Raw genomic sequence first — 72,089 nt, 5'->3', positions numbered from 1 at the left:
CCAAACACTTAGCAGGTGTGGAGAGCGGAGCAACAGGACCCCCAGCATCAACCCCAGCCCCCACATTAACATTAGAACCGACTGAATTTGCTCAACAAGTAAAACATCGACAACAGGGTCTCCAGAAGGATCAGAAGAGCAACAATTATTAGAATTAACATTAACCTTATCAATGCGCTTAGGAAATAGGACACTACAATACGAATTGGCATGACCAATAGACTTGCAATTACCACAATAATTTGGGAAAACCTCCATTTCAACTAACTGAACATAACCAAACTTATCCAAGCCAAACCAGATGCGGTCAGGAAACGTTTGGTAATGTCAAGCTCCACAAACACACACACCACAGTCGGACAAGAGCCAACATTAAGATTGTAAAGCATTTTTAAATTCGTGGCTTAGAAAGTGCTTTTAAACTCATAATAAAGTATAAATTAAAAAAAAAAATCTATAAAAATTTTATTTATTTTGAAAATATGTATTCGCCTATCACAAAAATTAATTTGATTTAGATCCAAAAAAAGCATGCCCCCAAAAGATTTTAAAATTATAGTGATGGTGAATGAAAGATCACTAACTAAAATTTTATTTGAGATAACTTTCCTACTCCTTTTTAAAATAAATCTTTAATATAAAAATTCCTTGAGCTAATAAATTTCACATTAAAAAATTATTTTAGAAAGCAATAAAAAAGTCATCTCAAACTAAACTTAAAACTTCATTTAGAACAACTTTTTTCCTGTTTTATAAGAAAGTAATCTCTCTCACTTTTGTTATGTGTAAGAAGGATAGAGTCAAACAGGAAGAATTACACCACCCTTCTCATTCCATTACACCATTAGAAAACCAGCAAAGAAGCCACACATAGCAAAAGCTAATCAACTAAAAAGAAACATTCCTTCATTCTCCTCCATCAAACTTGCTCAAAACATCACTTGCTATCATGCATTAAATCTTCAAAACAAAGCTTACATTGTCTTCTACATTAATCCCTCATCATGTGGAAGTCATTGAAACAAGTTCAAATGCATTCTTTCTTCACAACTTGAGCTCGCATTTTCTTCTACATTGACCCCTTGCTATGTGGAAGTCCTCGAGCAAAGCTCGAAAAGATCACCTTGCTATCATGCATTGAATCTTCAAAGAAAAACTTACATTGTCTTCTACATCAACCCCTTATCATGTGGAAGTCCATTGAGCCAAGCTCGAGTGCATTCTATCTTCATCTTCACAAGTTGAGCTTGCATTGTCTTCTAAATTAAGCCCTTGCTATGTGCAAGTCCTCGAGCAAAGTTCAAAAAGACCACTTCCCAACTATCTTGCATTGTCTTCTTCATTAACCCCTTGACTTGTGGAAATCAAGGCAAGCACGAAAACAAAACTTACCTGCTATGGTGCATTCCATCTTCGCGAAATAAACTTGCATTATCTTCTACTTTCAACCCTTGCAATGTTGAAGTCCTCAAACCAAGCTCAAAAACAATATTTCCTTGCCATGTTGCCATTGAGCTTTATATCTTCACAAGCTAAAATTGCATTGTCTTCTCCAATGTTGTTGTCCCCTACTCCACACTATGGGGTTGTTTGGTATCAGGATTTAGGCCAGATTTAAGGTGGATTTGAGTGGAATCCAATCAAATGGCCTAAAATGCAAAACCAAATCTCACGGCCAATGAAAGCTGAAGTAGAGAGAAAATTCTGCCTTTTCTTGCTAAATCTCGAATTTTTTAAATCTTGTTTTTTTGTTGGATTTACGAAATCCATTAGCTCGAGAGGAAGAGTTTGCTCGTTAAATCCGCTCTATAACCAAACAGTCACAAGAGATCTCTTAGAATTTATCATGAATGTTACCAAACATTTTTCAAGATTTATACTCCTGAAAATTTCAGGAATCTTGATTTAGAGGATTTAGAAAATCCTACTTGAATCAAATCCTGTGTGTTGCCAAACAACCCCTATGCATTCTACCAAATTCATTACAAAACTCAAACTAAGGAACCACCAATCATTAAGCTCATTTAGACTTCATATGGGAGAACTTTCTTAATGCTTTCTATATGAGCTTTTTAGTACAGCAGCAATTTCTAATTCAAGAACCTTATTTACTAAAAAAAGCAATAAAAAATCAGTTCCAACCGAAACCTTAATGAGTGAAAAACAGATTATTGAGTAATCCATCAACCTCCAATAAATATCAATTATTCACAAGAGTTTTATGAATAAGCGTTGCAGCTAACAGTTCTAATTCATAGCCAAGACTCATTTTCTTCTTCGTGCATGGCTTTTCATATAAAAACTTGTTAACTTGCTATCAATCTTACCATCTACATCTGAAATTTCAAAGGGATAAAAAACATAACTTTCTTATAATTTGCAAGAACTCTTCCTCAAAGAAAAAAATTTTAAGAGATTGAGAAGAAAAACGTGAGAGACACAGAGAGAGGTTGCTGTTGGAATCTCTAACCAGCTGAAGAAATCTTAAATGAAAACAGGAAAAGCTAAAACCGATCAACAAAATTTCAATAAATCAAATTAAAAAGCAAAAAATGGCATAAATCAGAACGATACAAAAAGAAAAAGAAAATTGTTCGACCATTAAAAAAATAACAGAGCTTCATATGTTAATCTGAACTCTGAAGAAGTATCACTGGCGACTGTAAATGAAGAATAGCAATACCAACGATAATACAATAACAATAAATTAAAAAAAAAAGATTTGTAGAAGTAGAGAAAGAGCTCAGAAAGAACGCAGCGAATATGTTGAACTAATCATTGTTTGATTGGCTCATGAAAAATCGTCTTCTTTCATCATCGTTTCCCTCCAAATACAATGATTTCTCCAAAATATGAGAGAGAGAGAGAGAGAGAGAGAGAGAGAGAGAGAGAGAGGAGCTGGAGATGAGAGAGAGACAGAAAGAGGGAAAGAGAGAGGGAGGGTGGAAGGAGGAGAAGGCGGAGATGATGAGCCAAGAGTTATATAATGAGATCAAATAAACCCTAAAAAGGATCAAAGAATCCTAACCGTCCGATTAATAATCCAGCGGCTACGGACAGTCATATTTATAATGCTTAAAAGTTTTTTTTTTGTTATATTAATTGCCATTATATTTAATTAATTAATATTAATATTATATTTATCTCAAAAATAATTCAATATTATTATATCTATTTAATAAATTTTAAGTCAAAATTTCTCTTATTATCTCTCCTCGTTTAAAGATAATACATTTTTTATATTTATTAATTTTAATGCAAAGTTTTTTTTTCTCTTAATATTTATTTTTTCTAATTTATAAAAATATCATAAAATTTAAGTAAATAAAAAACTAATTTTTTATTGTTTTCATGTGCGCAAATAAAGGTTTTTTGTTTTCATTTCATGAGAAAAAAATTAACTTCTTAGAGATTAAAAAAAATAGTGAAAAAATAGTTAAATTTCTCCTTAGCTCAATCACATAAATTAGTCACAATAAGTTTTAGTTCAATTCCTTAATTAATTTCATTATCATCCTTTGCATAAAAAAGAGAATGCTCATAGAATTATATATTTTTTAGTATCTTAAAGTCGTAAGTAATACCGCAAGAATTGTGGACAAGTTGGTAGAGAGTTTTCTCTCCAACTCAGAGCCCATGAACCAAAAACATGGTTCGAAAATTTCAGGTTCGAGTCAACTTGAACCTGAATCAGGTCATATTCAGGTTTGAGATTTCTAAAATTACGAGATGTGCCATGAGGGGGGTGAATTGGAAAATTGTTGCAATAAAAAATCCTAAACATGAGTTCTAATATTTTTTGTGTTTTTTAAATTTAAACAAGAAAATTAAATAATACGGAAGCGAATGCTTCAAACACAATTTGCAACAACGAATTTTACAATGATTTTCATCAAGCAATTTTAATGAAAATAAAATGCAAGCGTAAATAAAAAGCAGTAAAGGAAAAATCACATAAGAAATTTTATAGTGGTTTGGTCACTTGGCCTACGTCCACTCCATAGAGTCCTCCGCTTCGGGAATTTCACTACTAAATAATAGTTCTCCTTTTCCCCCCTCGGCAAGGCGAAGAAGCCCTTACAATCCTCACTTTCACTAACCCAGCGTGGCGGAGTGTCAAGCGCTTTGTCACCCTCCTGGCGACGACAACGTACATTCTCATTTTTCTCTCTCCTAGAGAAGGCAAAATACCTTAGAGGACACGGATGTAGAAGAATCTCCCCCTCAGAGAGCCTCCCACAAGATCTTCTCGGGCCACAAGAGGAGCAAAGTACAGCAAGCTTGGAGCAACCATGTGATCTCCCTCACACTCCTCCCTCACAAAGCTCACCTTCTCCTTCCCCTCACAAACTCTAAAATCTTCTCAAGAGCTCTCTCCCATGGAAACCCTCTCTAATCACGTTCCTCTCTCTCAGTCACACTTCAAAAAATAGAAGTTTTTATACTTAAAACATGCTCCAAGAAACCCCAAAAATTTCAAATTAGCCTTTGTTATCGTATAGTACGATTCAATATCGTACAGTACGATTAGTACAAAACAGCCTTCGTCCTGATACGAAGGTTTACGAACATGCAAAAAGTTCTGAATAATATCGTACAATACGATTAAACTCGTACAGTACGATATGTAAAATTCTTCTGTTCGTACAGGACGATTGCTGAGACGAAGAAACTCGTCTCAGTACGATTAGTCAAAATCATGGGATCGTCCAGTACGAAGTCCGGGACAATCGAAAGTAGCCTCGGTTGATCGTACAGTATGAACCATCTCGTACAGTATGATAACAAATCAAAAATTAATCCTTGATTTACGCACTAATCGTGGGGTTAATTTAAATAAATATTCAAAAAATTATCGTACAGTACGATAAATATTGTAAAGTGCGATTAGTCAAAGTTTTTGTATTAAACTTACTTAAATTAATCTGACGTCTAGGATTTTTAAATTAGAAACACTTCGTGCAGTGTGAGATACATCGTACAGTACGACTTATTTACATAGCCATTTCAGCAAGATCAGATCGTACAGTACGAACTAAACTCGTACTGCAAGATTAACATAGGAAAATTTTCTTCATTTTTAAAATCCTCTCCCCATATGTGTGTGCATGGTTGCTCAGTCTTACACGCAATTTGTGGCCAGACTCAAGAAAATAAAAAAATAATAATAACTGACAAATTACAAAGTTATAGACTCACACTTCTATTCTACCCAATCTTGAGTCTTCTTGTTATCCTGAGTAACTTGCGATCTCCCTGAAATATTAATACTCATAAACAAGAGCAAAAATTAAAGTATTCAATGAATAGTAGTTTAAACGACATTATTTGTCATCATCAAAATCTCAGATTAGGGGTCATGGATTGCAATTATTTAGACCTGTTAGTAAAATCGGGTCAGATTTGGGTTGATCCTGAAACCCGAAATCAAACCGATTTGATCCTTTTTTAATTTATTTAGGAGGATTTTTTAAGATTGTTATGAAATAAATAAATTATATTTCCAAAAAAAATAAAAAATCATGTTGCCGAAACTAAATTAAGCTTGGTTTATTTTAAATTCATTGAAGTAAATCTTAACTTAATTTGATTTAGGTTTAAATAAATCGAATAAAATAAAAAAAAAATTAATTAAACTAAAAGAAGCGGATCAAGTTCAGGTCCGAAAACTGACACGTTTACAAAAATGGGTCAGATCTGAGTTTGATCCGAATCCCAATTTTGACAGCCCTATACTATACAAACAACGACGATTAAATCTCTTAGCAGCTATAAAAAAAGTTGTAAATAAGCTATTGATTATGGCCTACAGTGAAAAGGTAAAACTTGCACGTGAGATTAACACAAAATTTATTACTATGATTGTAGTAACAATTTGTAGGCCTGACTAGATTTTTATATGGTTTAGAAACTAACTTATCATATAAATAGAAGGAAAATATCGATTATGATTAGGTATTTACTTTTGTTACCCATATGAAAACTATTTATTCAATAATTTCCAATGTTTTGAAAATCAGATCGGACCAACCTATTCAACGGTGAACCAGTCAGATGGCCGATCCAATCCAGCTTAAATATCGGCATCACATCGAACCGAATAGAACCGGCAAAAACCGTCGGTTCAACCATGAACCTTTGAACCAATCCAGGTTGGAAAGAACCGACCGATTCTATAAAAAAATAATATTGTATATTTTAATTAAATTTAAAATAATATATTTTATTTTATTAGATTTTTTTAGCTTTGATATATCATCAAAAAATTATCTTGGTCGGGCACGAATCTCGAGGCAAAAATGAAGCCATAAATTTAAAAAATCAAATCCGGGATCACCTGAACTCTACTATAAGCAAACTTATAGTCAAACTGAGCGTCTCGAAACTACAAACCCAACAAAACCAAATTAAATTCAATCCGGGCCCAAATGAGTCCGAATCATGAACCTGAAGCATTATTGGAAGGTTCGAACCACAATTTGGATTACCAAATGGTTTCCAAACATGACATGCTTATAGTTAAATCGAGCGGCTCGACGAGAAAAATCCAACGAGCCCAAGTGTTTGAATTCCAATATCATTAAGACCTTCAAATGTCTGACAAATGAAAAAGACCTTCAAATGTCTGACAAACGGTCCACGATCAAAGGATTCAATATCGGTCGTCCATCCAAACCACTCTACATTTACCCTAGATCCTCCTCCTATTTACGGGTCATGCCATCCTAAAAAACTATAAATAGCCCCTCATTTCTATTGAGAGGGGACGGAAGCAAGAAGAATAAGAAGAGAAGAGAAAAAGGATATGAGGGAAGAAACTCCTCGACCACCGCCAGATTCTGCTCGACTTCCATGGGACGCTGGAATTCTACCCGACTTCCACTAGACGCCAGAATTCTACCTGACTTCCACGAGACTCCGGAATTCCGCCCAACCTCTAAGTGACGCCAGAATTCTGCCCGACCTTCAAGTGACCCTAGAATTCCACCCAAACTCTAAATGACGCTGGAATTTCGCCCGACCTCCAAGTGACGTCGGAGTTTCACCCAAATTCCAAGTAACGCCGGAGTTCTGCCCGAATACCATCTAATGTTAGAGTTCTCCTCAGCCACCAATTGACATCGGACTTGTACCTGACGCCAGACCTTTGCTCGTCATCAGATTTATACTCGACGCCGAAGTTCTGCATGTTGTCGGGTTTTCACTAGACATCTATCTAATGTTGGATTTTTGTTCATTGCTGGACTTCTACCTGACACAGTCCTTCCGACCTCCGTCACCAGATAATGGTCTTAATGACCTCCATCGCCCACCGACTATGTCCTTCTGACTTACGTTGCCCACCGATTACAATCCTTCGGACCTCTATCACCTGCTGACTACAGTCCTTCTGACTTATATCGCCCACTGACTACAGTCCATCCGACCTCTGTCACCTACCGACTACGATCCTTCTGACCTACGTCGCCCACGTACTACAGTTCTTTCGACCTCTATCGCTCGCCGACTACGATCCTTCTAGCTTACGTCGCCCACCGACTACAGTCCTTCCGACCAAACAAACACATCAACATAGATGCTTTATATTCACATTATTTAATGTACTCCATAAGATATACATTAAGCTAAGGCCTTCCCCCAAGGAATGGCCTCATTTGTAATCAACTGAAATAATAGTAGATTCATTCAAACTGGGCTAGGCCTTATAGTTTTTTCCCCTTTTCAGAAGTTTTCTATGTGAAAATCTTGGTGTCCCTATAATTGAAGCACCATCTCTCTTTATCTTTGTGCTTGCTGGATCTTGTACAAAACTAAGACGTTAAGCTTTATATTTCTCTACCGCCACGAATACTCCAGGACGCAACAAGCTTTATTAACTATGAAGATTAATTATATCATAATATATGCATGTTATCTCACATATCTCACCTAATGCGTTTAATAAAAAGTATAAACTTCACACTATATAAAAAAATAAAGACAATTATCTCAAATTGTTCCTATGATGTAAGACTAAAAAAAGTTGCATGAATACTACATGAATTTTAATGTGAATTTGGGCTTAGTCGGACTGTAAATTTGAGCTTATTGGGCTATGAATTTAGGCTGGTTGGGCTACAAAATTTTTTTAAATGTGTATTATGAATTTGTTATAATGTATATTATAAGAATTAATAATATAAAATTATAATATTATAAATTTATCTATTATATTAAATTTTATTATTACAAATAAATTATTCTTAAATGATATTTATATTTATAAATGTTTATTATATTTTAAAAAAATATATAAATATTATTAAATGCTTATATACTGATATTTTATTAATGATTTATATCATATGTATAAGTCATGTCTAAATATATAATGCAAAATGTGATTTTAAATTTCAAACTCATTCTTAGTTTGAATACATTTTTTTAAAACTAAAAAAGAACATTCATTGATAATAAATAGAGAGGTACAACAGCGAAGGACCAACAGTCCAAAATACAAAACAATAAAAGCCCAAAAAATTCAAACAGATAGGGAAAAGCAATGGTAGGGGACTCAGGAACGGAGGCCCCCAGCACCATCCCCGCAGTCAAACACGGACCATCCATAGGTGACAGAGCAATTGCAAACCAAATCCAAACACCCAGGTTGCAACCCAGCTCAGCCAACAAGGGGCAACAGGGGCCTCCACATTATCGTCTAATAAACCAACAAATAGCACCAACTAAATCGCAGGGCCAGAGAAGAACACCTATTTCTTCTTGCCATTTCTATTGTGCTTATTGTCATTCACATTAAGAGCACCTCGCTTAATAATAGAACGGTCCTCCTCAAATTCTTGATACTCAGATTCATCTCCACTAGAAGGAGATGAATCATCCTCTAAAATCAACCAGTCATTCTAAATCAAAATAGAGTTTTTAGCAGACTTAGACACCTGATCTTTCATTTCTAGATTAGGCATTACCGCAATATGGATGTTAACTAAATTGATATTGCCCTACAAGCCTACAGAGGATGAAATGGCAACAGGATTCGCAGAACACCCACCAACTGATAAAACTTGAATTGGGGAGACGAAAGAAGTATATTGCTCAGCGATCACACCAAGAAGATCAGCCGAGGCTAAACCGCACGGGACAGACACCACACAAGACAACACAGGAGACAAATTCAAACAATAATTTGTAACACCAGCATCACTAAGACATAAACGTGGGATATGAGATACATGAACATCCCCAAGCACGACAGAGTCAACCTAGGCAAAAGCGACAGGTGAACCCAAATTGTCCGAAGGATGAAAATTAACTCCCTCAGACACATTCGAAGCATTATCCACAGCACGAGATAGCTCAACATTAGCGAGGGCGGCAGGAGGAAAAACATGAATAAAAACCACATTAGGATCGGCCTCCACCAAAACCCAAAACATTACCCTCAGCAAGTTCAACAACAATATGATCCATAAAGACAGGCAATACAATGGTTAAACCAAAAATATCATTAATATCTACATAGACAAATAAAGCCTTGACATTGGCAATAACAGGCGCAGGACTGTCAATACAACCCACCCCCAGGGAGACAAGAGACACAATAGGATTAATAGTCGATTAAACTAAACCCCTACCCGAATCCATGTTTAAATCTAGCTCAGGCACACAACGCTCCCTAGCTAAATACGGATGCAAAAACAAGCACCCCGCATTGGAATGACCCAATGCTTTGCAATGCAAGTAGTAAGATGGCACATCTTCCATAACAACAGATTGAACATACCCCAGATTTTTCGAACCAATACAAACATTCTCTAGAAATTATTTTGACACATCCAATTCAATCAAAACACGAGCAACAAAGGGCCTAGAACGGGGGGGGGGGAATTCGAACTTGAATCTGAAAATGAATCTAGAGATAAAATCAAGTAGGAAACTTCAAAAATTAAATCTGAGATCATATGAACTTCGATTTCAGCAAACTTTTAATCGAACTGAACGTCTCGAAAATGCGAACCCAATGGCGCCAAATTCGACTCAATCCGAACCCAAATGACTCCAAATCAAAGACTCAAAGCATACTTGAAAGGTCTAAACCATAATTTGGATTACCAAATGATTTCCAAACATGACATGCTTATAGTCGAATTGAGCGGCTAGACAAGACGAATCCAATGAGCCCAAGATTGCCAAATTTTGATATCACTAAGACATTTAAATGCCAAATAAATAATCCATGATCAAAAGATTTAAGATCGATCATGCATTCAAATCACTCCCAATTTAATTTCCTATTCATTTAAATTTTTTTTCTTGGTTTATATTAGCTTAATCATGTATTGATTCGATCTTAAAGATTTTTTATGATTTGTTTTTGTGCAATGAGATTTTTGATATCACGTATTTAATTAATATATTGAACTTGTTCTAACAGTAATCAAGTGATTTGATGATTGAAAGTCATTTTGTGAAGAAAAAAAATAAACTAATTCATTATCAAAGTTTTATCTTTTTTAAAACTAACTATTCTGATCCCAAGCTCGGATGTAAAAAGTTGAAGAAAAAAAAAAGGCCCCCCTAAATACATTTTCTTGCTCTGCCATTAGGGGTCGGCCAAAAATCGAATCGAGACCCTGAAGGATCCTAGGAGAAAATATATGGGGATGCAAATTCGGGAAAGACACCCAAACAGGGACATTAGGGGATTCAACATCCACATCAAACGAAGGCAACCGCTTGATCAATCACATATATCAATTGTTAAGAAAATAGGAATGATGCACAAAAACACGACAGTAATCCAAATCGTTCGATAACTTAATCAAAACATTCTACTCATTGAGCATAGTAGCAGAAAAATCGCCATTAAGTTTAAGATTGACAAAAAATCTCCTAATGGCATCAAGGGATGGCCTGTTGGTCGGAAACTTCACCACCAATGCAAACTCAGACGGAGCAGCTAGAGAAAGCACCTCAGCCTCAGAAATCCACAATAAAGGCATCCCACGATGAGAAGAAATCTTCAAATCAGGGAAGAAAAAAAATGTTACCCGAGAGAGCATCTCTAAAAGACTTAGAAGAAGAATTACCCGCAAGAAAACCAGTATCGAGCAACTTCGAACCAGCCATCGGAAGCAATAAACGAAAAAAACACATAAAAGGCAAAAGGAAAGCACAAGATCACTTCCCTGACCGAAGAGAGGCGGCAGAAGGTGCGACCACAAGCAGAAAACCTAAATCACCATAGAGGAAAAAATCCTAGCAGAGCATACATTTCTCTAGCATAGCTGACCACAAGCGGACATATATTCTTAGTTTGAATACTTATTATGTATGATAAGATGGATTTGTGTTTAAGGTTAGATTGTCATATTATTTTTTAAAATTTTATTAATTTTTAATAATATTATTATTTATTACGACATCTGGTTCAATCCCGATTCGACCGGTCAAACCAGTGGAACCATAAACATCTCCTTCTTCTGGTTCGTTGTCCGCTCCGATTTTCACAACCTTGATAATTTCTCAAAGTACACAAAATGTTTATTATATCTATCAAATTGATGTGAAATATGATTTTTGAATGGATGTTGAAGATGAATTATATATCAAGCAACTCTTTTGACTAAATTAATCAGTCTATAGTATTTATTGAAGAAAATTAATTCATATAATGGACCTCACATACTTAGATAAAGGTTCGATCTTATCGTTAACCTATGAGCAACATGAATTTTGTGTATCTTTCTATAAAGGCTCTAGGTAAGTACATATAAGACAACACAAGACAAGGTACCACAACCACATATATTTTTCATTAACTTGAAATTAACTATGGTTGTTGAAGTTCTTTTAATACAATAAATAACATTGGATTCCTTTATATTCCTATGTCATATCATATTGGTCTACAAAATTAAGGGTGAAGAGATAGATCTATCAAAAGATTTCTTTATTTTTATATCAATAAGATAATAAAAATATGAATATAGCACGAACAAAATTAGCCTCTCTTTTGAGAGTGGATAAAATAGAATTGTGAAATGCATAATTTTATATTTGAAATATAAAATAAATTTTTTTCTTATAATTGGTGCAACTGCATTTATTGAAGATGGTTAAAATAGGTAAAATATTTATTTTCTACGAAACAAAAAAGATTTCAGAGTGAGCAATTGCCCGCCCTAAGCTTTTCCTGGCTCCACCAACCCTGTGAATAAAAACACTCGCCCGTCAAACTTCATTTACATAAACATAAAAAACAAAGGAACAATAGATCAATAATTCTATATCTTTTTAAATATAGAACATATAAAAATATTCATTATTGTGCCAGTGTGATCCTCTCATCAAAATAACTTGCATAAGCTCAATCACATTAAAAAAAATATTGCAATTTTTACATTAAAAATATTAAAATAATTTTATGCAAAAAGGAAAGATAATTCAGCCTTAAAACCTAATGATAATACCAAAACACACACAAAAAATATTAATAAACAAAAAATTAAAAAGAGGAGAGATAGAGGGGAGGGCCACCTAATCACCCAAGTAATTTAAATTAAATTTCAATTAGATATTTTGATCAAATTTAATGATAATTAAGTTTGAAATTATTAAAATTTTTGTAAAAAAAAATGATATGAGAGAAAATATTTAAATTTTATATTATACTTATCTCAAAATAAATTCAATAATTTTAAGCATCATCTAAATAAAAAATTTAGCTAGAAAGTCTTGGGACAAAAACTTTCCTTACCTTTAGTTAATATGCACCCCCTACTTATCAATTTTTTCTTAATCTTTTTTCCATATTAACTATTTGTGCTTACCTATCTCTTGCTTTCCACAACAAGTTTTTATTGCACTAAATGAGATGGCAACATAAATCTTTTTTCTCTATCGTGTCATAAAAAAGTCAAATTCTCATTTAAATATAATTAAAAAAGAAGATCATTTTGAATGTTTTCTAATCAAATCATTTTAGATCTGTTTCTATCTTTCTTAACATAAGCTAAATATGACACATCTACTCTCCTAATAAGCTCATCAGAAAGCCAACATTATACAACCAAACTATTTAAGACGACTCTTTCTGATCTTATTGCCACTGGAGCTACTCCAACCTTTTTACATATATACTCATTTCACATTTTATCTCTAACTGTAAAGCCACTCATCCACCTGAGCATTTACATCCATGTAACACTTAACTTAATTTTATGCTTCTATTTTAAAGTCCAATATTTTACGCCATAAAACATTGTAGACCTTACCGCCTTATAAAAGTTTCCCTAATCTCTTGCTTTCCATGAAAAAAAAATTACATCAATATTCAGATATAAAATTTTATGATCAAATAAATCAGAAAATTTCTAAATTTATTTTTTTAATATTATAATATAAATTATCTTTATATTACACTCATCTCAATAAAAAATCCAAAAAGTTTAGATTGATAAATTTTAATTAAAATATTCTCATAAAATTTTTTAACAATTTCCCACTTGAAAGTTAAATAGTTTAAAAGTTAAAATTTATTTATTTATTTATTTTAAATACATATAAAATATATATACTAATTAAAACTTCATTTGATGCGACTTTCTTACTGCTTCTTAAAACAACTTTTTAATAAGCAACAAAAAAATCATCTCAAATGAAGCCTAAATCTTCTAACTACGGCTTCGTTTGGGATGACTTTCCTACTGCTTTTTAAACCAGCTTTCCAATTTTTGTACTAGAAAGCTATTTTAAGAAGCACTAAGAGAGTCGTCCCAAACCAAGCCTAATTCAATACTAGTTATAACAAGGAAACAAAAATAAGCTTCATTTGTGACAACTTAATTATTGATTTTTAAAACAACTTTTTAGTACAAACATTTTTTAAACTTCATTTATTACAACTTTTGACCACACCATTAATTTTACTGATTTCAAAAAACTTTATACTAAAAAATAATTCGAAAGCTAACCCATAATAATAATAATAATAATAATAATAATAATAATAATAATAATAAACTATCACAAACAAAGCCATTATAATAAAAACATGCAAAGTCAACTGCCAACAAGAACTAATTCGAATACCTCTTAAAGAAGAAACTTTCCATTCTGTAACTGTCAACAGAGCTCTTCCAAGAGGCAAATTATTGCATCCGGTCACCGAACGCAGAAAATAGGTTCAAACATCCAATAAAAATTTGCCACATCACCTGCGCTTTTAACTTGCGCTTTGACTGTACTTTACATGCGCTTTTGACTGTGCTTTACCTGCGCTTTTGATGCGCTTAATTTAAAATAATATTTTATTAATATTCGGACCTATCTCCGCATCTGGTGATCGGATGCAATAATTTGCCCTTCCAAGAAAATCTAAAAACTTGAAAAACGATTCATCAATTCAAAGTTCACAAACAGTACCCACAAAATTAAGAACAGATGTCAAATAAATATAAAATATACCAATCATTTTGGTATCCTTAACTCTTTATTAACAATCAAAATAACCTCCAACTATATTAAAATACCAACCTAATCCCTTAACTTCTTAAATAACGATCAAATTAATCATTCTCTAGAATCATTCAAGTCCCTACAACAACAACAACAAGCTTTTATTTCACTATGTGGGATCGGCTACATGAATCCTTTTTCTACTGTCTACGATTAAGAGTCAAATTCTCATGTAAATCTAAAAAAGAAAGATCATTTCTAATATTTTCTAACCAAGTCTTTTTAAATCTACCTCTATCTTTCTTAACATTACTCAAATCTGATACATCTACTTTCCTAACCGTGTCATCGAAAGGCGTTTTATATGACCAAACCATCTAAGACGACACTCTAATATTAACTTCCACTGGAGCTATACTCCAACCTTTTCCACCGGAGAATCATTCAAATCCCTACTTAAAAATAAAATCAATAAACTAAAATGAGATTTCTTCTAAATAATTGAAGATCATTTTGAACATTCATAAAAAATCAGGAGACCATTCGGACTGTATGTCTAAATATAATCAAACAAACTCAAAGCATCGTCGGACAGTAAAAATCAAGTAAATCAATCATAAAATTCAACAATAATTAAAAAAAAAAGAAGATAAATTTGATCTAACATACAATTCTAACTAAAAAAACCTGATCAATCCAGAATTAAATCAAAGACTAACACAAAGGTTCAGCTTTAGCACTGCAGAGACCAATAATCATTAACATGCCCAAACACAGTAATAATCAGAAGTCTAGACTGCAATTGCAAAAGGTTCAGACATCAGAGAACTAAAACAACAAAACTAAACTAAACATAATAAAATTACTAATCTTTCATGCCCTGGCCCTCTTGTTGCTACAAGCAGGGCACTTGTATTGCTTGATGTGCTCGGCCCTGGCTGGAGTGATCCTAACACATTTGCCATGGAACCATTTTTCGCAAATGTCGCAGCATATCCAGAACTCATCATTTGCGTAGTTGTCGCCGCAAGCGCCGCATAAGGTATTCCCATGCTCGTCCTCCTCGTCTTCTTCTTCTTCGCTCTCATCGTCGTCGTCGTCTTTTGGAAGAGCCAACTTCGACGTCTTAGTCTGGGAGGGTTGGGAGGGCTGTGAGGGCTGTGCTCAGAAGATTTTTAAATAAATTAAAAAAAAATAGATCAGTAGTATTCTAGATTTGATGAGTGTGTAAATTACCTTTGAGTTTGGTTTGCTGCTCTTGTTGTTGCCATTGGGAGTTTTTTCTTTTGATTGTTTCTTGACGGATCCTGTGACAACTTCAAATATGGTGGGCAGGTTGTTAATCATGTTGAACAACCGCTTCCTGTGAATAAAGAGCATAAGGTATATCAAGCTTTGTCTTATTTCTTATTTAAACTCGAGCCGTTTTAATGTTCTGAAGCAACTAGAAGATATCCATTTAGATAACCATGATGAAAGATCTAATTTAAAAGAAACCAATTCTTCGATATGATTGATCAGACTTTGAGGTTTTTAACAGCAATTCCATATCAGATATGAAACTGATGTGTTTTGGAAGCAAAAACAGTAAAATAGAGAAGAAGAAATGCAGGAACACAAATTTAGGGGCTGGTATTTTAATATTGTTTCAACTAATAATGAAAGATACAATTGATCTACTATTCGAGAGGTAGATCAGCTCTCCCACAATTATAATCTTTCTAAACAACTCCCCTTGATTCCTTACATAATGAATAATAGCTCCTCGGGCTTGGCTGTGTGTCCCCGTCGTGTATTATATACCATCTTGCAATAGTTTAACACCTTTGCTAAAGCCTTCACTTTTTATCAGATCCAATCTTGTGCTTCTATTTGACTTCCATGCTTTGATTTTTCTTGCTTCATCATCCACATTGATACCAGAAACAACTCCTTGTTCTAGCAGTCCATTATCGCCTACTGCTTGCTAAAGCACCTTAACCTTTGCACACAACTTTTTTAGCTCCAAGATTAGGGCGAATGCTCTTAGACTTCTTGGGTTGTGATGCTTGCCTCATAAAAGTCTGAAATTTTTAGGTTTTTTTCTGTTACTGTTCAGAATGTGAAGATTTATCTATGAAATGATGTGTTCTTCCAGAGACGCAATCACATTTTCCAAAGAAGCAAAAAGGGTAGCATAGGCATTTAATTCTGCCTTCAGCCCCTTATTTTATTTTCCAAGTGCTTCAACTTTTTCTTTTACATCTTCTTGAACATTTCCGCAAGAATTTCTTCAACTGGAAACTTCATTTACACAATATCAGTTGTCCCAATTGATACTTGGATATTTGTGAACCTATAAAGATAGTTCACATCACTAAGTAACCATTACATATCAAAAAAAATTTCAATAATGCAACTCTTGGAAATTAATGAGAGGAGCTCCTCAGCAATAGTTTCTTCAAGAATATCATCATTTTCTTCTTCTCATGCTTCATTTTGCTCACTTGAATCATAAAATTTCTTTGACAACAATTCATTTTCCTTGAGCAACTACGAGATTTCATTCTGAGACATAAGACAAGCTTCCTGTAAATCCGATAATCTTCCGCACATTCTCTCCAATCCTACATTTAGCATTTCCTCCCGCTGTTTGCTTGCATTAATCCTTCTACAAATGCTTACTTACCTCCATTACACCATGATTTTTTTTCTTTTGAAGGTTAAAATTTTCTTGATTCTTCAAATAGATTCTTGCTCAAGCACTTTATTTTTGAGCTCTAAGCTCAACTAATAAAATGCAAGCTGCTCTAAAAGTGTGAAAAAAGATGGTTTCTCAAGTTGAAAATGATGGATGCCACCATTGGTAACTAGATCAATAGCCTGCAGCATTGCAATTTTATATGAAATAATCTGCAAAATATTATCATAACAATCATTTGAAAATGACTCACAAACCTTCTTAGGCTTCATTTGGGGCGGCTTTTTTTATTGCTTCTTAAAGCATCTTTTTAGTTAACAAATTTTAATTTTTGTACTTGAAAGATGCTTTAAGCAGTAAAAAAGTCATCCCAAACGAAGCCTGAATGTCATATGTTATCATCATCACATGAATTCCTTCCAAAAGTTTCACATTATAATCCGACGGTGTAATTAACTTCCTCTCTTGAGTCACAAACCTTCTTAGGCTTCATTTGGGGCGGCTTTTTTTATTGCTTCTTAAAGCATCTTTTTAGTTAACAAATTTTAATGTCATATGTTTTCATCATCACATGAATTCCTTCCAAAAGTTTCACATTATAATCCGACGGTGTAATTAACTTCCTCTCTTGAGTGGCCCATTCCTGTTTAAGTTCAAAAAAGAAATTTTATGCATGCTTCAATTTCTCTATGTACTTTCCGCAATCTTTGGAGAGAAATAGATTGTTTTCAATCAATTCAACCAACAATTGAATCAGGATGAAACTAACAATCCCAATATTTACTACTTTATAAGCTCCTCCTCAAGCTCCTGTTTTGTAACTTGGATTTGTTTTTCAATATTTTGATTTGATTACTCAAAATAATCAATTGACTACTAAAGAAACTGATATTATGTTCATCCTCTAGTTTTCCTTGTTGAAATGGACAATGCAATTCTTCCATATCATGATCTGCTAGATCCTTCTCGTCTATAATCTCTTCGTTGCCTTCTAATGCCACAAATCGATTCTCTAGGCTTGGAAGATGCAATTCCACCTGAATTTCAACCTTTGAATTTTCCGGCTTAAACAATTCGATGTCAACTTTGTCCTTTGAGAACTATGTATTAGCTGCATCCTGTGATTCAGCCTCAACATTCCCGTCTTCAGAAATACCCATACCAATAGAAACCAAAGGTGCTTCCACTACTTTTCTTTCATTCTCAAACATTGACTTGGTTTTAATGTCTTTCCATCTTCGTTTTTGGATTTTGAAAACACAGGTTCTCGGCATATGGAGGTCTCAGTAGAATCACTTTGCACAAGACTAAGGATTCGATAAACACTATCAGCTTGGCTTTGCAAGTTTATGTATTTTCCCTCCTCATTCACATCTTTCTCATTGTCGATCAGTTTATCCTCGAAAGGTGCTTGTGCATCACTGATTGAACTCTCACTCTTCTTCTTCTCAATCATTAGCATCTTCAACTTTCTAACCCTAGGATCGTCACCGCCCCAATAACTTCTTCCTTCTACAATGTAGCGATTGTCGTAATCCCTCCATGTTTTCCTTGTGTATCAAGGGTGTGTATCCCACCTTTCTTCCACACTCCTTGTATGATCCGATCCCATGGCTCAGCTTGACCCCCTCCATCTCTGGTCACCCCCTCCCCTTGCCAGAAATGCCTCCCATAGTGGTCGGCCATGTCACGCCCCAAGATCTAACTTGGAAGAATTATTCAGTCAATCCTTTAAACCATCAACTACCAGAGTTATCTATAGTCATCAATCACTGATAAACAGTTTAACAAAATCTATAATTTAAAACATCATGTAAACATTTCTATTCATTCCCAAAAGTTCATTTACAATACTCAAGATTTACACATTAATCACATATATCCAGTCTTGAGTAAAAAAGAATAACTATAACAAAAAGAAACAAAAACCTGAACATTCCTTATCAACCTCACACTCCTGCTCCCTTGCCCTGATCTGAAATTATTAACCACATATAATGAGCTTAAAAAGCCCAGCAGGTCACCAAATACCTACAACTAAAATCAAAGCACGGTACGGAATCAATATGCATGTCAATCAATTAAATCATGGCAGTCACTTACACATGATCATTGAGTCGATGAAGAAACAGAAATCAATGCATAAACAGTAATCAGTACAGTAACAGTGGTCAATACATAAACAGTTGAATGTACAATCATTGGTGATAGAATCAGTGAACAGTAGAAAAATCCATAAAGCTCAATGAACCAGTACGTGCATCAAATCTCTACAGTAGTCGTCGTATCTATAACATCAGTCAAATCATTAAATAAATTCTCGTATCAGTAATATCAATCAAATCAGTCAACAAATCATCGTGTCAATAATACTAGTCGTATAAAGAGAGACCATCAATTCAATAATATCAGTCGACATAAAACATCAAATCAATACTATCGTTTGTGACTGTTGAAATCAAACCAATGCAGTAAAATCGTATCAAAACGTACACTTACAATTCCAGTTATTCAATATCACGTGCTCAGCGAATCACATGCAATCCAGTAATCTATATCATGTGTTCAATGAATCACATGTCACTTGCTCAGTATATCACATGCATAATGTCAGTACAGTGAATCAGTAGTATCAGTATCTATATCAGTATCAATATCAATATCCATAATAATTCAGTGACATGAACGATAATGTTATAATAGTGAAATCGTGTAGTAACAGTAAATCTGTACAGTAACGATAAATCCGTACAATAAATCTGTTCAATATCAATAAATTTGTATAGTAGCAGTAACAATACTGGTAAACATGTAATTCAGTACAGTAGTCATATTCAACAAGTACAAGCGCTGGCTATTAAGGTGTTTTTCAGTCTTGTATCAGTGTCAGTATCAGTATCCGTTGGCTCAGTAAAAAGAGTCGTCACTCTTTGCCCGTCGGCACAGTAATCATCTCCTTATAACTCCTATCAGTAATCATGTGATTAGTAGAGGATAACACAAAATCATGTACAGGTCGATCAGTCTCTAACCAATGGTTCAACCAGTCTTTACTTGTCTTTACACATACAACCATATTATAGTAATATAAAAGTAATTTCATTCATATAGTCATATTCATCATCAACTCATCAATGCATTGCAACCGTAAAACATGATTTAGCTCAATTTAGAAAACCCTTAAAATATCGTATAGTAGACAGAAGTCGTTGTAAAATGCACAGTTTCAGAAAATTACCAAATTATCAGTGATCATGTAAAACAACATTTTAAGGCTTTTATTGTACTGAAACACTATTTTTCAACATCTAGATAATTTTCTATTCGATAAAAAACCCACAAAATTCGGAATACCCAGTGAAAAATTACAAATGAATATTCAAAATACCTGTAATCACATTCTCTATAACATACAGAAAGTTACGCGGTAAAAGTTTCGTCAATACAAAGATATGCACGTTTTTCGATAACGGAAATGCAAAACTGAGCAAAAAAATATCAAAACACAAAATCTTCGAAACTAGAAATAGGATTCGGATTCCTTACTGCGAGAAAAATTATTCTTCCAACTGCGTCGACGGACGAAAATCGCTCCGCGGCCTCTGAAATCAAGCTTTTCCCTCCTTCCTTCTCTTTCTCTCTCCATCTTTTCTCTCTCCTCAAAACATGTTAAACGGTCCATATATAGAGAAAAAGATATTTTGGTTTGCACATACGATATTTACGTTTGTCCCGGGACGATCTCCTCTATACACAGACTGTACGTATGATAATTAATTTCATCCCTGGACGATAGGCTCTGTCAAAAATTTTTGTTCAGTTCGTATAGACGAACCTTAAATTTTTTCAGTTCGTACTGACGGTTCGTACAGACTAAATGAAGAAATTTTCAACAGTTCATCTGTACTAAGGTCAGTTCGTACAGACGAACCTGCACCCAAAAAATGAAATCTATAGGGGTTTTACAGGCCACCCCACCCTCTCCACCACAAAATTCCCTCCTTGTTTTCTCCCCATCCAGAAACCCTGATCCGCCCCTTATCGAAGCCTTAGGAGTTGGCTCTATATGATAGAAAACCTCTGATATGAACATCCAATCTTGAAGATTTTCAAAGGAGGAGACGACGATCGACGGCCGAGATCATTCTACCTTAATATTAATTTGTTACTTGTAATTTTTATTTTTATTATGAATTTTCCATTTTTACCCTTACTTAAGAGGGTCGTCCTATGTAAGCCCTAGGAGCATGTGTCTTGTTTTAGTTTCTTAGGCCTATATATAGAGGCCCTTACTTGTGTAATATAATGTTGGATGATTAATAAAATTTTGTGTTTGCACTTGTGTTCTTTGGAAAGAACCTGGGGTGAGATTCCTATGGGAGGAATTCATAGCTACCACCAGCCGCAGGACGTATCCGGGCTCGTGGCCTGAAGTCCCTTGGTGAAGGACAACGCAGTACACGTCAGCTGCAGGATGTGTCCGGGCTCGTTGATATATCTTTCTTTCCCTAAATCCTCTTCTTCTCCTCCCTTGACCGCCGGCCAAAATCCCCCACTTTCCACCGGTCGATTCTCCCATAAACCCTTCCACTTCCACAAAACCTACCTCCCCTTCTCCCTCCCCACAGCCTTAGCTCCACCTCCAACACCCCCCGCCAACCTCCCTAGCCGTCAGTCTCTCCAATCCGTCGGCTTCATCCCCACCATCACCCAAATCCACCCGCCAGCAATCTCTTTGCCTAATATCACTTCCTTTTAAAACTCCTCTTTCCTTATTTAGGATGTCATTAATTCAGAAAGATTTCAAATTCGAATTAATATAATTTGAATTTCAAATCCACCCTCATTAATTACATTAATTTTTAAAAGTTTCTTTATTTAGTTAATTAATCAATTTTGAAATTGATTGATTATTTAATCTCATATCCAAATTTCAAATGCTTTCTTAATTAGTACATCTATTTTAGGAAGCATCCTTCAATCATATTAAATTTGAAATTATTTCAAATTTAACTCCCAAATCTCCCATTAATGCATGGGTCTACATCTATTTTAGGAAGCATCCTTCAATCATATTAAATCTGAAATTATTTCAAATTTAACTCCCAAATCTCCCATTAATGCATGGGTCCACATACATTGTATGTGGACACATTTTCTCTTCCCTCCATTGGCCGGCCCACCTTCTCTCCCCTCTCTAATTATTTATTCCCTGATTTATGGCCTAAGATTAGGGAATATTAATTACCTCTTCCCTCCTTTATTCTTCTTGTTTGAAATTCGAATTTTTTTAAATCTCTCCCACCTCCTCCCGTTCTACATCATTCTCTTTGTCGAACTCCACCCGCACAATCTCATTTCCCTTCGATTCGATCAAGGGAATCCCGATCAAATCTGGTTATGGTTAACAATCGGAACTACCGGTGGAGTTTTAAATTGCAACTGCGTGAGCTTCCTCATCATGTCCTCTAAGCCTCCAATTGGCTCTCCATCCAATTCTCCACAGCTAAAAATATTCCTTTTATGGTTTAGAACTTCTCCTCCATTAGGTATTTGATTTGTTCCACTTTGCCTTTCAACAGATATACCTTCTTAGTTGTCATCTCACCAAAACCTCGCTCTAATACCAATTTGATGCATCTTGGAAGCAAAAGCAACAAAATAATAAAAAAGAAATGCACAAACACAAATATAGGGGCTGGTTTTTTATTACTCCAACTAATAACAAAAAATACAATTAAGCTACTATTCAAGAGGTAGATCGGCTCTCCCACAAATCCTAACAACCGCTAGGAAACTCACGCCAACAAGAGGAAAATAAACTAAGCATACACAACATGAAAACCCAAGACAAAACTCCTTAAATAACCCTAACACACAATTAAACCCTTCCTAAAGTATTAAAACCCTCCACAATTAAAACCTTCTTAAAATATAAAATCTTCCACAATAAAAATCTTTCTAAACAGCCCCCTTGATTCTTTATATAATGAATAATAGCTCCTTATAAAGATGAATAATAGCTCCTCCTGCCTGGCTGTGAACCCCCCGGCGTATCAGAAACATTAATAAAATGTTTATAACATTGAAATACAAAAATATCCTTTTATGGACACTAAATTGAATATAATAAGTTTATGAGACAAAAAGAAGGATATACCCAACAAAAACCAAGGCAATCATAAAACAGTTTGTGAAATAAAAAGGGCTCCAGAATTAAGTTCCAGACTGAAAGGACTTTGTACTGAAGGGAAGAGGCATAAACAAATACAGTTAGCCTAGATCTGTTCATGCGGGCTGCAAGAGCGAACACAACATACAAGCAGTAAGAAATCAAAAGAATAGATGCATTTAAGAGATCTCCTTCTCTCATCAAGGAAATATGCTTGGTAGTTCATCTTCAGCTGGCAGTCCAATAAATGATCACTTGGGGTTTTATAGCAAATTCAAGACAATAATCACAAACACGATTAGATTCAAGTGTATCCACTTTAAAACCAATGCCCACATTGCGAGAGGATAAAAAAATTTATTATTCATGTATAAAGAAAATACATGAGTAAGAATATAAGTTTTTCTACGAAGCAAGAGAAGCCCAGAAATTCCAGTGATTCTACTTTCTATAGTTCCAGCCAAGAAACGTGCAACTGAGAGTACAAACTAATTTGGTCATAATGTGACAAAGGTAAAGTAACCAAGCCAAGAAGAATCGATTGAGCAGTTCAAATTCAATAAGTATTGGTATAAAAATAGTATTTGGTAGCATCAAAACAACGAGGGCAATTAATATGAAATCCAATTCAAATTCAATAAGGCACCTACTCGTATTAAAGAACTGCATCAAATTGATTATTTTCACTGAATAGATCTGATCAGCACTACTAATACGGAATTCAAAGGGATCAAATAGAAAAGTTTACCATAAAATATATCTATATATCCATACTGCCATTTAAAAGACGCTTGCAATTTCATTCAATCAAAATTCTGATACTTTATTTCATGTAGGGAATCTTAGCCTGTCTCAATTTCAACAACAACATCAAACCTTTATCCCACTACGTAGGGTTGGCTACATGAATCTTTTTTCTCTATTGTGTCATATTAAGAGCCAAATTCCCGTTTAAATCTAATAAATAAGGTCATTTCTAATATTTTCTAACTAAGTCTTTTTAGCTCTACCTCTACCTTTCTTAACACAAGTTAAATATAATACATCTACTCTCCTAAACAGGTCATCGAAAGGCCGTCGTTTTAAGTGACCAAACCATCTAAGGCGACTCTCTCTAATCTTATCTTCCACTGGAGCTACTACAACCTTTTCACGTATATGCTCATTTTGTATCCTGACACTAAGAGTAAAGCCACTCATCCACCCGAGCATCCTCATCTCTGCAACACTTAGCTTAATATTATGCTTCTCTTTTAATGGCCAACATTCTGCACCATAAAGCATTTCAAAGTCCCACCACGATCTTACAGAATTTTTCCTTAAGTTTTATGGGGACTTTTCTATCACAACAAGCCCAATGCAATCCTCCGCTTCAACCATCTAACTTGAATTCTACTAATAATATATCCATCTATTTCACCATCACACTGAACAATAGACCAAGATATCTAAAACGTGTATTATTATTAATGACTTAATTGCCAAAAGTCAAAATCCCCCCACAAAATCTATTACTACTAAAACTAAACTACATATATTTGATTTTAAATATACTCAAATTAAAATCTTTAGACTCTAAGATTGTCCTCAATAATTCAAGTTTAATTTCAACTCCCTCTCTAGTCTTATCAATAAATATCATTAGCAAAAAGTGTACCAAGGTAAAACCTCTTGCAAATGTATAGTGAGAACATCCATTACTACAGCAAAAAGATATGGGCTGCAGGCTGATCTTTTGATTTAATCCAACTGAAATAGAAAAATACTTGATCAAACCACCTTGTGTTCGAACACAAGTAACAGCTCCTGCATACATATCCTTAATGACTTGAATATAAACATTATTAACCCCTTTCTTATGTAGAACTCTCCATAGCACTTCCTTTGGAACTTTATCATATGCTTTCTCTAAATCAATAAATATCATATGTAGATCCTCCTTATTCTCTCTATACTTCTCAATCAAACCTTTCAATAAATGTATAGCTCCATAGTAGACGTACCCGGCATGAATGCAAATTGATTTTGAGAAACATTAGTACAACGTTGTAACCTATGCTCCATAACTCTCTTCCACAGTTTTAAAGTATGACACATTGACTTAATTCCTCTACAATTCGCACTATTTTATGCATCAATTTTATTCTTAAAAATATGAATCAAACTCTCAATTTCAAAATAGAAATTTAATATATCATTTAATTTCTTAGTTAATTTACTTATTCAAAGCAAAACCATATTAATCCAAATCCTAACTACTACAAAATATCCTTCAAAATTATTCTCCACAATATCCCTAGCGCCTTCCTCTCGACTTTTTAAGATGGAGTGGAGTAGACTGAAGTGGTTAGAAGAGGAAAAGATGATGAATGAGGAAGATAATGTGGGTCTAAAGGACGATTTGGAGTAAAAAATAAAGGATGAGGATAGCAATTGTGGATAGGGCATTGGAGGGTGAAGATGAAGAATAAATGGAAGATGTTGATGACGTGTTAGTGCAACTAAGGATCAATAGTGCACAAGTGTACTCAGCGGATGATGAGGAAGAAAATGAAGAGAGGGGGAAGGAGGTAAAGTACTTTAATGCCATAATGATAACAAAGACGATGATAGTGGTAATAATAACCATGATGGCAGCAATGAGAATCATTATGGTGAGGAGGAAATGCAAATAGAATACCTTGTTTGGCTTATGGCCTATGCTAAAGATTAAGAGGATGCAATTGGCTTTGACCCTAGAAAAGAGAAGCTAATGATGAAATCACTGATAAGGAAAATGATTATGGTGACACTAGGAACTACCATCAAAAAAGGTAGATGATTTGATGATGATTCTTACTATGACTCTAACTAATAATGATGATGACTACAACGATGAGAACATATTTTGCAAAATAGTGAACTTATTAATTTTCATGTTATTGAATGGAACTAATATTAATATTAATTTTATAGAATGCAAAGGCTTTCAAAACCTATAAAAGATGTGATGATATTACTTTCAAGCTTGTATATATGTGCAAGTAACCAAATGAGCCTTAAGCAATATCTTAAAAAGCTGATTGAAGAGGATTCTCTTGCCTATCATAAATAAATCAATTTTGATATTATTATCAAAATCATCTTTTTTAAGGAATTAGAATTTTATTTCAAATTTTTATTTATTATAATGTATATAATTTAATAAGTAAAAAAGAAAATCCTATAATCAGCTAATCTTAGCCTTACAAACTACATATTAAAAAGTAGCTTAATAACTTGACTAAATCATGAATGCCTAGGAAATAGAAGTAGCAAAAATGCTTATTGCTTTGCTCATTATATGGCTCTCAACTTAGATATAGATGAGTAGATTTTGCAGTAAAAATAATCTAATGTAAACTTTATATTGAAAACTAGTTATAATTATATCAAATAAGCAATTTTAATATTATCTGAATAATTCTTTAAAATAATAAGCCAAATGCACTTAGTGCATGTATATATTTACCAAGCAACCACAAAGCTCATTGGATCACTTATAATCAAAATATAATATAAAGTTCATCAAGGTAACCCTAATCCATCTCACAAAACTCCAGCAAACGAGGTCCACATCCAACGCAACATTATAGCATTAAGCGGAGTTTTGCCTTTTCAAAAGGATTGAAAAGGATACAAATATGGCACAGTAATTATTAAGTCCACAATAAATGTTGAATACCCAAGTGTAGAGCAACTAAATGCTGAAATCATCCGGATCCACTAAGGTTGGTATCCAAAACCTTTCAGATGAATGGCGCCAAATAAGAGATGACCTTGGGTTATTGTGTAAGGTCAAGTTAACGTAAAACGTTAAGATGGCTTGAGACAAGGGCATACACAAACCTATCTACCTAAGGCAATATGGTTAGACAATTGAATTACTCAAATGCAACTCACTTGAAGGTAAGATGAAGGTCTCAAAAGCTTTCCAAGCAATTAGGGTTTTGGCCAAGGTGGGTTTGATAGTGCGTGATACATGGCCAAGTGAGATAATTGAGAGTATGAGTGCTTAAGAACCAAGCAAACACTAAAGAATGAAACTTCACTAAATACATTGGAAAATGATACCAAACCTCCTTCATGGTGATGACTTTTCCTGGTCTTAACACTTCCCTTTTCTCCAAGCTTGGCTGAAATAGTCCTTCTCCTTAGCTTCCAAATCCTCAACTCCTTTGGGCTCTCAATTTGGTAGGGAAGATAAGTAGGGTGAGTGTTGTTCAGATGAAAAATAGAAAGGGGGACCGGGGGAGAGGACCCAATTTAAGAATGTGCTCTTAGTTTGTATTGGCTTCACGCTCCTTGGACTCAATTTATTCAAAGAAATCATAACCCTCAATTTTTAGGTATTAAGTTAGCTTATCACTCCACAAATTATTTTAATCACTTATTTCTTTGTGACCAAATAACAAATTCCTTGAACAATTAGACCATTTTGTTGAAGTTGTCATAGGTGCATTTATTATTTTTCAATCCTTTTTTCATGAATCATTATCTTTTATGAAATATACTTAAATGATTCTTACTTCAAAACTATCAAACTATTGAAAAACATTTAAAATCAAAGCCAACTAAACCAATTATTACCAAAAAAAAAATCTTAGCATGTAACCTTTTAACCCTGAATTACTTATGCAATCCTTGATTCATTTATTATACTTCTTATATGATTCTCCATTCATTGGATATATCATATTCATCTAAACTTGCCTATATATCGTTTTTACATCTCTCATCACTTTCCCAGCTTCGTAGAGACACCATTTTTTGTAGATGAGAAAGTTACGACCTTTGGAGAAGCCATTAAATCAAGTAATGCTGATGGACTTAGTGAAAAATATAATCAACAATGCTGCTAAAGAAAAAGGCATTCTATTGCAGAAGTTCTTAGAGAAATCAAGAATTGTCACTCAAGCCGCCAGAGAAGCTGGGCAAGTTCATCATAGAAGATAAGACTGAAAAAGCATATGGAAAGCCACCGACATAGTTATAAGAAAGGTCAATCATCTTTGATGTTGACCAAAGAAGCCAAGAATGTCGAAGTAAAGGGATAATTAAAAGTATTTGTAATTTATAGATTTTTAAGGCCACTAAATGTGTTATCAAATCCTCTGGTTTAGCCATTTTAATTATGTTCTATTATTGATGGCCATAATTAAGACTTTTTGTTGATAAAACATCAGTATTTTTTCCCCAGAAATTCTAGAGTATTTTTGTGAGATTTTTTTTTTTTGGCACGTGAAATAATTTATTCAGATATTGGCTCAAATTCAGCATAAGAGTTGTCAATTTTGTAACTTAAATATTATGCAAAGAGCACACCAAAAAATGGGGGTAACCTTAACATGTCATTTTAAGGAGCATTAGAGTTTGAACTTTACTTCCAACTTCAAAAATAAAAGTGTTTGGTACTTCACATCCTACCAAATAGCTTCAAGTAAATAGAATCACTTTGTTATTTTCTACATATGTCATCTTCCTCACTTATTCTTACAGGAAACAATGCTTTGCTTGATAAAAGGATTTATTTACACACATAAATAACAATAATTTAAGAGATTTTTTTTTCCTTTTTTTTCTCTCCTTATTATATTTCAAGCTAAAATAATGAACTTATACAATGGACAATAAATACCAGTTTTATAAATGCTTGAGATACCTTCGCATTACTTTCTTTCCAATTTTTTCTAAAAGAAGCATGCTAAATTTAGCAAATTTTAGCTCTACAGCAATCAAATTCAACACTAGAAAAAGATGTCAAGGATGTTAAGTTAATAGGTCAGGCTAGTTAAACTGTATTTTGGCAGCATCATAAAATTTTATAGGGTTTTTATACAGGCAAATGTTTTAAGAATAACAACAATAAAATGGTATTTAATTTCTTTCTGCGTGTGCAATTAATTAATTATACTTCTTAAATGACAGAAGTTTTTAATCCCAAAAGAATATGGTTTCAAACAAGTAATTAATTAATCCTAGGTTTAAAATTATAATTAATATCATTCAATAGATTTAGCCAACCTTGTAAGTGCTCGATTATATTATTAACACTTTTAAATGATAATGAAAAAAATTGTGTCCATAACATAATTTTAGACGACTTAGTAAATAAATTAGTTGAATGTTATTACTGGAGTGCATTTTTATTCTATTAATTTGGCTATAATAAGATGGTTAGGGCCTAAAATTTTAAATTTGAATTAGTATTCTCACTTTTACTATTTTTTATGCTAACTATTTTGGAATAATAAAAATCCAAACAAAAACAAAAATTCAGAAACATTAAATTCATTAGGAAATTTAAGATGAGCTTAGACTACAGGCACTAATTTCACATATTTTTAATATTTACAATACTAATTTAAAAAAAAATTAATAGAAACTATTATGTCACATGAATTGCAATTTATCACACATAGCTTAATAATTATAATAAATAAACAATGGTTTGAAACATTATGAGAGAATTATTTATTTATTAATTCAGAAAATATTTACTTCGTTAACTATTGCAACTTTTTTTTAATTTAATCACTCATAAGTATGCATGTGTATGTGCGCATATATATATATATATATATATATATTCAAAATATCATTCTCTTTCCATCAAAATATATTTCTAGTCCCGAGAGGCTAACCAAGGGAGGGGGGATAAATTTGTTATTTGAAACTTCTTTAACAAAAAAAAAATCTTTTTATAACTTGATGCGGAAGCAACTTATATTCACAACAAAAAGATAAATCATATATTTCACCCACGTAGTTATCACAAAAAAAATGCGGAAAATAAAGTACGGAAATAAAAAAAGAAATGACACACCAAATTTATAGTGGTTCGCTCTAACCTGACCCATGTCTACTCCCCAGAACCTCCTGTTCCAAGTATTGTACTAAACTTTTAGTGACTCACTTTTAACCCACACAGCTAGGCAGAAAAGCCCTTATAGAATCACTTCCACCTTCCCTGGTGCGGCGGAGTAGTCGGGTCCTTTGACACCAAAGAGATATTCTTCTTCCCAAAACTTCCCTCAAGAAAAACCTGGAATTTGATAGTACTAAGATGCAAGCTTGTCGGAGCAACCGTGTGAAATCTCCTCCACACTCCCTTGAAACACACAATGATCTTCTCCCTCTCAAACTCCACCCTTTCCTCTCTCTCTTTCAAGGCTCTTTATTCAAGTTTCTCCAAAAGAACTAATACTCAATGCATGCCAAAGACACTTACAATGTCTTTGGAGAAAGCTTAAATAGAGGACTTCAAAAACCCTAAAAATTTAATTTTGTCGTCAAAAGATCGTACAGTATAATCTTGAGATCGTCCTGTACAATTAGTTCAAAATAGCTCTTTCAGCCAGTATGATCAGCATTGCCCTGTTTGATCAGTTCAAGTATTTGAATAGATCGTCCAGTACGATCAGAATATAAAAATTAGGCAAAATTTTAAATTTCATATTTTGTTGTAATCGTTCAGTACAATGTACTGACAATGTACATCGTACTGGACGATTACAATAAAATATAAAATACATAATCTTGCCTAAATTATGAATGACGACTATTTTTCATGTCATAAATGATCATTCTGGACAATTTAAATCGTCCAATACGATTAGTTAGATGAGCTGATCGTACAGTACGATATAAATAGTACAATACGATTAGTTCAAAAATTGAACTTCCAGTTTTAACTCAATCTCACTGCCCATGAGTGTGTGTGTGCATTGTCACCAAACTAGCATACACCCTTAAAGGACTTAACTCAAGAAATCAAAAATATATCAGTGAATATTACAAAAAAAATTACAATATAACCTATTTTACCCAATCTTGAGCTTTGAATCTTCGTTAAATGGTGCATGATATTTCTGAAATGTTAGTACACACACAAACAAAAATACATTACAAATAAAAGTTGAGAATAGGATATGAGCCATAATATTTGTTATCATCAAAAATATAAACTCGTGAGCTCGAGTTCCAACACTCTTATCATTTTTTATAAAAGACATTATTGGTTTAATTTACAAAATTATAAATATTTTATCCCAATCTCTCCCTCACTAAGATAATTATTTTAAAAAAAACAAGGGAAAACAAAAAGGTTTTTTTTACATTAAAAAAAAATTAGAACCTAAACAATAAATAAACTAGTACAAATACAAGATGAATATATATAATTTAAACACAAATACAACCAGTCAAACACATTCTTCCCCTTTGACATTATAAAAAAGAACGGAAACACACAAAAAATTAAATTAAACACACATAAGAAACTAAAGATCATATAGACTCTGATCAGGTGGAGATGGTGGTGATGTTTAAGAAGAATCAATTAATTTTAGTAATTTTTTTTTAAAATGAGAAAATTACATCTTAATTTTATTCAAAACTTAGTAAGAAATGGATTGATCACACTAAGTTCTAGAAAGGTTGAAAATTTGAATTTTTTTCAACCCTAGCTTAGGCTCCTTACAGGTTAAAATCCCTTTTCAACAAAAATCTAATTCAAAAAAAGAATTAGAAAAGAAAAATTGTCTTTTTCAATCTTCTTACATGAAATATATCTAATAAAATATCAATGCAAAAATGGTGAGTCATGAATCATGATTTTCAAACCCAAGTATCGAAAATATCATTTAAACACATGAGTTTTCTAAGATTTAAAAATACAAGAAAGATAATTTAACTTATTGTGGGCTCATTTTGTGCATCTTTATCAAATTTTAACGCATTTTACACATCTTTTAATTTTTGATACACTTTTATGCATCTTTCAATTTTGGCGTACATTGCGCATCTTTTCATGTTTGAACTAATTTTGTGTCTCTTTTCATTTTTTTAATTTTACTTCTGATATGCCCTAGGGTTTCTCAATTTCGGTTTTGCTCTAATTCCCCTCAAATGAAGAGAATTTATCACCAAATCCAAAGAAAAGCAATCACAAGAGAAATGGGATGAAGAACAGAAAAACAATTGTATTAAAATTCAAGAGAAAATAAGATACGTTTGTCCAATTCGAGAAGGACAATGTCTCCCAATACAAACTCTAAAAAAAGCAAAAAGAAAACAATAGAAAAGTTTCAATCAGCATGAAGAAAAAACTGAACCCTAATTGCCCCCTTAATACCATCTCAAATTCATCACAACTCCATAAATTACCCCTCCAAAACAACCATATAACCTCCTCAACAACCATGTAAACTCCTCAACAATCATGTAACCTCCTCAACAACCATGTAACATCCTTAACAACCATGTAACCTCCTCCAAAACAACCATGTACCTCCCCCCCCCCATGATGCCCATGATCACATAGGTGGGCCTATGGGGCACACCGTGGCTTCTCCTTGCTCCCAACGGGTTCGCCCGTCTCCCCTTCTCCTTCTGTAGACCCGCACAGGTTCAAAGGGATGGACCGGTTCATCAATACCACCCTCTATAAGATCAACCTTGTCCTCAAGGTTAAAGTCTAGGAATTGATCTCGCATGGCTTCGTATATCTCCCAAGTAGCCTCATGTGTCGGTAAGTCCTTCCACTCGATGAGCACCTCCCTCTTGCCTTGATCATTCTTCCTCACTTCCTTCACTTGTAGTGGCTCTAGTAAGAATTGCATATCTTCTGTGAGTCCCTGGGGTATAGTAGGATTGGCCACAGTAGGATCTCCTATGCTCTTCTTCAATAGTGATGCATGAAATACAAGGTGGATGGAGGAATTAGGAGGTAACTTGAGACGGTAGGCCACCATCCCAACCTTCCCTTCGATCTCGAAAGGCCCATAGTATCGTGGAGATAGCTTCTCACTCCTTCTGCTAGCTAAAGTCTTCTGTCGGTAAGGCCGTAGCTTCAAGTATACCATCTCTCCCACCTCAAATGTCACATCCTTACGATGAGCATCCGCCTTGGTCTTCATGATCTGCTGGGCTCTCAATAGGTGTTGTCTCAACTCTCCTAACATCTTATCCCTCTCCTCCAAGTATTGATCCACTAGATATACAGGGGTCGTTCCCTTCTGATAATTCACCGATGGTGGTGGATCCCTCCCATAAAGAATCCTGAAAGGTGTGAATTGAGATGCAGTATGATAGCAAGTGTTGTACCAATATTCTGCCCATAGTAGCCATTTGACCCACTGCTTAGGCCTCTCCCCAACAAAGAATCTCAAGTAAGTCTCCACACTCCGGTTCACCACTTCGGATTGTCCGTCTGTCTGTGGGTGGTATGCTGTACTGCGCTTCAAGAATGTACCCTGCATCTTGAAGATCTCATTCCAAAAAGAGCTCAAGAATACTTTGTCCCGATCTGAGACAATAGAAGTGCGGACCCCATGCAATCGAACCACCTCTCTGATGAAAGTAGAGGCTACAGTAGGAGCTGAGAACGGGTGTCGTAGTGGAATGAAATGGCTATACTTGCTCAACCGGTCAACTACCACTATGATGACCGTATACCCATCAGACTTGGGTAATCCTTCAATGAAATCCATGGTGACTTCCTCCCAAATCTTATTTGGCAGCACCAAGGGTTGTAGCAAACCACTAGGGGCACAAGCTTGATACTTGTTCCGCTGACAAATATCACATTTGCTCACCATGTCTTCGACGTGACCTCTTAAGCCATTTCCAAAAAAAATTGGCTTTCACCCGCCGATAGGTCTTCTCCACTCCTGAATGTCCATCAATACTGCTATTGTGGTACTCCCGTAGAAGAATGGGGATGAATGCTGAGTCACGGTGTAGTACCAACCTCCCTTTGTATAACAAAAGAGAGTTCTCCTGTCTTCTGAATGTCTTCAGTCCTCATCCTAATCTGGTGATAACCAGATTTCAAGTCCACCTTGGAGAAGATGGTGGCTCCCCCAAGTTCATCCAAAAGCTCATCTACCACAGGAATAGGAAACTTGTCCAACACAGTCTCCTTGTTGAGGGCCCGGTAGTCTACACAGAATCGCCAACTACCGTCTTTCTTCTTCACTAAGAGTACAGGGCTGGAAAATGGGCTCACACTGGGCTGGATCACCTGAGCCTCCAACATCTCTGATACTAGTCTCTCAATCTCCTCCTTCTGAGCATGAGTATATCTGTAGGGTCGCACGCAGATGGGTGCTACCCCTGTCTTCAACACAATAGCATGTTCCTTGGATCTGATAGGTGGTAATCCCTTGGGCATCTGAAACACGGTGGAGTGATGCTGTAGAAGGTCCTGGATCACCTCAGGTATGACTTCTGGCTCTCTTTCTGCTTCCATGACCACTTGTTGTAGCTCTATCAAATAGCCCTCTCCCTCATCTCTCAAAGTCTTGAAGATGGACTTCAAGGCCACTCTGGCTCTGCATAAGCTGGGGTCTCCCTGTAGTGTCACTTTCCTGCTCCCCTTCCTATACTCCATGTATAACTTTTTCCAATTCACTTTCATCTCACCCAAGGACTGGAGCCACTGCATCCCCAATATCACGTCATTGCTTCCCAAGTCCAACAGTAGAAAGTCTTCCACTGTCTCCTCTCCTTGCATCGTGAGGGTTACTCCCTTACATTGCCCGCTACAGCGCTCCTTTTTCCCCGTGCCCAAAATGACTCCTACACCTCTCCCTTGGGTCACCGGTAGCCCCACTCTTTCCACCAATCTGCAAGCTATGAAGTTGTGGGTGGCCCCACTATCAATCATAACCATTACCTTGTACCCTGCAATCTCCCCTTCTAGCTTCATGGTGGAATGCGATGTCAGTCCGGCTATGGAGTTGAGTGAGACCTCCACCATAGCCAAATGAGGGTGCTCTTCCTCCTCTCTATCCTCCTCAGCTGCTCTTGTGTCCTCTTCCTCCTCCTCTGAATCCCCCACAACGATCACTTGTAGTGTCTTCTCCTTACACCTATGCCCAGATGTAAACTTCTCATCACATCGGTAGCAAAGGCCCTTGGCCCCTTTTTCCTTCAACTATGAATCAGTCAATCATTTGAACCCCCCGTAGTTCACTGTCGTAGTGGTTTTCTCCTTGGCTACCTCCTTAGGATGAAGGATGGTAGTCGCCTTTGGGCCTCCAATCATGAGTGGTGGTCGGTAAGTGGGGTAAGACACCCCTGATCTCCTCAATGGCTCCACCTTCAGCTTGTCCTCTATAAGTTGTGCAGTCTCCATGATCTTCACTAAACCATTTGGATCAACTACTCTTATGGCTGCTCTGATATGGGGCTTCAACCCCTTCATGAAATTCCCCTCCAAAAGGTCATTTGGAATCCCTCTCAATCGGCTTGAGAGTAGCTCAAAGCGCTCCCGATACTCAGCCACTATGCTCTCCTGTACTAGAGCCACAAACTGCTCATAGTGTGCACCCTCGCTGGACACCCGAAATCTATGAAGTAGGAGGTCTTTGAACTCCTCCCAACTCCTAACATGTTGTCTTCCTTCAAGCCATTGGAACCAGGCCAATGACTTCCCCTCCAAACATATCGGAACCGCCATCAATTTCTCCTCTTCTGTAAAGCCATTTACTGCAAAATAGCGCTCCACCCTGTAGATCCACCCATAAGCATCTTCTCCTTCAAAAATAGGAATCTTCAATTTCGTGGCACGATTCCTTCCCGGAAATCCCCCTACCTAATTCGGCCATCCTTCACGTGTGCCGTGGTGGCACACCGAGCCCATGTATGGCCGGCCCCCTTGGCCGCCGGTCATCCCCCAAGGGCCGCCCACTCCAGATCCTTCTCCCCCTTCTTTTGACCATTGCCCTTGCACGCCATCTTCAATCTGGATCACTCCTTCCCTAATTGGAAAATTAGGGTTAGGATTCGACACCGGCGATTTCCCTTTTTCCGTAGGATTTGATTGAACCACTTGGACTTATACTAATTTACGGATCATCTTTTCCATTCCCCAAAATCTCTCCTGTTAGGGTTAAGAATTTTCCCTCCAACGACAAAAATTTCTTACCCACTTCCTCCTTCAATTGGCCCATCTCTCCCTCCAAAACTTCTACCTTCTTCGATGCCATGCCATCTTGGATCGAGTGCTCTGATACCAAATTGATACGCCCTAGGATTTCTCAATTTCGGTTTTGCTCTAATTCCCCTCAAATGAAGAGAATTTATCCATCAAATCCAAAGAAAAACAATCACAAGAGAAATGGGATGAATAACAGAAAAATAATTGTATTAAAATTCAAGAGAAAATAAGATACGTTTGTCCAATTCGAGAAGGACAATGTCTCCCAATACAAACTCTAGAAAAAGCAAAAAGAAAACAATAGAAAAGTTTCAATCAGCATGAAGAAAAAATTGAACCCTAATTGCCCCCTTAATACCATCCCAAATTCATCCCACCTCCCTAAATTACCCCTCCAAAACAACCATATAACATCCTCAACAACCATGTAACCTCCTCAATAATCATGTAACCTCCTCAACAACCATGTAACCTCCTTAACAACCATGTAACCTCCTCCAAAACAACCATGTAACCTCCTCCAAAACAACCATGTACCTCCCCCCCATGATGCCCATGATCACATAGGTGGGCCTATGGGGCCCACCGTGGCTTCTCCTTGCTCCCAACGGGTTCGCCCGTCTCCCCTTCTCCTTCTGTAGACCCGCACGAGTTCAGAGGGATGGACCGGTTCATCAACTTCTTTTCTTAATCTTTAAAGATTCAAAGTAAACCCGATCCAATGATAAAAACGAACAGCTTAATTAAGAAAATTATGAAGTGGATTCATCAACTTGCAAAAGATTCCTATAAGATAGAAGAAATGTAGGATAATTAAAAAAAAATTAATTTCAAAGTCTAATTCTTAAATTGATATAATTTTTTATTCAAAAGTGCAATAACCTGATTAAGGAAATGAGAAGGAGAGACATAATCCTGAATTTTTTTCCTTAAATAATTTAGAAAAATCAATCACCACTTAAAATTTTTAAGTTAAAAGGATGTAAAATTTTCATTAAAAAAACATAAGAGAAGTAAATTGATTCTCTTATGCAAATATAATGGGAAATGTGATTTTTGTTCTAATCATCCAGGACAATGTATATCGTACTGGACGATTTATAAAAATCATGCATAAATTGATCTTGTGATTAGTCAATCGAATCTGCTTGATTTTAATATTTTGATTGTACAATACAAATTGGATCATGCTGGATGATCAACAGAGATGATTTTGGTCGTCCTGGACGAACTGCATTTCGGTTGAACAAATCGTCCCGGACGATCACAATATCGTACAGAACGATCTGTTCAAATACTTGAATTAATCGTACAGGGCAATGCTGATCGTACTAGCTGAAAGGGCTATTTTGAACTGATCATACATGACGATCTGATGATCGTACTGTAAGATCTTTGACAGCAGAATTGAATTTTTAGTGTTTTTAAAATCCTCTATTTAAGCTTGTTTCAAAGACATTGTAAGTGTATTTGGCATGCATTGAGACTTCGTTGGATTGTGCATGATATTCCTGAAATGTTAGTACACAAACAAACAAAAATACATTGCAAATACAGGTAAACAATAGGATGTGAGCCACAATATTTGTTATCATCAAAAACATAAACTCTTAGCTCGAGTTAAGAGTCAAGTTGCAACAAGAACGAGTTCCAATATTCAACACTAGGCTATCATATTTTCTTTTAGCAACGTGAATTAAAATTGCAAATTGTACAGCTCAAACATGAAAAGTGGAGAACCAAAATTCTTCAAACACTTGGTTATAGAACCTTTCGCAAAGGTTCTCATGTGGCTTCACTGAATGGCATAAAAATTCATGACAGATGAAGAGCGGTAGTTATACTAAGAGGACCATCGTGAAATCATAGGAATACTGATGCGGACATCGGTACGAAGATTTGGCGCATCTATCACAGGAGGCGTCGCAAATCGACGGCTATCATTTAAACCTTCTATTATGATTTATTTTTCTGAATTTTAGTTCTAAATTAATGTATTTCCTGTTTTACCCCTAGGATAGTTTGTTTGAGTGTTATGGCCCAAGGGGCAATTTTGTAATTTCGAATTTTCTCATATTGGGGCCTATAAATAAGGGCCTTAAGCTATTGTAATGGATGGTTGATTGATAATGAAAAGTTTTATGTTCTTGTTGATCTCTTAGTGAGTTCATGTGATCTCTTAGTGAGTTCATGAGAGGAGAAGCCCGAGGAGGGTAATTGGCAATACCCGTCAATCTCTGGAAGAGTCCGAGGTTCGCGGTTTTTACGATCTCTTTGTGAGTTCGTTAGTTATCTCTATCTTTCTCGTATATTCTTGTTCATCTCCTTTCCCCCCTCTTCATGCAACATTCTTCTTCTCCACCACAATCTCCCGCAAGCAACGACCAATAGTTGAAAGAAGCCAAACCTCTCCCTAGTTTCGCCATCATTTGAGTCCCTACCCGCCGGCCACCCTAGTTCCGCCGGCCGGCCATCTTGCCGCCGGCCTCTTCCCTCTCCACCACTTCCCCACATCTCCCTTCCCTAGTTCTCATTGGAATTTGAATTTCAAAATTCAAATTCTTTCCAAATTTGGAAATTCCATTTATGGAAAATTTTGAATGACTTCAAATCTAAAATTAAATTGATTTAGATTTATTTAATTTTTTTTCCTAGTCATCATTCATGTTGGAAACTCCTCTCCCCTTTTCCCTAACTCCCCCTTTCTCTCTCCATACCGCCAGCCCCCTCATTGGGCTCCCCATTGATTGCCATCAATACACCCCTTCTATTTTTTTGAAATCTGAAATTGATTTCAATTAAAACTTTCCCCCATCCCAATTAAAACTGAAATCTATTTCAGTTTTCCATACAAAACCCTCTTCCTCCCATTAATTCTCCCTCATTAAATCCCTTTTCAAATTGTTGCCTAAGTTTCCTTCTTTGGCCTCACTTGCTGCCGGCCCAGTAAACAAATTCCAGGGAATTGTTTCCTACTGGAAAGGAAATTAATTTCCTCCTCCTCATACAGTCGGATTCTAGCCCTCTCTACATCCCGCCGTTTCCCCCCTTCATTGGCTTGGATTTAAACTTATCTCCTCTGCATTAATTGAGTAACTAATGCTCCACCATTCAGTCAATCAACTTCCAAACCTGTTCCGGAATTTTCTCCTTGGCTGTTTTGAGATTCCAGCAAACAGCCGATTATTCCCCACAACTATTTCCTACTCTATTTCCCAAATCATTTTTCTGATTTTGGAAATAGAAGTCTACAGTTTTTCCTGCTTTTTCCTCACCGGAAATCTGAAATTTTCTCAGCTTTTCTCTTCTTCATCAAGGCTGAAATTTCTCAAGGCCTCACCTAGGCTTGCTTTCAAATACCTTGGAGAGGAGATCCTCTCCTTAGCAAAGTCTGCGCTTCCGTTTTACATCAAATACACTAGGATCTATGTGAAGGAACTCAAATAACATGGAACATGATGAAGTGCTTCCTTCCCCTGACGGACAAAAATGAAATTGGCCTATGCATAAATCTCTATCAGAAACAAAATTGGGTATTGCGCTCTTTATTCCCTCAGCTAAAGACTTGTTTGATGCCCTAGTTAATATCGCATACTATCATAGTGTATGAACATATTAAGGAGTCAGTGAGAATGTGACCACCGTTTTTATGAATATAGTAATATACCCATAAAATTTAAAAAATAACATGCATTATAGGATAAGTATATAAATCCTCAAGAATAAAGTTAAATAAGTGCTAAAAAGAAGTAAATTTAAAAATAATTGCTAGTTACAAATAGAGTGAAGATGACTACAGCATACATACAATCAAACATGCAAAATTCATTAATTTCATGCATGCATGTGGTATGTTCCAGTATATTGCATATTTAATAATCAAATAACAACATAAATAAACATAAAAGGAACAGTAGTTCAATTTGAATAGATGAAAGTCGACAAGACCGAAAAGAGAGTAGTCAAATGATATTGCAGACAGAGGAAGAATGAAAGCGGGATAGATAGTGATTGTTAAATCAACTAATAAAAATAAAAAAAAAGATTAAAAAAAAAACTAAGAAATGAGGAATTGAATAACCCAGTCAATTTATGAAATAATTTGAAGGCAATACACTTGCAATTCAAAGTGTAACAAATCAGAATTGATGAAAATGTAGTTTGACTTCTAAGAATTAATTCAGAGTGAAAATCAATATCTCACTTTTTAGCAAGAAAGAATAGGTCCAAGGAAGATAGCTAATTCATAGTCAGATTAACAATCGCTGCATATATGTAGAAACTTTGATAGCAGGGATGAGATAAAACTATCACGAGAATTACCAGAAACACCAAGGCAAAGCAACATCTATAGATCAGCATAATCAAATTAGGAAAAGAAAAAAAAAATTTAATTTGAATTAGTATTCTGACTTTTACTAAATTTTTTTATGCTAAAAAAATTGGAATGATAAAAATCCAAACAAAAAAAATTCAGAAACATTAAATTCATTAGAAAATATAAGATCAGCCTGGACTACAGGCACCAATTTCACAGATATTATTAATATTTACAAGGCTACAACAACAACAACAACAACATCAAGCCTTTGTCCCACTACGTGGGGTCGGCAATTAATATTTACAAGGCTAATATAAAAAAAAATTAATAGAAATTATTCTGTCATATGTATTGCAACTTATCACTCATAGCTTAATAATTATAATAAATAAACAATCGTTTGAATTATTATGGGAGAATTATTTAATTATTAATTCAGAAAATAATTACTTCATTAACTATTGTAACTTTTTTTAAAAATTTAATCACTCATAAAATATAAAGAAACCATCATGAGATCATAGGAATGCACTAGGATCTATGTGAAGTAATTAAACTTATCCAATCACTGCATATATGCAGAAACTTTGATAGCAAGGATGAGCTGCAACTATCACGAGACTTACCAGAAACACCAAGGCAATGCAACATCAATAGATCAGCCTAATAAATTTAGGAAAAGAAAAAAAGTTATAATTTTCCAGCACTGCAATATTAGATAGGTTCGTAAAATTATTATTGCAAGATTAAGAAGCAAAAAAGAGAAGACCATGAGATCTAAATTAACAGGTATAGAAATTGTTCACAATGATTTGTAAATCGTAGGTTTGATATATCAACTAGTACTCAATAGAAATACATGGAAAAAAATTATAAAATTAACCAAAAAAAGTCAAGATTGAACTAAGGATGCTAAACTTTGGTTTCATTCAAATTTAAACTTACCCAAATTTGATTACATGGTAAGTTCAAAGAAACAAAAATAAGGTGACGAAGGAAACTTTATGTACTTGTGTTAAGTAGTTTCATGCACCTATCTATTTGAAAGGTATCAATGTGTGTTAAGAAGTACCACGTGAAGATGCCATAGAACATAGGAACAATTTCATTTCCATCATGATGTTTGTTTGGTTGTCTTCCTTGACCATCACAAGATTGCCCGATAGGTCATTGGATTCAAAGGAAACCCGCCTAAGAAAAAAAATCATTGACTCAAAAGCAAAAGTAATGCAAAACCAAATCAGACCCACATTGGGGTCCAAGTCACCAAATCAGTCACTTCAATAGCAAGGCCAAGCTAGATATAGAAAAATGCTGTCAGACTACAACCCCGCCATAACCATAGGTCCATATGTAACCATCTTTGGTTCGAATCTATTTTAAGAGAAACCCATTAATTTACTATATTTGAATCATTTCTAATCAAGCTGACTTTAAGAGTCTTGATAAAATGGAAAGAAGTTAATGTTTTATAAATGACAAGAGAATGTTATAGCAGCATATTAAAATATATAAACTAAAAATCACTAAGAACACTATATTGTGTGTGGGTTTTGTCCAATAATTAAAGATATAGTTGTTGTGACAAGAAAGATAATATTATAATGAATCTAGGTCACAACTATAAAGATATTTAGTATAAAAGTATCACATTAGAGTATTGGATACTGACCCCTATAAGAGAAAATTATAGAACAACTTTATGAGATTTGGGAATGCACAAAAAGGCTACAAGATGCACCGATTGGACTGAGGGATAGGAATAATGTTGAAAAAAAAAACAATAAAATAAAAAAGGAAAAGAAAAGCAAAGAAAACATGATGTATGAATAGTAACCAAGCTATAAATATAAGCTAAACGCCACATACAACAATTTAAGGGAACGAATGGAATAGGAAAACTATCAAACAAGATTATTGCTGAAAATATTTATTGGCGCCTGAAGTTCAACTATTCAATGAGATCTATCTTCTAGTTTTGTTGCTCCCTAAAGTAAAGAAGGTTTGCATGGGCCCAAATAGTACAAGACTTATAGAAAGCAAGAAAGATACACAGTGAATGATGTATGATTGGTTGCTGAAACAAGAAACAATTTCAGGATGAAGAAATGTAATATTTTTGCTTTTGAGATTTACACATAAGCTGCCTACGGTTAGTGTTTCCAATGTGCATAATACATTAAGCTCATATCAGTGCAAACATCTCAAAATTTTAGCTACTTTCACCCCAATCAATTCATGAACGACCCAAGAATTTACCTAACTCTATGTATTCGACTACTAAATTCAAAGGAGTGACTCTTTTTTTGACACTCCACCCACTTGCACTCCATATTAGAATTGAAAAGAAATAAATTAAATAGTTTCTTTGTAGAAATTAACAAACTCTGAAATTCAGTTATTAATATCTCAAACAGTTCACTACTGAACTTCATGGTACATGAACTCTTAAGAATTAGTCTACCCAGGACTTGGATGGGCATATCAGGTTACAATTTGTACATGTAAAAAAAAAGAAGTATAAAACAGACATTAAAAACTAAAGCAAGCATAAATTGAAAGAAATTAGCCTGCGGAAATCTAACAAAGAACTGAACGAAATTGTCACACTTTATCATTTAACAAATTCACATAATTTATAGAAATAATAAACATGTATACCTTGCTTCTTTGTCAAATCCAAAGCGCGCACCAAAATAGAATGCGACAGCCAGTAACCATGCATCACTGTGAACTGCCACTAGTGATAGCCAGTCCTTCTCATCCATGCCATCCCTGGCAAAATTTATGCCTAATGCAGGCTCAGGAAGCTCCGGAGGGACTTCCTCAGCAGGCAAGTTTACTTCCCATGTCTCAGTAGGAAATCCATACAGACATAAGTTATCCTTCTCTGCACATAACAAAAAGGAAATAAATTTATGAAGTGCCTTCAGCATATCAATCACTCTCCACAAAAATACTACCGGCTAAACCATCAAATAATATTCATAAATTCCATTTTCTAAATATAGGAAATAAATAAGGCTTCGTATTGCTTTTAAAAGCAGTTTTTTAGAACTTTCTTTTTTTAAAAAGAAAATTTTGTATGAGAAAACTGTTATAGAAAGCAGTGTTTAAGTGAGAAATCTGTCCCAAATGAAGCCTAAGAATAGACCACAAAAGCATACAACATGCTATGTTAGGAAATTTGAATGAGAATGTAAGAAAAAAACATATACTACAAGTTATTAAAGCTAAATCAATCACAAAAACATCAATAAACTAACAAAAATGTGCCTAAAACAATTGAAAAGCAATCGTACGGCACATTCAAAGCCCTCCAAGAAAAGAGGAAGCATGATAGGTAAAATAAATCAAACCACCCCTGTTCTAATATCGGAGAAACCATCCTCAGCGATAAAATGTGCGCAGGGTTATAATCAGGTAGTAATCTCATCCAGGATCCAGTAACCACAAAGAAAGGTACACATAGGAGAAAACTCACCAGGATCGCAGAGCTGGTAGAACTTCTCCACCTCTGCAGCAAAGGAAAAGATTCTACACCATCACCCAAAATACAACCAAAAAATGAAAAAAATACAACACGATCAGAAAGAGAAACAGAGAAAGACCAGTAGTAAGAGCCTTGATCATCCCAGCCCTCCTGCCCCTAAAATCCCTGAAAACCTCCTCCGCCGTCCGCGGATTGTAAGCACCCGGTCCTCCATCCATTTGTAGCGTCACTTCTACACTGCTCTAAAGCACGTTACCGCCCTACAATATCGCCGGCTGTTGAAGAACAAAGCAAGCGTCGACTTAGGGTTTCCTTACCCGAAGAAAAACTAGCATCCAACCCGTCAAACTCTCTGAAAACGAATTGGGGACAGGGATGAGAGGGCGAGGTAAGAAGAGGGAAGGAGAAGGAGGGAGCGAGGGAGGGAGGGAGGGAGGGAGAGAGAGAGAGAGAGAGAGAGAGAGAGAGAGATGTGAGACACAGAGGGAGAGAGTGTGAGGAGGGGGAGACAGAGGTGCGTTTGTTCTTTTGTGTCACCGCGGAATTATTTTTGCTTTCTTCAACCCGATTTTGATTCTGACCGCGGAAGGAAATATTCTGTTTGATTATGAGGAACTTTTATTTGGTCAGGTGATCTGATTTAGCTTTATATTTGGATATCGATAAAATAGTGTCACGTGTTCTTAATTTTTATCGTGCAGCCCGACAATTCGACCCGGAACGGATCCGGAATTGCTATGTTCTCGTATTGCTCGGTATTGCTAGGTATTGATCAATTTTGCTTGGCAATAATGAGAAATATCATTCTATGAAGACCAATACATAGCAATACCGAGTTTTGTTAGGTATTGCTCGGTATTGGTGTTTACAGAGCGGTATTTCTCATTATTGTCAAGCAATACTTAGCAATACCAAGTAATACCTAACAATACACGAACATAGCAATCCCGAGTTCCGATCAGGGTCAAGTCGTCGGGCCGCGCAGTAAAGAGTAAGAGCACATGATGACATGTTATTGGCGTCCGAATGTAGAGCTACATCAGGTTGCCTGACATAATAATTGTTTGATTATGAGGGATCAAAATCAGTTTTTTAATTACTTCATTTAACAAAGATAATAAATGTTTATAATATATAATAGTAAAATTTATGTATTAAATAAACAAATCATAATATTTTGTATTATAAGTATGTAAATCGCCATTTTTGGGATTGATTTTTGATAAATCCCTTCATATTAAAAACAGGGATGGATTTATATGCCAATACCTAAATTCATATATTTAATTATATACCACTTAAAATTAAATTATATAATAAAACATCACTAATATTAATATATTTAAAATAAAAAATGCATTTTTCATACATTTATTTTGATATGATATAAACATTAAAGGTGCATATATGTAAATATAAAAATTTAAGTATTAGATATGTAGATATATTAAAATTTTGTGGTATGTATAATAACAACAACAACAACAAGCCTTTATCCCACTACGTGGGGTCGGCTACATTAATCATTTTTATCCATTGTGTCCTATTAAAAGTCAAATTCTTATTTAAATCTAATAAAGAAAGGTCATTCCTAATATTTTATAACCAAGTCTTTTTAGGTCTACCCCTATCTTTCTTAACATAAGTCAAATCTAATACCTCTACTCTCCTAACCGGATCATCGGAAGGCCGCCGTTTTCTGTGACACTGTCGTTGTCAGGTCCGAAGTCTTGGATGAGAAAAGTGGAGGGTTGCGTTAGGTAGTCGACATTCAGCGTAAAACTTGTCGAACAATAAATAGAAAAATTTTGTGGTATGTTTATAAATATTAAAATCTTAAACCCTATTAATGTTTTTAAGAGAAAAAATATGACATAATATGCTAAATTATGCTATGATGGGATTAAAATATGTTGGATTTAGCTTCATATAAAAATTCAATACGCAAAGATAGAATTTGTAAGAGGCCAAAATTTTCTATATAAAAAATCAAAGAAGAGAAAAACCACAAGGTATAGCCGAGTTACAATAATTCATTATATAATTTTAAGTATAATGATTTACTCTTATCTACAATTAGAGAATATAAGGTTACATAACTGAAAATAATTATTTGATTCTCATTGTAAAGATTAAAGAAGTTGGGATTAAAGTGCAATAAAATAATTGTAACCAAGCGAAAATAATCAGATAATAAAATTTTACATACATGATAATATTTTTTGATATAGTTGTCGATAATGATCACCAAAAAAAATTTAGTATACATAAATTCTAATGTTTTATTTAATTAGTTTAATTGCACGTCGATTTAATCCACGTGAATAAAAATTAAAAAATAAAAATTCATATTATGAATATTTTAATTATATTAGCTTTGTTAAAATGAAAAAATATTAAGTTTATCACTATTAAGTAATTAAAATTACTAATATTTATTTGCATGTGCTTATAGTGCAGGCAAATTAAAAAAAATTAAAATTAATATTGAAAAATTATCAATAATATTTGATACGTCATCACAAAATTAGCTTGATCAGGCACGAATCTCGAGGCAAAAGCTAGTTGGAGACTTCAAAAAAATTTTACATACATGATAATATTTTTTGATATAGTTGTCGATAATGATCACCAAAAAAAATTTAGTATACATAAATTCTAATGTTTTATTTAATTAGTTTAATTGCACGTCCATTTAATCCACGTGAATAAAAATTTAAAAATAAAAATTCATATTATGAATATTTTAATTATATTAGCATTGTTAAAATGAAAAAATATTAAGTTTATCACTATTAAGTAATTAAAATTACTAAATTTATTTGCATGTGCTTATAGTGCAGGCAAATTAAAAAAAAATTAAAATTAATATTGAAAAATTATCAATAATATTATTTTATTTAATTTGTAAAATAAATCTTAGGAAAAAAATAAACTTTATTTATAATTTATAATAAAAATTAACAATGCACACAAATTTAAAAATAATCTAATATTATAATTAAACTTTCATATTGCAGATTAATATTAATTTAACATTAAAATATAATCTCATTCAGATTCTCAAGTTGTCTAAAAAGAAAATAAAAAACAAATAATGACAAATACAGTTTTAAGTAGGGCTGTCAATATTGGACCCGACCTGAAAACCCGACCCGAAAATTTCGGGTTTCGGTTGACCCCAACCCGAAACGAATCGGGTTCGGGTTAAACAATTTGACCCATTTAAAAAATCGGATCGGGTTGGGGTTTACCCGTTGACCCGAAATCGACCCATGGACCCGAAATTGACCCGTTTGTGACCCGAAAACCCGTTTTTGACCCATCAACCCTAGATTGATCCGTTTTTTACCCGATTTTGACCCGAAAAAAGGAGATTGACCCTTTTTTAGACCCAAAAAATTACATATTTTTGTTGGTCAAGGGTCATTCGGGTCGGGTCGGGTTCGGGTCCAGAAAATCTACCCATTTACAAAAACAGGTCGGGTTGACCTGAAACCGAATAGTGCCAGGTCAGTTCGGGTTCAACCCGAACCCGACCCGTAAACCGAAATTGACACCCCTAATATTAAGGCAAATATGTGTTAACTATGAACATATACGTGAACATAGAAAAAATATCATCATAGGAATGAAGTCGTCATCATAACAAACACAAACGTTACTATTTTCATAAAATAATGTTGAAGGACCACTAAGAACTGAGTGTTTGACAAGATACTCGTGGCCCAGCTCGATTATAGCTCGTTTGTGATCGTTTGATTTAAGGATAAAAAAAAGCGAAGAATTTAATGCACGTGCAATAACTATTCATTGATTAATGCTTCTTTTGGTAAGGTTGCATGGTGATGGTATTAAATATCAAAACAAAGTAGCTGAAAAGTATCATGAAACGATTCTCAAATATAGAAAAGCTGAGAATTATATGCATCAGGAAAAAATAAATTCCTCTTCTGAATTTTTATTGAATGGGTGTTCTCTAAATCATCGGACGCTAAAAAACCTTTTTATAAGATTTCAATCCACACGCAACTCACCTTGTCTTGTTGGTTGAGAGCTTAGGCTTCCAAGTAAGAGGTCTTGGGTTCGAGTCTTTGTGTTTGCGTTGTGTGTGTGAATTTGCCTTAATTGACCTAAATGTCCCAAAAAAAAAATTTCAATCCACCCAAAAATAATATTTTTTTAGTTAGAAATCACGTCGCATGAACACATGATCTAAATATAGGAGAAATTATTCTGTACGAATGTCAAACGAAGTTTGTACTTCAGAGACAAATCAGCAATCAGAATGCGTCATATACGCGGTAAGGAAGCCTAAATTTTTAGTAATTTTTAATAAAAAATTTGAATTTTTATACTAAAGAGTTAATTTAAGAAATAGAAAAAAATCAGTTCCAAACGAGGCCTAAGTTAAAACACGTTAGGTTCAGGGGTGTCAAATCGGGTCAACAGGTTGGGTTCGGGTCGAACCCGGAACTGACCCGGCACTGTTCGGGTCAACCCGAACCCGACCCGATTCGGGTCCGGGTCAACCCGACCCAACACGAATGACACAGAATTGACCCAAAATTGCTAGTTTTCATGTCAAAATCGGGTCAATCTTCATTTTTCGGGTCAAAATCGGGTCAAAAACGTGTCAACCTCGGATTTTCGGGTCAAATATGAGTTTTTGTGTCACTTTCGGGTCAATTTCGTGTTTCCGTGTCAACCCGAACCCGACCCGATTTTTAAAACGGGTTAATTTTTTCAACCCGAACCCGACTCGTTTCAGATTTTGGTTGACCCGAACCCGGATTTTTTCGGGTCGTGTTTCGTGTCGTGTCAAAATTTGACACCCCTATTAGGTTATAAATGAGATATTACCGTCTTTCAGAAAATCCCTTGAGGAGACGACAAAGTTCGTCATTGAGAAAATCAACAACCGCCTGCGACTCCGACGCGTCCAATCCGTCGGCATCGGCGCCAAGGTCCGGAGCCACCGCCTCGTCCTGTGGCAAGTATCTCACGAAACTGCGTCCTACGATTCTTCCATCCCCTTTATTTTATGTTGAAGGCTTCGCCGTGGCAGTCGACATCAGTGATGTGGTGAGAGGCGGGGTGGGCTTCCTGTCACTGGATGAAGACTGACAGAAATGGAAGGAAAAAAAGCAGAGAAGAAGAAGGGAAGAAAGGGAAAAAACAGAGAAAAGATAGGGGAAAATAATCAAGAAGAAAATAAAGAAGAAGCAGAAATGGAGAGGAAGATGAGGAAGGAAAGGAGGACGAAGAAAAAGAAGAAATGAGGTAGAAGTTACCTGTGCGTGAGAGAGGGTCGGCGGCCAGCCGGGCTTTGGATCGCGCGAGAGAAGGGGGAGGCGGAGGGCTTCGTTCCGGCGGCAGGCCGGGCGTGCGAACGAGAGGGAGAAGAGCGCGGGAGCGTGAGAATTCCGGGAGATAAGAATGGCTAACGGAAATTTCGTGACGAATAGTCAAATTAATAAACGGTGAGGATTTATTCAGCTTTTTGAAATCAACGATCAAGATATTATGTGCGAGAGACTCACTAGCGAGTATATATATATAGAATATCAAAAATTTTATATTTGATCAGATAACACTAAAAAATTAAATCATATAAGAAAATGTTATTAATATTAATTTAATTAAATAAAACACACATTTCCAAACATTTAGTTCACTATGATTGAGACATTAAAGTGATAAATAATAAATATTAAAAACAAGGTGCTAGATAAGAAAATATATAAGAATTTTGTGATATTTATGTAAATATTAAAAGCATGCACAATATTAATATTTCGAAGAGAAATTTTTTGTCAAAATATCCTAAATTACGCTATGATATGCTTAAAATTATTGGATATATCTTAAGATCTGTTATACGGAAGAAAATTTGTGGCGATATGGGAAAGACAAAAATATTTTATATAGAAAATCGAAGAAGATGAGCAGCTATAGGGCCTAGTCCAATTTCAATAATTCTTATTATAATTATAGGTACAAGGATCGACTCTTTTGAACAATTAGAGGACGTAGGGTTATACATTTAAAAATAATTATCTAATTTTCATTATAGACATTAGAAAGGGCATATGCCTAAAAATAGACGATTAAAGTATTATAACATGGTTGAATATTTGTTGTCACGTGACAATAATCAAATGAAGAAAGTCGGTAGATTGTGGCAATGATTATTGAAGGTGGTCATCGGTTGTGATTGTTGAAAAATGCAATAGAGCTTTTTTAGCTCTCGAAGCTCTCTCCTAAGATGAAAATTTCTTTGACTGCTCAAGCAGTCCTTACCCTAAAGACATAACAAGAGTTTATAAAGTGGGCTCTCAAAAATCGTAATTTTCCATACGAAGTCTTTTGATCGTATAATAAAATGCACAGATTGTACAATTTAATACATAGATCGTACAGTATGATTAGTTCAATTATGTCGAAGATCATCCTATACGATTCACGACGTATAGTACAAGTAGATATATTGAATCATATATCGCCAAAGAACGAATCAAGTTCATCTAGTTGAGCTCTTTGCTGATAATCCATGACGATAAAGATCATACAACATTATCATTAATGATTGATTAAGTCCTGATTCGATTCTTTAATCTATGTGATTAAATTATGTAACTTTAATTAATATTCGTACGGTATTATCATTTTAAAATTTAAAATTTAAAATTGTCTATTTTAAGTAACATATATTCAAAATATCATATTGTACAGTACGATTGAGTGTAGTATAAATTTAATTAATCTCATTTATTGAACTATTTTAATTAATTTTTATTTGAACATATAGTACAATACGATCTAAAATGTATAGTACAATTAACAAGAAAAAAATATTCAATTTACTCCCTATAATGTGTGTGCGCGTGATTGTTTAGCTAATATACACCTAATATAAAAGACAACAAGAAAAATATAAAAGTATAAACTCTAACACATACTAACTTACACTAATGCAACACGATCTTGAGCCTTGATTCTTCACTTATGCTCAATGTATCTTGTACATGAAATTGTTAGTGACACATAAAAAAAACTTCCAACATGTAAATGCAAGAGTAAGTAAATAAATATCCGACAAAATTTGTAATCATCAAAACACAAGGTCGAGCTCCCATATTGCAACAGATTATTAATGACGGTCATCGATAGTGATTGCTGAAAATTACAATAGAATTTGTTGGCTCTTTAACCTCCTCCTGCTAAAAAAATGATTCACTACTTATAGCTTTTTGAGACGAGCATTTTGATAAATTTGGCCAAAATCCACAACGGCTTAACCAAGCTGCCCATATTGATCCCAATGATCATAAATCATTTATGGAGCATTTAAATATCTTAATGACAGTCACAATTGAATACTCTTGAAGATCATTTAATCATTCAAATAATATTCAAAAGTTTCAAAATAGGTTAAAGATGTAAATAAATATTTTATTTAACACTAATTTAAAAAAAAAATTAATAATTTTGAAGATAAAATTTTTTTCATGTTTTTATTAGCTAAATTTAAATTTAATTTAAAATCAGACTCAGCCTAAAAATTTGACTTACACTTCGATCAAAGATATGATAGCAAACCTCAAACAAATAAAACACAATATTAGAGAAAGTTTTTTTTGAAGAAAAACAAAATTAATTTTATTTATAATATTACCATTTAAAGAATAAAAAAGAACTATCACCCTAAATATATAAAGTTTGATAGTTTATTTTAGAATTTTAATTGTTATTTTTGCAAATAGATAAAAATTAGAGGTTATATATGTAATTATTATACGGTTATAAGTAGAATTTGATTAATTAGGATTTCAAATATGTTTAATCCTTGAATTGTTTGACTATTTGTTAACATTAGGAGCTTAGAGGATTTGAATTAATAGATTAGTAACCATGATTAACGACTAATTTAATCAATGATATGTTAATAAGTTAATTATAATTAATCTAAACTAAAGTAATTAGGGTTAATTAGTGATTAATGGATTGAATAATTTGGTGATCTTATTTGATTATATTTTAATGAATATTTTATCACTAATTAAATTTGAAAACAAACAAATGACTTGCAATAATGCTCATAAAAAATAATGCTTTTATGTAATTTTTATTTGCATTATATCCATAAAAAACAGTCAAGATGTAATTTTATATTTGCTCAAAATTTAATTATGATAAGTTTTCAAATTCTTTAATTTATGTAACATAAACATAATACATATATATATTTTATTATTATATCATACTCATTTTAAAATAAATCTAATATCTCTAAAATTAATTATAATCAAAATTTAACAAGAATATCTTATATTCTTATTGTACATTATAATTATGATAAATTTAATTTCATATGACTCATAATATGCATGATTAACCAAATATCATTACAATATAATTCTTACAAAAAAATCCAAAAATTCATTTAAGACAAAATAGTCATACAATTATATGTTTATTAAAATATCCTCATTATACTTTTATTAAAATACATAATCATCTTAATGGTCACACTCACACAAAAGTTCGAAAACGAAAGTAGCTCAAACTCGTCTTGGACAGTTTTTAAGCTGCTTTTTAAAACAGCTTTATAGTACAAAAATTTCAAATTTCAAATTCAATAAATTTTTATACTAAAAAGATGTTTTACAAAGCAAGAAGAAAGCCGTCCCATACGAAGCCTTATGTAAGCGAACATTTTGTGATTGGAAAGCTCATATCTTCATCAAACTTATATTTCTAACTATCATAGACAAACTTATTCTATTTTTTTCTTCTCATTTTGCTTCTCTCCTCTCTTATCCCTCCGTTCAATTCATACTACTTTACAAAAACTCAAAATTACCTTATTCTTTCATATCATTTAAAATTTCACGCACCAACTTCTATAATCACCAACACAACGTAAAATTATCTAACCCTACTTTCAATTAATAAAATACTTATACTTAAACTTCTTTAGAAACATTTTTCTTACTGTTTTATAAAATAACTTTTTCAAAACGAAAAATTTTTAACTAAAATATTTTATTTTAAAAAGTAGTAAAAATATTATCCCGAACAAAGCCTGGGAATATATTCCATTTTTAAGAAAAAAATTTATTTAATGTTGTTTACTGCCTCATTTCTCTATATCAAACTTAGGATTAATTATTCCGTGTGCTCACCAGATAGAGTCTGAAGACGAATGAGAACGTGCAAATCACTTTTTTTATTGAGTACCGCTAAGTACCGAGTGACGTGAGACACTCTCATTCATCTTCAGACGATTAGATGGCCGCACATAATAATTTTCTCAAACTTAGGGCCTATTTGGTACAACCATATTTCCTTTTTGTTGCTGCTTTCTTCCAGCTTTTTAGAAATTTTTTTTGATACAAAGTTGCCTTTGGAAACCAAATCCACTAATATGTGGGAGCATTAAGAGCTTATTGTCTCACTTTTCAATATATATATATATATATATATAATTTTCCCGACAACAACTTCATAATCGCATTATAAAAAACTACAGCCACCCCAAACAAACCACCATTCATACCCTACCTTATAATGCATATAAATTATTTGGAGAAGGCAGAGAATCTCAGCTCCAAAACTGATTGGGTGATAGGAGTTTACAAAGAGTCCTCAATTATAAAGAACAAGAAGCTTATCCAACATTGCACCTTTAATATATGTATATATGTTACATGGTAACTGTTCATAAGCTCGGTTTAAGAAAAGAGAAAGATAGATCTGGTTTAGAGAAATTATTCTGTGCAGAGTCCGGACGAGCTCTACTTCTGGAGGCAAATCAGGTGCAGCCACGTCAGTGGTACCGAGCTGCAATACCGAGCAGTACCGAGCCGCGTTACCGAGCGAAGGGGTGACGTGGCGCATTATGATTGGTCTTCAGTGTCTGGACCACGTTCGTTTGGCGTCCGCACATAATAATTTTTCCCTGGTTTGTGATGCAATAATACATAGCATACAATATATTCCAAATTGTAGAATATATAGTTAAGATATGGCTGTATGGATGGTGGAATATTAAAGATCAAAGCTGTGACTGTTGAAGTGGAAGATAGGATGGTTCCATTTACCCCTTATGTTCTGATACCTGCACTCCCTGGCAACACTGGACTGAAGACCAGGTGGTCCACATACAATAACACCGACATTAATGTGTCCCATCTGTTCTGCATATGAGCTAAATATTGCTGGAAAAGAGAACACAGACTTGCCAAATGATTAGTCTGTAGCAACATTTTGATTTGGAATCAAATTTGTTCATCATAATGGTCAGAATGGCAAAGTTATGATGGTTAAAAGAAACTGATATGTTGCTCAATTGTTAATATGATGAAAGTTTTATAATTGACAGAAATCATGCTTGTTGGAACTTATAAGATTAGAGAGGGAGTTGAAGGTAAACTTGAATTATGGAGGTCAACCTTAGAGTCTAAAGGCTTTCGCTTGAGTAGATCTAAAATGGAATATATGTAGTGTAATTTTAGTAGTAATAGACCTAGTGAGGGGATTGTGACTTTGGAGAAGTCATTAATAAGAGTACACGTTTTAGATACCTTGGATCTATTGTTCAGAGTGATGGTGAAATAGATGGGGATATTATCAGCAGAATTCAAGTTGGATGGTTGAAGTGGAGGAATGCATCGGGCTTGTTGTGTGTAAAAAAGTACCGCTCAAATTTAAGGGGAAATTCTATAAGATGGTGGTGAGGCCTACAATGCTTTATGATGTCAAATGTTGGCCATTAAAAGAGAAGCATAATACTAAGTTAAGTGTGGCAGAGATAAGAATGCTCAGGCGGATGAGTGGCTTTACCCTCAGAGATTGGATACGAAATGAGCATATACGTGAAAAGGTTGGAGTAGCTCCAGTAGAAGATAAGATTAGAGAGAGTCGCCTTGATTGTTTGGTCACATAAAACGGCAGCCTTCTGATAACCCGGTTAGAAAAGTAGAGGTATTAGATTTGATTTATGTTAAGAAAGATAGAGATAGACCTAAAAAGACTTTGTTAGAAAATATTAGAAATGATCTTTCTTTATTAGATTTAAACGAGAATTTGTCTTTTAAAAGGACACAATGGCAAAAAAGGATTCATGTAGCCGACCCCACGTAGTGGGATAAAGGCTTGATGTTGTTGTTGTTGTTGTTGTTGTCAGATTATATGGAAGCAAGAAAATAGATCAAAGAATTTACCTCGAAAGTCCGGTCTGGTGCCATATTGAATTGTTTGAACGCTTGAAAGATTTTCTTTCTTATCACCAGTTCCGAAAATATTATGATTCAACAAGCTTTTCTTTTCATTATCGCTTGTCATCCAACTGTCATTGCTTGAACTCTTCATTTCCCACTTGTTCCAGAAGAAAATAACAATGGCTCCAAGTATTACTACACTTGCAACCATGCATAAGGTGAACAAAAGACCTCGGTACCACCAAGCAACAACTTGAAAAGGTTTTATGTAATATAACTCCAGCAAACCATAGAACACAATGAAGCCGATAGTAGACACAAGAACATAAATTCCTGCCCAGACTTTATGCCCTGTACCAACCAAACAAGACATCAAATTACTTGAAGATATCAAGAGTGGAGGGCAATCCATTTTCTCATTGAATCTGCCATCTTCCTGCAACGACAACAAAGAGAGTTCACAGTTAAGCACTGGATTTTGGCTTCGTTTGGGATGACTTTCTTGCTGCTTCATAAAGTAGCTTTTTAGAACAATATAAAAAAATTTATGCTAGAAAGCTGCTTTAATAAGCATAAAGAAAGTCGTCCCAAATGAAGCCTTTATTGAAGGGAAATTAATGATACAGGTAGTCTGCATACCAATGGGGGTTCTAATTCTTGAGTTACATAAGTTTGTATTTCAAGATGCAACTTGTCAGAGAAAGATGGGCAAATCGATTGTGCATCAACTGTTGAAAGAAGAGAGAGCTCCAATGATTTTTTTACAGCCCAAATAACCAAAATGTTCTTTGGCGAGCAGGATTTCCCCTCGCTGGATAGATGCAGTATATCACTCAGGATGGCAAAAAATGGTGAAACTCCAATACCTCCAGCAACAAGAATAAGATTTTCATACCTAAACAAGAAAAAAACATTAATGCCTGGTAATTTTAAAGTTTTCATGATAACATTAAAGCCTGGCTACTCACATCAAGTGGTATGGTACTTCATGCCCATACGGACCTTCGACAGAGACGGTTATCAGCTTAAGTTTAGAACTTAAATCATTTTGATGGTTATCTGAGACACTGTTGATGATATCCCTCAGCTTTTCAGTCCATTTACCAAGTACTTTTATCAGAATTGACAAATGGTGTTTACCATCCAAAGGACTGGAGGAAACACTAAATGGATGCCATTGCAACCATGACAATTCTCGAACTTGAAGGAAGATAAAACTCAAAGCGTTGTAGTGGAGTCCTATAATGATAGCAAAGCTCAAAATATTATACTGGAGTAGTCAGGGCATGTAATTAAATAAATTTGAAATTTAAGCTGGAGCTTCCATTAGAAAATTCAGAAGAATTCCTATGAAATAACTGAAAATAAATAAAAAATTGATACTTGGTGGCTTGGAGAGGATCAATTCTACAGTCCCACATGGCCGACAAGCAGCTGAAACTACATCAACAGTAGTGCGTGATTGGCAGAACCTTAGGAAGCGATCTAGAATGAAAAGGAATATTGCTCCAGCTGCAAAACTGAATACGAAATCTCCAACATGTAGAGCCAAGAAGACAACAAAAATCACGTAGAGTTGATGAGTGTAGAAGAAAACTTCGAAATAAGCCCTCCTTACAGGACGAAGAGATGTCACCCACATCAACAAGCCAGCAGAAAGGCTAATAACCCCAGCAAGATTGGCAACACCAATGTCTCTCCACTCTAGAATCTGTAGCCAAAAGATTGGATCTCATTGGACTAATAAAGACAATGATACAAGAAAATGATGCCTGCAAGTAATAATAACGTTTGAAAGAGACTCTTTTTCATCTGAATGTACATGAAAGAGCCTCTTTTCCATCTGAATGTACATGTGCTGGCTAAGCTTTACATGTTTCACAATTCATAGAGTATTAGACCGGTCCAGCCGGTCCGACGGGACCGCCTCACACAAAACAGGCGGAACTCTCCGCCTATCTGTATGCTCCGAACGGAGGCTATGGGCGTCGGGGGCTGTTTTGGAAGGATTTTTTGAGGGGTTTGGAAGGGAAGTTTGAATGTATGGACTGTTTAGAGATTTCCTTTTGAATTGTATGCATTAAATAGTTTGTTTTTCTAGGGGTTAGGGCATCTTGAATTTGGCTGAAATTTGTGATCTCCTAGATTTAGGTTTTATTTGAGCTCTAGCGGCGTCTAGAGATTTGGGAGAGATCGATCCTCCTCTCAAATAGAAGATCAAGTGTATCTTGCTATTTTTCGTTTCCCTTTCATAAAAAAAAATACAAATTATCTACCGTTTTTGAATTTTGTGTGGATTTTGGTAGAGAAATCTCGTTGTTTTTCCGAAGATTGATAGGAAATACTTGAGATCTACAAGTACTTCCTATCATAGAGATCAAGAGAAATATTACAATGTTGATACAAAAACTCAAGTACGCATCATAGTATTTTTTAACTTGGCAAAGCTATAATATATCAATACATGATTGTTTGACACAATCCATCTAATTTCAAAAAAAAAGAGCAAAAAGCTCAAACATATTCCTTGGTGGTCATGTTCTCAATAAATTTATAGAAATCCAGATATTTGTATATTTAGAAATACTTAATTCTTATCATCGATTAAAAAGGCGTTCGAGGCGGAGGTCGGGCGAACTGAGGCTCGGGCGAGGCTTACGCCTTTTTCCACGGAGGCGTACGCCTCACCGCGTGAGGCGTCGAGGCGCATCGAGGCAGCGCCTCGAAAGTGAGAAAGTTACCTTCATAACTCTATTTGAATTTGAATTCAAATATTGTTAACTTGAGAAACTCTCCTAAAATAGATTAGCTAATTTAGGAAAGATTTCAAAATTCAAAAAGTTTTGAATTTGTGAATTTTGAAATGAGGGATTTGTGGAGGGAAAATTTTGAGTTAATGAGGGAGTTAATTAGGAGCATTAATTGGCTCTTAATTAAGCAAAGGAAAGGAGGAGGGGCCGGCCTAGGAGATTCTCGCGTTGGATGGGGAAGGTGGCCGGCGGGTGAGGGAGTTGGCCGTGGGCTTGGAGAGGAAGGATGGGGGTCGGATGGGGTGAGATCCGGCGGCAAGTGTGGAGGATGAAGACGACTAGAACAATAAGGAGGAACAAAAGCAAGGGATAAAAAACAAAAGAGAGAAAATAAATGATAAACGATAAAAACCGCGAGCCTCGGACTCTTCCGAACACTGACGGGTGATGCTTTGCCCTTCTCCAAGGGACTTCAATTCACGAGCCCGGACCCATCCTGCGGCTGGTGAAACTCCGATTCCTTCCCATAGGAATCTCACTAATGCTCTCTCCCAAGAAGAACATAAGTGTGGACACAAATTTTTTTAATATCAAATCTTCATCCCTTTTACAATAGCTTAAGGCCCTATATATAGGCCACAACATGAGAAAAATCAAAATTACAAAATTGCCCCTTCGGCCACAACACTCAAATAAACTAACCTAGGGATAAAACAGGAAATACATCAAATAAGAATTAAAATGCATAAAATAACTCATAATTGAAAATTTAAATAATGGATGTCGATTTACGATGCCGCCTGTGATAGATGCGTCAAATCTTCGTACCGATATCCGCATCATTATCTCTACATCTCACACACACAATCATTCTCCCTTTTGGCACAAGCACACCTACAAAGCAAACACATCAGCCTTCTATGCCTACATACATCTTTTTTGGCACTGTGGATAAATTATATTGTGTGCTCTCTTTTTCTTTTGTTTTTTTCATTTTTCATGTGCAAGTTACTTCTCCATAACACTCATACACACCTTTCCCGATATCGTTGACCCAATTACACCTCATTCGAGTCCTCCCAAACCACCCATACATAGCTTTCTTGACAAAGTGGAGGACAAAACACAAGTCGTGCCTTATACATCACCGCTATATTCTTCGCGTGATGTATTGGGCAGGCCTAACATCATTCTCGACAACCCTGATGCATCTCCCAATGGAGATGGGATAGAGTAGTACAAAGACACTTGAAATCCATCTAAAAAAGTAAACAAAAACAATTTAGAGAAACCATGCAATGACAACAAAAGAATGGGTGGGTAAAAAAAATAATAAAACCAAGCAAAAATAAAGACCCAAAATGCATAAGTTGGATAAAAAGAACAAAAATTGAACTTACATGGACTTTGGTGTGGGCCCCGAAAAACAAATGCCCAACTCTACTACGAAAGTTTATGTGCTTCTAGGTCAATTTTGTGGAAGATAGATTAGATTGCATATAAGGTACTGCCTATAGATTTGACCCTTATTTTATGAGGACTTTATGATCTAGTTCCAAAGTTTTCATAGGCACCAGCACCTAAGGTTTGTTAGAAGTTAAATGCTTAGCATATAGTAGTAACAAATTTCATAAAGAATTGAAAATTTATCACTTTAAACTTAAAGCATATTGTAGAGGTAATAATGATGAGCTTGATCAATATCTTATTACTTTGTAAATTCAAGCTATTATGATCCCTAGCCCACTTAATCAGAGAAGGAAATCATCCCAATTTGACTAAAAGATCTTTGTCGACAGCTATAGATTATTTTGTCCAATGGGACCTTATAGGTTTAGATTGGATGTTTGTATAAAGGGATAAATTTAAATCGACCTTAGCTAACAAAAGACTTTGTGTTATATGAAGTGCACCTTATGATTCATTATTTAAAAAAAAAAAATTAGCCACCGGAGAACTTGAAAACCTCTAGTTGTAACCATAATTCAATGATTTCATTTTGAAATGATACCACTAGATCAAACGAACATATTATAATCATTTACCTATGGGATGGATCTGCTTACCTACTAGACTTGTTGAGGTCTTCCCACATGATCTTCCCGATCCACTGCCTCCGATTAGAGACATCCCGTATGTTTTAGATCTGGTCCCTGGAGCCTCTCTATCTAAACTCCCCCCAGTCGAGCTCTCCTACCTTGACTCTATGACCCGTATCACTAGTTTAAGTCCCGCCAAAGCTGTTTATGGGTTCCAACCTAGGCCTTCGATAGATCTCATACACATGTGTCCTAGGTATGGGATTCCTGAGTCTGCATCTACATTTGCATTGCATTTGCATTGCATTTGCATGATTTATATAAGGAAATTGTACGCAAAATTGAGCATAACAGCATTAATTATAAGCTTCTTGTTGATTTTAAACAAATACTTAAAACTTTTGAGATTGGTGACTCAGTGATGGTGCAGATTCGTCCGGAACGATTCCCACAAGGAATTGTTAAGAAGTTACATGCCAAAAGTGCGGGGCCATTCAAAATAATCAAGAGACTCAACGACAATGCTTACGAGGTGGATCTGCTAACATAATTCAACATTAATCCCTCCTTCAACATAGAAGATCTGGTTGCCTATGAGGGTCTGGAGTGTAACCCGCCAAATCCACTTCAATTCGAACATTGTGTGACCCCACCTTGTGAGAACCCAAGCTTACCTCCACTCCCAATTATTTCTAAAATACTTATAGCGGAGAAGATTGGCATGATTTTAAGTGATGATATTATTTCTGTAAAAGAGGATGGTCGAAAAGGTATTTAATTAGGTGGAAAGGTAAACCAGAGTCAGAGGATATATGATCAGAGCGCGAGGAGCTACAGCGGATCGACCTAGATGCACGAGAGTTCTCAAGACACCCACTCGACAGAGTCGAGTTTTCTCCCACCCGGGGAGAATGATGAGGACATCAGAGATCTACGGCTACGATCGTGCCTATTTATTTTGATCTATTTTGAGTATTTGATTTGTTATTGTTCTTTTTCCCTTTCTACCCTCACTTGAGGGCTTTGTCTTATGTATGCCTTAGGGGCAATAATGTCTTTGTTATTTTCCCTTAATGTATTTAGCTATTTAAAGTCACCCTCTTCCTTGGGAGAGGTTAATGAATGAATATTACGAAAATTCCTGTACAAATGTTCTTTAAGTTGTGAGAGTTCTATGAAAGAGCTTTAGAGAGATCCCTAGGGAGAAAGTTGGATCACCCACCAACCTTGGAGACGGCCGGGTTTGTGGTTCTTTCTTTTATCTCCCTTTCTTCCTTTGCCACCAAGCCGCCCACCGTTAAGCCCATCCCATCCCATCAAGCCGCCGGCCACCATACAACCTCCACTCGCCATCGGGTAAAATCAATTCCATTCCTACCATCATCCGACGAACCACAACCACCTCCCCACCCCACCGAAATTCCCCTCTCAAATCCATCAAGCCGCCGGCCTCATCTCCCTCCTCCCTCCGAAATTTAAATCCCTATTTGAATACTTTCCATAAATACTTCCTCTTGATTTGGGAAGGTCTAATTTCAAAATTCAAACAATTTGAATTTGAAATTTTCTTTCTTAACTTAAGAAAACTTATTTTAGGAAAGTTTCTAAATTTAAACCAATTTGAATTTCAAATTCATTTGGACTCAATTAAAACATTTCCTAATTCCTAAACCCAAAATAACAAACCTTTAATCCCTCCCCTTAATTCCCTACAAGGCCTTTAATGCCGCCAGCCCCCTTAGGGATTGGATTAGGAATTCTTTCCTAAAACCCAATTCTTCACTTTAGAAATATTTCCAAATCTCATGCTCCCTCCTTGGCCAAAATTTTGAAAAGCCCACCACTCTTAAATACTTTCCAAACCCTAACATTAGAGTTTGGAAACAAATTCCTCATCCCCACCTCTATCTTGGCCCTCCCCCCCCCAAAGGCCCGCATCAATTTCTGTCCACAAAATTCAGCCCCCTCAAGTTGGAAATATTTCCAAAACCTGGCCAATACCCACCCGACTCCTCCCTAGCAGTTTTGCTAGATCTACCTTCTCAAAATTCCTCCCAAACTCCACCCGTTTTGTATTTCCTGTTCTCCAAGCCTGCTGCCAGAATTTCCTGCACCTGTTCTTGGCTTTTCCAGAATCCTCCCCAGTCAAAGCAGCTGTCCCTCTTGTTATAATTGCTGTCCTGCATCATTGAAACTTTAAAGCTGCTGTCTAAAAGCTTCCAGCAGTCCATAACAGCTGCCCAAGGTTTTTACAAGCATTAGAGGTTGCTGTCCAGAGTTTCCCAAGTATCAAAATTGCTGTCCAGCAGTTGTAGCAATCTCCTATTGCTGTCTCGCTGATTTTAAAGTTCAAATCGCTGTCCAAAGACGTCGAGAAGAATCATGGTTGCTGTCTAATTCCTCTCAAGCATATAAACACCACACCGGAGCTTTGTTCAGCATATTTATTTGGGTGATCTCTCTTCCTATTCTTTTATCTTTTAGTCATTCTCAATTGTAGCTCTAATTGACTCATGGAAAGTTGTGTTAATTCTTCGCGCTAAAGCCTAGCATTTATTAGGAGTTGTGCGAGAGATCTTTCATAGCACTACTCTTATTGTTAGATTAGGGATCTCTTGTTGAAACCCATTTCGTTTGCAACGTCTAAAGCAATTGATTATTATGTGGTTTTTACTTTTTGCAAGTAACTTGGCCTAAGCTTGTGTTTACCGTTCTTTGGTTTTATTTATTTGTTTGAGTCATCACAAAGCTTTAATTAATTCTCTCATACTCATTAAGCGTACAAATTCCTTATCTAAATCAAATTTCACATATGTCCTGCATCACTTGTCCATCACACAAAAAAAGAAGTGCATGGTTAATGTCCTATAAAACTATGGTAGAATTTTTCAAATCCCATCACACAAAGGTAAGCATGTATAGGATATCTGTACAGAAAAATTTTGCAACAAATATGATTTTACCCTCCACACTATAAACTTGTTCGAATGCAGGATTTAGGCCATATTTAGGTCAGATTTAAGCTAAGTCCGGCCAAATGCCGAAAAATACGAAGTTAAATCTCATGGTATGTCTAATATTGATTTCACAACGCTTTCGTCATTTTTGCCCTAAACCTCGGATTTTGTAAATCCGAGTTTTTGCGGAATTTGCAAATTCAACAGAAGAAGCGCGCAAAAGGGAGAAATATCGACACCTTTGCGACGAGCTCCTGGCGCGACTTCCGATCCGAAAGGAACGTTGGCGGAGGAGGCGAAGAAGCTTCCACTCCATCAGAACTCTACTTCACTAACAACAAATAAATGTAGAAGAGGAAAAGCAAACCCTAGACAAGCAATGGTCAGCTACTCATTCATAGCTCTACTTCACGCGCAAGGTAACAAAGAAACAGAAAATAGGGAAACCCAACCTGCCTATAAGGATTAGATTAATTATTAATTATTTTATTAAGAACTATTAATTATATAGCTATTTAATTAGCATTTACTTAGCTTAATTAATATAATTTAAAATATAAATAATTAATTAGAAAATTAATCATGTAAATATTAATGAAATAATTAGTTAGAAATAGAATAATTAATTGATTAATAAGATAATTATAAGTATAATTAGAAATTAAAAGTTTATTAAAAATAATATTTAATTTGATTTATATTTAAATAAATTGAATTAAATAAAAAAAATTAATAAAATATACCCGAAACGGCTCGGGTTCAGGTTGACCCGGACCCGAAGCGGGTCTGGTTCGGGTCGGGTTGAACAATGTCGAGTCAATTTCGGGTTGGATCCGAACCCGACCCGTGACCCATTTTTGACAGCCCTATATGTATGTAATATTAAAGTTTCAAATATTAAATATATAAATAGGATAGTATAAAATGATATGTATGTAAATCTTTCTTTTTTTTATTTGAGTTTCTCATCGAAATAGTAATTTTTTAGCAAAAAAAAAATTTATTCAAACATCTTTAATAATAATTAAAAAAACTGCCTCATGAAATCAAAATGCAAGAAGGCAGGGTACAGATATTCAGATTCCAAAATTTTAATTTGTATTTTTTTATTTTTTAACAGTAAATCTATATATAATTAATATAAAACTAAATTTAAACCGATAAGTTTAAGTTAATTTTGAATAATAGTAATAATAAATTATTATTAATTCAGTGAAAAGAAAAAAAATTATTTAATTTTTAATTTTATGTATTGATTTGACATTTAGATTTTTTGGGACAATTCTATTCCACTACATTTTTTTTTCTATTTTTAAGCCTATCTCTAACTGAAAATTTTAATTTCCACTTCAAAATACAATAATTCTTCATAATGTAATAATTCGTCTTCAATCAAACTCCATTTTCAAACACTAAAAAATATATATTTATGAATATTCTTTCTTATATTTTATTTTATATTTAGTTTTACTCATTTATGTATATTTATCAATTTTTTGTTATTCAAACTTGTTAAGTATTTTAATTTTTGTTTTTTACTTCATTGAAGTATTGTATTACTCGATATCATTTAAATATATATGAGAATTTTATCTTAATTTATATATTAATGTTGTATCTTAAATAAATTAATTATGTAAAAAATATTTTATAAATTCAACAAAAATAATGTGTTTTTAAATTATTATTTTTTTAATTACTTTTAATAAAATTTTACACTTAAAAAACTAAAATTAATAACCTAATTTTAGGTTTTAAAAAAAGATTAGGTGCGAACTATTCACACCCTCACACGAATGGCATTTTGTTGGAGATCAGATAGATCAAATGACAGACGCCAAACGAGTGCTACGTGTTCGGCTGGAGATATTTTAAGAGATTTTTATACTAAAACATAGCTTTACAAAACAGTAACAAAGTAATTCCAAATGAAGCCATAGACTAATCAAATTTCGAAATTCTCACATGAAGTTTTTGCAGTTTCTCTTAGCATAGAGATAATGGGTAATAGGTTTACAGCTAATTTTGATGTTCCAAGCAGGCCTATGAAGCCAATTTCGTTAATCAACAGTGCTCGAGCAATTTTTGCATAGCTTATGGTTTGTAGTCCGCCATTTTCATCGTGTAGCAATTTCATTTGGTGATGCAGGAAATCTTTTCGGGGTATTTTTAATATTTAAAAACACTAACAATGTTTTGCAAAATGAGCAATTTTGCGTGATATTTTGTTTGTAGTTCGAAATTTTCATCAAATTCCACCAATTTGATTGTGAGAGCTCTCAATTGGTTTGTTTAGCGCTGTTAATATTTGACACGACCCGAAAATCCGATACAAATCCGATCAAAAAATCCGGGTTAGGGTCAACCTGGACCCAAAATGGGTCAGGTTCGAGTTCGGGTTCAACAAATTGACTCCTTTCAAAAACTGAGTCGGGTTGACCCAGAAACCCGAAAACTCATTTTTGACCCGAAAAACCCGTGGTTGATCTGGTTTTTACCTGAAAATCGAAGATTGACCCTTTTTTGACCCGAAAACTTTCTATCGGCCTCGGGTCATTGGGTTGTGTCGTGTTGATTCGGACTCGAAGCAGGTCAGATTCGTGACAAAAAAACGGACTAGTTTATAAAAACGGGCCGGGTTCGGGTTAACTTGAATAGTGCCAGGCCGATTTCAGGTTCGACCCGAACCCAACTCGTAGCCTGAAATTGACACCCCTAGGTTGGTTGATACTTTGGATGTACCGAATGGTACATGTTGTGGAATAGACCGTGTTTTTTTAGTGATTTCACCTTAACAAGTTTTTGCAAAGGTGGTCGTAAAACTATTGTGCAAAAAATAACTTTTTGGAAAGTTACTGTAAAAATCAACTTCCTAGCATAAAAATTATCTTAGAGGAGCGAAAAAACAGTGGCCAAATAAAAATCTGATTAAGAACTAAAACACACAATAGTAAGAAAGCTACCCCAAGCGAAGCCTTACCTTCAATATATGTGCAAGTTCCAGTGCCATTAAAGTCAACGACTAATTTACCAAACGATGCTAAATCTAAAAATTGTCCATGCAAAGTAGTTATAGAAATCTTAAACTATTAACTTAGGCTTCGTTTGGAATGGCTTTTCTATTGCTTCTTAAAGCGGCAATCTAGTAAAAAATTAAAAAAATTATACTAAAAAGCTGCATTAAGAAGCAGTAAGAAATCCGTCCCAAACTAAAATTTAAACTTACTTGTTGGAGCAGTCGTCCCTGTATCGCCCATGCTATCACATAAAACAGTCCATGCAATGTGAAAATAGCCATGGTGAGATGTCCCAGCCAGACGTGATATCGAGTAGCTTGCTCAAATGGAATATCTGTCATTCGGAGAAGAATCGACCCTCTTGCAATGGGAAGAAATAGAAATGCTAAACAAAATAGTCCAATTAAACCCAGACGAAGCCCAATAATCTCCAGCATCAACAACCTGCATATCAAATTAACCCAGAAATGAGATCAAGAGCTGGAATGAATGAAACAGAGAATTAGGCTTCGTTTGGGACGGCTTTTTTACTGCTTCTTAAAGCAATTTTTTTGTATAAAAATTAAAATTTTTAAACTAAAAAGTTGTTTTAAGAAGTAATAAAAAGCTGTCCCAAACGAAACCTTAAGCTCAAATGTGTTTATGGTTAAAGAGGCTGCGGCTGCAGCAACAGAGCACTATTCATTGTGGAACTTACAGAAATAAGCTCAGCATTCAGAATGCAGAGTGCATAGAACGTGTTTTAGGGAAGAAGATATGTAATATAGAACTACATATGAAACTGTTCGACAAGAACTAAAGGGAAAAAAAAAATTCTTCAAGCAGAGTAACGACAAAAATTAATTTCTATCAGCAGAAACCCGGAAATAAGCAGTTCCAGACAAAGGCTTCTTTTGGATGGCTTTCTTACTGCTTCTTCAAGCAGCTTTCTAGAAAATTATTCTAAAAAATAGTAAGAAAGCCATCCCAAATGGCACATGATACCATCAAGGTATATTTTTAAAATTTTTAGGGATAAAAAATTGAAGCCCTAAGGGTCAACCTTCCCCTTTGCAATGACATATACATTGCGAGAGATAAGTTCACTCTAATGATGCATCTTAGAGATGGTTATCCTCATGAAGACAATTACGATGTAAGGTGCATCCATCTGAAAAATAACATGACTCCAATGGTGCTAGGATCTTGATGCAATCATGTTTAATCATTTTATGTCTTTTATTATACTTTATTTTTTCTTATGTTTTTGGATGCTATGTAAGTTTATTCTGTCTAGTCCTATAATGAAAAACAACTCATGATCATGCTTGGGTTTGGTGCTTTAGGAAGTTTCACTCCTTTGGTTTCCACTTGTGTTGATCTAGCTTCTTTGCTAGTTAGTTGGATATTTATTTTGGGCGGTTTTGCTTATTGGGTTTGACCCAACTCTTTCTCTATGCTGGTTGTTTTTCCCCATATTGATGTCCCGTTTACCCTGCTGCTGACTTTCCCTATGCTGATTTTTTCCCCATGCTGTTGTCCCATTTTTCCCTGCTACTGGTTGTTCAATTTCCACCTTGTTGTTTTTCTATACTAAGTTCATTAACTCCTCATTAAATGGGCTAACTTGAGAGACTTCTATTGGTTGTTTGGGTGGCATAATTAAGTGAGCAATTTATGACCATTTCTCCCTTTCTCCTATTTATATATGGGTTGCATTGCTACTGGAAGGGGTTGGTTGTTATTGTTGTTGGTGTAATCACACTAAAACTTGCAGGTTATTTAGCTTACGAGCTATCTTCTACTATCTTCATTCTTCTATTTTGTTTCAATTTTCTATCTAATCTTCTCTCCACAGTTTCCCTTCCACCTGTATCTTTCTTCTCCAAATATTGTGAGTGTAAGGTGTTGTTGTGCCCCGTTTGTTGGTATTTGCCGGAGGAGTGTCGACTTGAGCTGAATCATAATTTCTATGGCAAACCACTGGTTTGATTTTTCCTTTGAGTATCATTCTCTATTTTTGTGATTTGCATGTGAGGTAGTCTTACAAGGTTGTTATAAGGGTATTTTAATTTAGTTGTTTGGTTATTCTATATGCATTCCTATCAATTTTCTAAACTTTGTTTCCTACTTAATTTTTAATATTTATGTTATTTTGAAAGGGAGCATTTTCCATTGCATTCCTAGTGTTTTCCTACTTGTTTTAGAACTTATATTGCATCAGATCTTGAGTGTCGCGGCAACGGACAAAAAAAGTATTTTTTTAATAAATTAACTAAAGCCATTTATACAAAACCCTCATTCCACCATCCCCCTCCCCATTTTCCTTTGCATGTGAGGTGAGAGAAGAGAGATAAGAGGAAATAAAGAGGGATAGAGAAGAAAAAAAAAGAAATGAGAGAAAAAGTGGGGTTCAGACCAGTATTTTCCATCGCTCCAATTATAAAAAATACTCTAATCATGGTAGGTAACCTAAACTCTACTTTTATTTTTGATGATTTTGAGTTTTGTCTATTCTTCCTTCTGATATTAATAAAAATGTAATATCTCACGTTCTAGTCAACTTTCACTGTATAACTTTTGATATGTGATAAATATCATCAACCTGAATATTTTGACAGACTCATATTAAAATTTCGTCGATTAGTTTTGCAAATATATTATTTTATTAAAAATGAGTGAAATAATATTAAGTACAAAATGATTATGAGTCAGTGTGCTACATTTAGACATGAAATGCATGATATGTATTGATTTATTATTCATATCATCTAATATATATTTGACATAATACATACAAACTAATGAGCATACTAAATAGATCTACATACTATAATCATTGCATATGGTGTACATGATGTATGTTCATATAATTTATATGACATGAAATATGTTTAAAAGCAAGAAATGCTAATTAAATGACATGAATTAAGTAATTCAAATAAAAAAAATTACTGAAATTTTCATAAAAATTTTGAAATAGGTAGAAGAAGTGAAAAAAGAAAGATGGGTACTAGGAAGAGGAGGTGGCGGCGGCAACGTTTTGCTCATCGAAGCTCAACAATGATAACAAAGGACACGTGGTGGCTGCTAGAGAGCGCGGCTTGCACCAGACAAAACATGCACGCTGTTCTTCGTGAAGTCGTGGTTTCGACCTTTAACTCTAACTCTCGAGTGTGTTCTTCGGCCGAGTTGGATTAGGGCATAATATTTTACTTCTAATTTAAAAAAAAAAATTACTCTTGAGGGTATGCCTCACACCTAAGAGCATGCCCCAGCCAAATCGAGGCACATACCTCACAAAGATGACCCATGGTGTGCGCTTCAAGGCATTTTTAGCATACTTGCAATAAAGCATGCCTTGTCTTTGCACAATTTTAAACAGTGGAATTTTCATAAGACTTAGAGATCTTATTTGGTGAATTATTTACAGGTTAACTTTTCATCTGCATATTTTATGAATGGTTCATGTGCATGATTGAGTTTGGTCAAATTTTGTATAATATGAATTTCTTGTTGTGATGTATTCTTAATCTCATGTGGTTTTCATTTATCATAGATTTATTTGGTAAATTTATGTTTTGGTGATCATTAAATTGTCATTTGAGACAAGTTCTATGTATCCTATTATTTTTATCAGAAGAGATAAAATTTGTTCAGATAAAAATTTATAAATTGCAATTTTGGTTTGTGCACCTCTGACTTCGAGCATCTCATCCTAAATCGACATTAAGATACTTAAGGTCTGAGATGTTCTGCATCACAAAAAAAAACAGAATATGCACTTCAAATTCAGAAAAAGAGTGCAGGCTAACTATGCTTAGATCAAGGACAATAAATGTAGCCATTACCTTTTTTCCTTCAATGTTAGTGAATATCTCTCAATCGCGCTATTGATTTGGAGTACATAGGCAGCAAGAGACCAAAGGACATATGCAGAAAATATAACAATTCCAATCAGTTCTGCGGCAGAGACAACACCGAAGGGTCCACTGACAAGTACAGGGAACGTCCACAAACGATACCTTGGGAATTTATAATTGTTCCTCCTGCAAAACGGTTTATCAGATTTAACCAAATCAACTTCTTATTATCATCTAAATACATTGATACAATTTAATGTGGAAGAAAAATTAGATTACTGAGTTGCCAGAAACTTTCATACTCGAAGTTTTCTCTGGAGAAGAAAGCTACATAAATACATGCCAAGATTGCAATGGCAAGTATTGGAGCACTGAAACCAAGGAATATACTTCCTGCATTTTCCACAAAGATAAACAACAGGCCGAGCAAAAGTTAGCCTCTGGTGAAAGAAAACTGATCAATAGAGTAGAAAAGAATTCCAACCTGTGACTCCAAAAATAGATCCTTGAGTTGTTTTAATCCAGTTTGATAATAATTTTTGCACAAACTCTGTCGGCAAGAAAAATATTGTAGCAACCCATATAATAAAGACCACCCAAATCAAAGATTTAACCACCAATTTTGCCAAAGTTTGCAGAATAGGCCTGTTATTGGAGTTATCAAACTCCAACTTTCTGTCCGCAAGAAGGGGAACTAGAGCTGAGAGCTCAGCCATGGAAGAACCAAGTTTACCTAAAGCAACCAGCTGCTGTTAGCTTCCTCAACCCTCTTAATAGAACAGCAACATAGCTGATCTTTTTATACAGCCGATGGTTAGACAAATTGACTCATTCTTGAAAATAATAATATTAATAGTAATAAAAATAAAGTTATCCAAGTAAATATAATGTAAATAATTAAAGCGATTGACCAACTGACAACAACTTTATCATGATGGATACATGCAACTATGCAAGTTTCAAATATCGCAATTAGGGTTTACAAATCAAATCTTACAAATACTAAAACAAGAAAAAGAAAAATTCGAAATAGTTTCTAACTAATACTCATCTCGCATCCTCACAAATCACCAATTATAAAAACTTGAACACCACATAAAACAGGAAAAGATAAAAACAAAGAAGGGTTAGAGGACACCTTTCCCTTTCAAAGAATTCCTTCATCCAGACATGGATTTCTGTGATCCAATAGCCTCAAATACTGCCCGTCATCCAAATTTAAGAGGCGGGCATTTCAGAAACAAGCTTCAACATTAATGGACGTTAACCACTGTCCTCTCCCTGATCAGGATTCCTATGGCCACGACCCGATTGGTAAAGAAAAGACGCGAAGAGATAATACCAAATCAGTCACTGCCGGAATACGAGGATGCGGGAAGAGGACAAACCAGTAGAGCATTCTTGAAGATAAAAAGAAGATCAAATCGTAGCTAGCGGAATCAACAGCTGTAGCCATGAGCGAGAGAGGTGATATTGATACCTTACCGGCTTACCTTGATCCGTCAATGGTTGAGAAGCCATAAGGTCGGATAAGGCGCGGAAATTCGCCGCGAAGCTTCTGAAAGTCACTGTAATGGCAGAGTGACACCGCTCATCTCGAGCGGTTTCAGGGCAGTCGTGTCGGCATTCGTATCGTAACATTTAATATTTATAATTTTATATATAGCTACTGAGCTTTATAATATTATTTTTCTTATAATATTTTTAAATAAATCACGTCCATAAAAAAAAATTATCTATTTGTCTAATATTTAAAAAATTAAAAAAAATATTAAAGAATATAAATATCTAACACTATTATTTTTTAAATTTATGTAAATGCTGATATATTCTTTTTCTAATTAATGTATATTTTAATATATTATTTTTTAATAAAAAAAGCTTTTTATATTTTATAATGTATCTATATGGACTATTATCTATGTTATTTTTTATTTCAAAAAATATTTTCTTAATGTACTTGCGTTTGATATAGTAGTATATATATATATATATATTTCATGCTAAAATGATTCTAACAAGATTAAATAAAATTCCATTCATATTTGGCTAATTTATAAAATTAGGCTCAAAATATATGTTTATTTTGGACGGTTTGTTTTCTATCCATGAAAGAAAAACTTTTTTGATAGCTCTACAAATGATTTGACAAAAGAATTTCATAAATAAAGT

At 34.7% G+C, this 72,089-nt stretch overlaps 2 protein-coding genes and 1 long non-coding RNA gene across 6 annotated transcripts; all 3 read right to left on the bottom strand.

The window, feature by feature from the left end:
* Positions 1 to 15,103: 15,103 nt before the first annotated feature.
* Positions 15,104 to 44,641, bottom strand: LOC114578319 (PHD finger protein ALFIN-LIKE 8-like). Of its 2 annotated transcripts, XR_003700704.1 has the most exons (6): positions 44,206 to 44,641; positions 44,079 to 44,111; positions 43,256 to 43,484; positions 41,667 to 41,785; positions 15,694 to 15,820; positions 15,474 to 15,615 (listed from the first exon to the last, which is right to left on the bottom strand). XR_003700704.1 is itself a non-coding variant. In XM_020824458.2 (5 exons), the coding sequence occupies exons 1-5, from the start codon at positions 44,303 to 44,305 to the stop codon at positions 15,331 to 15,333; spliced, it is 774 nt and encodes a 257-aa protein (XP_020680117.1). In that variant the 5' UTR covers positions 44,306 to 44,570; the 3' UTR covers positions 15,104 to 15,330. The 2 variants fall into 2 exon arrangements, 1 of the variants encoding a protein (XP_020680117.1); XM_020824458.2 differs by lacking the exon at positions 41,667 to 41,785 and having other exon boundaries at positions 15,104 to 15,615; positions 44,206 to 44,570.
* A 4,286-nt stretch (positions 44,642 to 48,927) lies between these two features.
* On the bottom strand, positions 48,928 to 49,525 carry LOC114579621. The gene is made up of 2 exons (XR_003700698.1): positions 49,382 to 49,525; positions 48,928 to 49,210 (listed from the first exon to the last, which is right to left on the bottom strand). It is a non-coding gene; the product is annotated as an uncharacterized LOC114579621 (long non-coding RNA).
* Positions 49,526 to 53,677: 4,152 nt separating this feature from the next.
* On the bottom strand, positions 53,678 to 71,531 carry LOC110097844 (ferric reduction oxidase 6). 3 transcript variants are annotated; one of them, XM_028694819.1, is made up of 11 exons: positions 71,411 to 71,531; positions 71,056 to 71,211; positions 70,402 to 70,650; positions 70,220 to 70,310; positions 69,906 to 70,103; positions 66,285 to 66,519; positions 56,696 to 57,023; positions 56,281 to 56,551; positions 55,952 to 56,207; positions 55,316 to 55,748; positions 53,678 to 54,310 (listed from the first exon to the last, which is right to left on the bottom strand). In XM_028694819.1, the coding sequence occupies exons 3-11, from the start codon at positions 70,631 to 70,633 to the stop codon at positions 54,141 to 54,143; spliced, it is 2,214 nt and encodes a 737-aa protein (XP_028550652.1). In that variant the 5' UTR covers positions 70,634 to 70,650; positions 71,056 to 71,211; positions 71,411 to 71,531; the 3' UTR covers positions 53,678 to 54,140. The 3 variants fall into 3 exon arrangements, with proteins under 3 accessions (XP_028550652.1, XP_028550651.1, XP_020680115.2); XM_028694818.1 differs by having other exon boundaries at positions 71,403 to 71,527; XM_020824456.2 differs by having other exon boundaries at positions 71,398 to 71,522.
* Positions 71,532 to 72,089: the final 558 nt, after the last annotated feature.

Source organism: Dendrobium catenatum, unplaced genomic scaffold (assembly GCF_001605985.2).
Source record: "Dendrobium catenatum unplaced genomic scaffold, ASM160598v2 fragScaff_scaffold_574, whole genome shotgun sequence".
Lineage (NCBI taxonomy): Eukaryota > Viridiplantae > Streptophyta > Magnoliopsida > Asparagales > Orchidaceae > Dendrobium > Dendrobium catenatum.
The sequence above is the reverse complement of the archived record's forward strand: the minus strand, read 5'-3'. Positions and strand labels throughout refer to the sequence as shown.

Excerpts from the sequence above, each read along its gene's own strand:
- LOC114578319 (XM_020824458.2), bottom strand. The coding sequence starts at position 44,305 with ATGGATGGAGGACCGGGTGCTTACAATCCGCGGACGGCGGAGGAGGTT. Across the intron at positions 43,485-44,078 it reads CTACCAGCTCTGCGATCCTG|AGAAGGATAACTTATGTCTG; the intron begins GTGAGTTTTCTC and ends TGTTATGTGCAG. Across the intron at positions 15,616-15,693 it reads GCAGCAAACCAAACTCAAAG|CCCTCACAGCCCTCCCAACC; the intron begins GTAATTTACACA and ends TTCTGAGCACAG.
- LOC110097844 (XM_028694819.1), bottom strand. The coding sequence starts at position 70,633 with ATGGCTGAGCTCTCAGCTCTAGTTCCCCTTCTTGCGGACAGAAAGTTG. Across the intron at positions 70,104-70,219 it reads TTCTCCAGAGAAAACTTCGA|GAGGAACAATTATAAATTCC; the intron begins GTATGAAAGTTT and ends ACCGTTTTGCAG. Across the intron at positions 55,749-55,951 it reads AAGAATTAGAACCCCCATTG|GAAGATGGCAGATTCAATGA; the intron begins GTATGCAGACTA and ends TTGTCGTTGCAG.